General features: G+C 39.6%; 2 protein-coding genes across 2 annotated transcripts; both read right to left on the bottom strand.

The window, feature by feature from the left end:
- Nucleotides 1-22,503: 22,503 nt before the first annotated feature.
- Nucleotides 22,504-26,403, bottom strand: LOC138909822 (uncharacterized). Its single transcript, XM_070201039.1, has 6 exons — nt 26,089-26,403; nt 25,896-25,995; nt 25,071-25,357; nt 23,810-24,067; nt 23,119-23,514; nt 22,504-22,587 (listed from the first exon to the last, which is right to left on the bottom strand). The coding sequence occupies exons 1-6, from the start codon at nt 26,401-26,403 to the stop codon at nt 22,504-22,506; spliced, it is 1,440 nt and encodes a 479-aa protein (XP_070057140.1).
- Nucleotides 26,404-50,307: 23,904 nt separating this feature from the next.
- On the bottom strand, nt 50,308-50,989 carry LOC138909821 (uncharacterized). Its single transcript, XM_070201038.1, has 2 exons — nt 50,708-50,989; nt 50,308-50,583 (listed from the first exon to the last, which is right to left on the bottom strand). Exons 1-2 carry the CDS (start codon nt 50,987-50,989, stop codon nt 50,308-50,310), a joined length of 558 nt encoding a protein of 185 aa, XP_070057139.1.
- Between the last annotated feature and the right edge of the window lie 21,100 nt (nt 50,990-72,089).

Here is a 72,089-nt window from a genome sequence, read left to right as displayed (position 1 = left end):
CATTATTGTGGCATGCAACCCGATCCAAACAACATACTCGTGGCGGCATGCACCCGATCCACACATATCAATAAATAGGGAAATACCCATCAAGCCCTAATGCTCATACCTATGAAATACCTGAATATCGACCACAACCACTCCAAGTGCATAAATACAACCCTAGGGCAACAGATAGTGCCATGCACTACAAAAACTTAATCACGATTAAGGTGCAATAAACGACTTGCACCTAGAGAGCCATCTTGCTCATATAACACCACAAGCTACACGGGATCACAACACATGTGCGAAGAATCAAGCCGTCTTACAACCCACATGGCATAATAGAGTATTACATAGAATAGATGACGACAAGAATAACATCTAACACCCGAAGACTCCTCCATAAGCAATGCTATGCTGAATGAACACATCTGACCTGATGTAGAGCATACATTCACATTAAATATACTAACGGACCTCAAGCTGATTCCGATCATCCCATACTAGGCCAATAACCTTTTAAGGATCCACAATGACCCTATTCATGATACATACAAGTAGTCGTCAAATCCGGAACAAACTCCCACAGTCCACAACCCAAGAAATAGAGCGCCTCTCAGTCATAACCTCTCCTATTGGCGACAGTACCAAAATCTCCATACCTGATTTCAATCTCTAACAATCAAATGACTAACATGTCACACTTATACAATCTTCCCGCGGGATATACTCCCGCAACCTTCCGCACCAGGTAGTAAAATCTGAACATTAATGGCCACCGATCATGCTATTTCTATAATACTAGCCAAGCATCCGCATTTCAATACCCAACACTCCTACAATAAAACAGACCATCCTCAGGCTGCCCAAAAATAGTGCCAGCATACTCTGAACATCTGAAATCCTCCCCCACTCATCCAAGCTCGTGACTTTTTTTATCAACACCGAACCGCAACCTTGATCCTCAACTTCCAATTTCTATATCGCTCACTGCACCTATCATGCCGCTACGCGAGAGTACACGAATTTTATCATAACTACTGAACCACCAATAGAATAAACACTTCATCATATAGAAGCCATTCACTCAACGAATTTTAGAGAAAAAATTGTAACACGTAACCGAATTCCCATAATCACAGAAAATGCAAACCTCCAGTTGTCGTCTAAGCCGCCATAACTCTTCTGGGATTCATTTACACATAACAAGGCCATCAGAATCAAATACCTCCAAATCAATCAAATTACGGTGGTTGTCAAGCATGCACAAACAATCACGAATCACCTATATAGCCTTACCACCCCAAAGGAACCGATCATTTCCACAACCATGTTGATTCAAACCACTACTAACTGACTCAGATTCTTCTAATTTACTCTTGACTTGCCTTTGAAATAATAGTTCTACTCAAATGCATAACGGACCTCAAACAACACTCATCCCAAGTGACCCGAATCATGAGACCACATCATCTCAATACCCATCAGCCATCTCATACCCTCCTTATGCACTCAATAGTATCTCCAACTGATACACCCGTTCTGAAAGACCTCCTGCGAATCCGAAGTTGTTTCTTCCATCTCTCTAATGTCGCATCGCAGACCCGGTGACATTCATAGAAATACTCCAAGCCTCTTTCACACTTTGCTGCAAAACTAATTCCTTAGTCACACGACGAACTCGAAAATCCTTAGGCACCGCACTTTACTTCTTGAACCCACTAGAACCATTGTTGAGAGTCACCCACTCTGACCTAGTCCCGAATATATAGATAGACCCCAGTGCTCCGGTAGCACACGAATACCCCAGAAGAAGCAATTGAATGACTCTCTTTTCTTAATCATAACTAATCTGCCAATGTACCAATAACCCGATACTGCCAAGGCACACAATCATGTGACCTAATCGTAGAAGGTGGACTCCCTCACTTAGATTTAAGCCACAATTACATAAATCCATAATTCACAATGACTCCTCCTCTTTGGTTACCGTGATTTCGCACCGTCGATCCGCCAAATTCCTCACAATCTCTTGTTAAACTTGCATGACATAACTCGAATTACCATCTCCAAACACACACTCGACCTCCTCATTGTTACACCATCTTATTCAAGTGATCCCAGCTCACATCGTAGTACATACTTCATGTTGGATAGAAAATAAAGTTCTTTAGAGGACCTTTACTAGGAATCATGCAACTTGTAACACCTCACAGGAGATATCCCACTTGTGTGACCCTATATCGACATCTTCGAACGACATTTCCCTGATTACAGCCATCGCGAAATCAGTTAATCCTCCTGAGCCAATGCTCGCCCACCAGTTGAAAGCGCCCACTCTTTCCTATCAACATCAAATAAAGGTCCAGCGATGCATCCAAAACTCGAAGTCATATTATATCCCAAGCAAACTCTTTCCATCATATTCAAACTTTCAAAGTACAAAGCCGTCATCTCGAACAAAATACACAGATTTAGTCCATTTTTAACATGGCCATAATCACTCCAATCTTTTTGGAAGCATGTGTCCATCCTACCACAAAAATCCATACGATACGCTAACATTCTCACTCTGAGTTAACCATCTTTCGAAGCGAACTACTCGACCTCTAGAAATTCAACCTCCGCGAGACACCTCCCACCATGTCCTTCCTCATTTTTCTTTGCCCAAATACTGCCTCAAATCTTAATCCATCTCTGTAGCACCCGAACTGATAAATGCCACCAACTATGAGCCTCCATAAAGATCATCCCTCTTGAACCATTCAACACCGGAAGCACCGATCCAACCCCGAATCCGCCACACATCACCATCTCTGATAACTGCCTCTTAGGTACCATTCCACAATACCCTGCCCCGAAAGTAAACCGATGAAGACCATCACATCGATGAGCCTCAGTACATTCAACCAAGGATGACGACACCACAATATTAAGAAGAGTTCCACTAAATTAGGAAATATCCAATCTCGCGACTCCATCAACCAACGCCTGAAAATCTATAGTCTAATTGCCTCTCCTCCGCTGGAATCAAATGTCGAATCTCCCAATCTTGAACTGATTAATCCTCCTCCTGAATTATTCATTGTCGCGACACATAAGTAAGCATATTACAATTCACACCGGCACTACGTGATAATAATGCATGAACAACACAATACACTGTGCATAGCCTCAAAACTGTAGGCAACATCAATACTGGGCTGAAATGACAGAACACTTTTCCATAAGGTGACGATAATAGTCTACCTGCATACTCAGGAAAAAACATCATGCACCACATCTGTAGCATTTTCACAACTCGTCAGTGCCCAACCGATAAAAACTGCATGACATCACGTACGAATAAGTAGGAAGGAACCTAAGGTCATAAGCTTCAACTAAATCATATCGCACGATGAGGAATCAAGGAAGGGAAGTTCTCCTAACAGCCATATAGCCTCTCCAAGATAAGTACAGACATCTACGTACCGATCCGCAAGACTCTACAAGACTTGCTCATAACTCGTGAGACCTAAGTGAACCTGGTGCTTTGATACCAAGGTGTCCCGACCCAAAACGCACTATAGGCCGTGATAGCGCTCAACATTGCTATTAGGCAAGCCAACGGTGAAGTACAAACTTAATTATGCATTTTATTATTTTCGAAATCATGAATTTTATTAGATAAAGAAATCAACGTATTAAAATCATGCAAACTTACAATTTATATAGAATAGATAATAAAAGTGTGTAAAACCTAAGCAAAATCACAAACAACTTCTAGAACATCTCAAAAGCCGTTGTCATAAGTGCATGAGCTTCTACTAAAGAGTGCAATAATAATACAACACCTGCTGGAATATAAAATAGACAGGATAAAGTAAATATATAAGGTGGAGACTCTATGAGCTGCGATGCGTAGCATAGAAAGCAGCTCACCATAAAGTCCCCTAAGCAGTTGCGCCTATGCGCCAAGATGGCCACCAAATGAACCTGTCAGATCCTGCACATTTAGTGCAGAAGTGTAGCATGAGTACGTAAATCAATGCGTACCTAGTAAGTATCTAGCCTAACCCTAGAGAAGTAGTGATAAGGGGTCAATATTGATACTTACTAGTGGTCCAATAAATCAATATGATAACTCATGACAGATATGAAGCACAACAGTAGTAGTGAGATAAAAACTGTAACTAACATAATCCTCCAAAAATTTCTTTTAATGATATAAATCTCTCAAATCTCATGTGCCATCTCAACAAATCTAAAATATCAAGTGCAATCTGAAACGGATGAGGAATACCATATAAAATGCTAGGCCTCAATAGAAGGAGGATCTCGTGAATATCCAGACTGATAGCGGTATAACGCACGATTATGACGAGGTCGTACGACGCGATCCATAGTGGTGTGTACACTGCCGAATGTTGACCGGCGCGAACCAGAGATGCATCTCAATATAGTGGCGAGGCGTTCGGCCAGATCCACAGGAAAGGAAGAAACTCATCAAATTACGAGTCACATGCTTACAACACAGGTGCAGGAGCATAAAGTATAAATGACTTTTACCGTTTATCAATATTCGCTAAACAACTCAAGATGATAAAGCTCGGCCTAATATATTCCCATATCAAGTTCAATTATAAATTCACTTAATTAATATAGCAAAATGAGTTCAAATAATTCAAATATTACATGATAAAGTCCTATGTCTACCCAGACATTAACATGCTTTTAGCTACATACGGAATCTCGTCACCTCGTGCGTACGTAGCACCCACAACTAGTAGCACATAACAATTTTAATACCTACGGGGCAGATTCCCCCCTCACAAAGTTAGATAGGAGACTTACCTCATAATGAAGTTCCATAACCGGCTCTAACGCCTCTCTAACACCTCAAACCAATGCACATCGATCCAAAACTAGTCAAACAACGTGCAAACCAATAAAAATGTACTCCCATACTCATAATTAATCAATTTATAATAATTTTTAACTCCGCTCAAAAAGTCAACCAAGTCAACCCTCAGACCCGCGTGCCCAGATTCTGAAATTTTTTGAAGATAAACATTACCCATAATACAATGAAGTCAAATATATAATTTATTCCTAATTCCATGTCCAATTTAGTGGTCAAAATCTAAAAATACCATTTCTAGGTTTTCTTCCAAACATTCCATAATTTATATCAAATTTCCATGCTAAAATCCATATATAACCCATGTATTTAACTCGAAACAAGTAAGAATAACTTACCTTATGATATATGGTGAAAACGATCTTCAAGAATCACTCCAAATCGCCTCACATGAGCTCCAAGAACTTAAAACTGATGAAATGAGCTCAAAATCCCGAAATTGGATGTTTAATACACTTGGCAGGCCTCCTTCTTTGCGATCACGATCATTATCCATGCGATCGCGATTAACAAATGTTCCAGCATCATTTCCTTCATCGCAATCGCAACCAAAACCTCACGATCGCGATGTACAAATTTTGTTTCTTCTTCACAGACACTCTTTGGTTTAATGGCCATAATATTTTGTACATAATTCCAAATGATAAACGGTTTGATTTTCTGAAAACTAAATTCAAAGAGCTACAACTTCAATTTTTGGATCATCTCTAAATTCCTTATAGATTGCAAGATATAAGCTCCAAACATCACACCACCGACAACAAAAATTCCTTCTACGCAATCACGAATTTTCTTCCGCGATCTCGATCCACAAGGCCTGGAACAACACTTTTCTCTTCGCGATCACGACCCTTTCTTCGCGATCATGAAGAAGGATGCACCAGATCTTAGAAACAACAACTCAAACAATGACCCGTAGCCCATCCGAAACACAATCGAGGCCCCAGTGACCCCATACAATCACTCCAAATAACATCCAAACTATGAATCGACGATTAAAACCCTCCTTTCAACTTTCAAATTTCGCCGAACGCATCCGAAATACACTTAAACATTCTGGAATGACGCCAAACTTTACGTGCAAGTGACAAATCATGATACGAACCTATTCCAAGGCTCGAAATCACAAACAGACATCAATAAAATCAAAGTTCACTTCAAATCAATCTTAAGAAATTCTAAAACCTTCAAAATGCCAACTTTCTACAATAATCGTCGAAATGCTTCCGGACCACTCGATACTCAACCCGAACATATGCACAAGTCCAAATCATCATACAAACCTATTGAAACCTTCAAATCCCTATTCCTAAGTCTTTTACTCAAAAGTCAAACCTTGGTCAACTCTTCCAACTTAAATCTTCAGAATTGAAAATTTTCCATCCGAATCAACTCCGAACTTCCTGAAATTTGATTCCGTCTGTTCGTACAAGTCATTAAACATGAAGTGAAGCTACTCAAGGCCTCAAACCACCGAACGAAGTGCTAGAGCTCAAAATGACCGGTCGGATCGTTACAATACAGTTAGATATAAATACTAGTAGGGATAAATATTTACCTTAGTTTGGCTCTCGTCCCTAGTAAAGAGAGAATGTTAGGAGACCCGAAGAGCCAGTAAGATGGTGCAAGGGGAGCTAAAAGCAAAAGAATATTTTGTTAATATTTTCAGAATAAGGTGATAGACAAAAATACTAGCAGGAGAATAAGAATACAGTAAATGAAGTATTATGAGTAAGATGTGATAAATGGGTGATAACAGTAAATCAAAATATGACAGGATGACAGAGTCTATAGTCAAGTGAAGGAAAAGACAAGAGGAGACATGCCCTGAGACAATAAAAGTATAAGCCCTAAAGTCATATTCTCATTTCGACAAATGAGTTGGTGAGTCCAACGTGATTACCATAAGGAAAAGTTAGACCCCTGGAGTAATAGAAATTAGTATCGGATAGTAAACAAGATAAAAAAATCGAACATGAATTAGGGATCGAAGGAATTGATAATAGTCGGCATCGTGAGAATTTCAGAGATCGTGTTCCGATAATAATAGAATAGAAAATAGAAGAATAACCTTTAAAGGTCATTTAGGAAGACACTTCCTTAAAGAAAGCACTATGAGCAGAGTTAAGCTTAAGGGACTAAGTGTGCCAGTTATACTAGGTTTCACCGTCGTGCGTAAGATATTCAATTATCCTTGGTACACAAGGGTTACCGAAGGTTGAGTAAGATGTTAGTAAATATGTGAAAAGACGCCAAAGATGATGAGGTAACTATGGAATAGAAAATGAAGAATTCGGTAAAAAGGCGAAAGGAATGAGATTGCACTTATTCAGACCCTACAGATATGTTACGATCCAGAACATTATGTAAGCACGACGTCGGGGAGAGGCAGTAAGGTTTCCCGCACCATATGTTATTGATAAATAAGTGCAAATGAATACTTGATACATAAGGAGCCAGTACGAGAGGTAGGTTAAGACGAAGGAAATAACCCAAGAGAGATTACGTGAAATATCGATACGAGAATGGACCAATGAGTAGTTAGTAGTTGATTTCGGAAGAGTCTAGTTATGGCTAGAAATGAAGATACAGATAAATCAATAGATCATGCAAGATAAATATAGTGCACTGCAACATAGGGAATTCAATCTCGCAGATACGAGAGCGCAATCCTTGAAAATTTTTCAGATAGAAGTTGGGGTAGTTAAAGTTACCATTTACGTTTTACGAAAATAAGAGAGAGTGCCACTAAGGAGACAATCAAAATTTGAGTTCAGAAGTAACCCTACGAGCATAAGGGCACGTAGGTATGTAACTAAGGATATTTATAGGCGAGTAAGAACATCAAATATTCCATCGAGTATATGATGTAATAATCTCACAGCTTTACAAGAGTCAGAGGGTCTCCCCTAATTACTACAATGAAAGACTAGTTGAGAAAATAAGGAAGAAGGCTTCAACCTAAGCATAGTGACCTAAAGAAATAATAGTCTTGTAATATTAGACTCACTACAACATCGTATGCACTCTATAAGAAAGTGGCACCTACTGTGACTAATGAACGAGAAGTAAAATCAAAAGAAATATTCGAGATCATATGAGTTGCACGAAATTCCAATATATGTGCGCACTAAGATAAGCCAAGTATTCATGCAACAAGTGGCAGAACGACCAGGAAAAGTAATTGCTTACTTCAAAAGAAAATTAAGAAGGCACGGAAGGAATTATTCGATCAATGACCCAGAGTTAATTACCTTATGAACGCACTTAAGAATTCGGAGTGTTATCCATGCAACATATATGTTGACATTCATACAGCTATAGGAGACTCTGATATAAGTTAAAAGAAAGAATTGAGTCCACATCATAGACAAAGGCTTGAACTGTTAGAAGGTTATATCATGTATGTTCCATAGCATCAATGAAAGGCTAAAGTAATAACTAATACTATGAGCCACATATCCGAAGATAGCTTAAGCATACTTAAAGGCTGAGAGAGAAGAGGAAACTAAAGAGTTACATCAGCTAAGGGAATCAGGAGTCTGATTATTAGACCTAGATAATTATAAAAATCCTGATTCACAACATTGTAGAATCACTCTAAATATCAGAGGTACAAAAGAGATACTACAACGACCATATTCTATAGTGGCTCTACGATAAATCTATTTAGAAGAGTACCAACCTCATAAGAAGTCAGTATGAAGCTTCTGCCGGATTGTGTATGCACCTGAGGAGCAAGTATTATAGTAGAGCTTTAAGGTGTGGATGTGAATTCCGCCTATGTGGAAGGGAGGTTATGAAAGAGAAAGAAGACATGATCCAAGATTTAAAGGTAAGTAAGGTAAATGTGAAGAAGGTACGAGATGCCCAAGTGTAGAAGGTTGTGAATAGTGTATACTTCAGATAGAGGGCTAGAAGCATTGTGATTCAGTATCCAGAAATGATAGTAGTGTCATCAGTAGCATATCTTCCACCGTATCGAGAGGTCTAGTTATGAGAGTAAAGAAGAATTAAAGACGACGTGATGTCTCGCTTGAGGTTTCAAAATAACATAAGGAAATCTATGGTGACAACAAGTTAAAGGAAGGTTGCGAGTAGTATAAATAAATATGTGTAGGTCACAAGCTAAAGAATGGTAGAGCGACAAGGTTTTAGGTAGATAGGAGTAAGGATAAGAAAATGTGAGTTAGAAGGTGACGAGAATAGGTAAGTCCACGAGATTAAACCAATCACAATAAGAGACCTGATGGTTTCCGTAAGTTATAAGAAGCTCATTATAGCCTGAATGAACTCAGAGGAGTTTAAGACTAGGAGCATTTAGAAGAGATGGAATGTTGCCCTAATGGTAGAATAAGGGACTAATTGCGATAGATAAGAGAATGACATTTAGGCCTTTGATTGGGTAATGATTCAAAGAAAAGGGATTTCATGAATTGTACAGGATTAAAATACCCCCATAAGGTGAATCACGTTGGGATGCTATGAAATACGATTATTGAAGTATAGTATTGTCCCTAAGTGGATCAGGCGAATACCTCCAGATGTTCCCCGATGAGACGTGAGCCATAGTGACAATATGTTACATAAGAGGTTTCAAGTTATCAGTGGTAGACTATAAATGAATATTAAGGTGGATCAACAATAGATGGATGAAAGTTCCAAAGTATGAGATAAGATCAGGCTGTCAGTCTTAAGATGAACAGTAATGAGGAAGCATTAAGGGACTTAGATTTATACATATAGGATAAGCAACGAGAGAGTAACCTAGAGTTGGGTAGCAGACCTTGGTAATTATAAATAGAAGTAAGTGTTATGGTATAGTATAAGATACCTAGATGTAGTAAAGCCATAAACATATATAACCGAGGCTATGAAACAAGATATAGCAATAGTTGTAAGTTCGACAAGTACCAAGCGAAGAACTTCAGTACACCTATAGATGCCCAGAGGGACAACTTGTGAAAGTTTTGTATATGTTCCCAAAGTGAGGCCTAGAGATTGGCTAAAAGCTGGAGGAAAAAGGAGAGAAGAGTCGCTTAGGTGCACATACAAGGACAAAGTCATACATACTGCATGACAGAAGGTAGCAACAGTTACAAGATTGTAAGAATTTCGATAACAAGTCGTGGTATGAGAAATAGGCCTAAAGAGGGGAATGCCCTGGCCTTTGGATTTATTCATAGAATAGTTTCCTAGATGGCAAGGACAATATTAAAATATTCATAAGAGCTATGGGTTATGAGATTGATAAGCGCATTAGTCAACATTCGAGGACGAATGTTCCAAAGGGGGAAATGATGTTACACCCCATGTTTTCGTACGTAAGAGTACGTCGTAAGTCAATTGATGTAAGCTCAAAAATCAAAATCATCTTTGAAAAGTTTATAAAGTAAGTTAATCATGTTACCGTGGAGGTTACAAATATTTTAGATCATGAATACCAAGTGCCAAGAGGGTTGGAAGGCATAGAAGCTAAACGAATTGAAGAAAATAAGTTTCGTTGAAAGTCGACAAGTTGGAATGTTATAACATGTACTTTTTGGGTGATAATATGGTTATTAACATTATAAGGAGGTTATATTATGAGTTATTATAGTCGTATGATAGCCGTGTGTTATTGTTTGAAGTCAAGAGAGTTATGAAATAAAAGTTGGCAAAGGTCATCACAAGTTACAATCATTAATGTGCTAAACATTAGGTCAAATATAGCTAAGCTTTTATACAAATATACTTGGAATTACGGGGTGATCTACCTCAAAATTAAAGATCTATGAGTCTAGTTTCTAAGGACCTTAGCCGTTTATCGATACGATATCGTAGTAGAGAGATATTCGCATTTTTGCGAGACTGTGCAAGCAGCTCTCATGGGACCCACAAAGTCGGTGTAAAACTCCAGCTTATATTTAAGTCAATACTAAATCATTTTAACTCATTTTTCTAGTCCAAAACAGTTCCTAAACCCTCCTAAATGCTCTCGCGGGTTCATCCATCATTATAGGGTGAAAACCTAAGATAAAAACATGAATCCAATACTAGAAACCCCGTGGTGCTTGCTAGATCGTAGTTCTTCATCTTGTGGCTGTTATGGAGGGTTCTTCAAAGTGAAGTAACCTCAGCTTTCATGTTGTTCTTGTTATTTAAGGCAATAATCAGTCCCTACTATATATATATATATATATATATATATATATATATATATATATATATTTTTCAAGCCGAATTACAAGCGTTTACATACCAACTTGAACACCAAAAGTTGATTCAAAAAGAGAATACAACACCTATAGTGTTGTAGTGTCATTGGGGATAGTTGTGGGTTGTGCTTGGAAATTTCGTGTTGTTTCTACTGGTTAAGGTGAGTATAATATCCTACTACATGTTCTTGAAGTTGTTTTTGTGTTGCATTATTTGAGCAAAATACTACAAAAAGAGACTTGAAATAGTTTGAGATGTTATTCTTTTTAATGGACTATTTTGGAAAGGTTGTTTCCATGAACTTTAAATGGTTAGAAGCCTTTGAAAATGACTTTCTTATGATGTTGTTATCATAAAATATTGTCTACATGTCAAACTTGTTGTTGGTATTGTGAATATGAAGGGAAAGGACAACATAACAATGGAAAGTTATACTTGTTGTTGTTGTTAGATTGTTGGGCTGTTTGAGGGTGAATTAAGAGATGAATAGAAGGTTAGATGTCCTACTATTGTACTTAATATCATGCTGGATATGTTGTTAAGTTAATTAATGAATGACTTTGAGGTTAAAGGGTTCAAAAAGGAATCAATCCGAGCTTGCCGTTTGTCGTGTTAAATAGTAGTTTCATTGGTGATGTTTATGCACTTGTTGTTGTGTAGCTTGATTTCTGTTGTAGTGCTGAAAGTATATAGGTGAAGTTTGTTTTGGTTCGTGTTGGTTGATGGACTTGGGAAATCAAGGAATACAGGGGATATTCTGCCCATTTTAATATAAAATAAGCTTGTCGTTCGTTGTATGATAGTTGCATCTTTCGTAGCTTAATGATAGCATTATTATCGTTACTGTAGATTGCAGTGCGATGAGACGAGTTCAACGTGGTTATCGGACATATTGTGATAAGGTATGTTAAGGCACTATCTTCTTTATTTTGGCATGATCTAAAGTGAAATGAATGTAAATGATACGCTATTTTATAACGGATCTACTTCTAGCAACTAAGGTTGTTCATGTTGTTCTTTTCTTATAAAGTTATTCTAAGAAAGTAGGTATGATCCGTGAATCCTATTGAAATTCATATTGATGGTATGATGTCCATAATGTTAATCGAAGGTGCAACGACCTTACGTCACTCCGTAAGGTTAAGAATGTGATTCCACGAGTCCAGCATACATTATATATATGTATCTATTTTACTCTAACGATCCGCGCTATAGTCAGCCGGGTACGACACCTATTATGAAACTACTGATTAGTTGGGTTTATCGAGCTCCACGTGGCCGGGTACGATTCTACCGATCCTTATGATGGACGGGTACATTTTTACCGAGTCCTCTTCGAGGCCGGGTACAATATGATGATGACGATGCCCATAGAGGTGTATATTTTTAAAAGTATATGTATATATATATATCATGCATTTCATGTCAGTCACCCTCAGAGGTACTCAGATGTTACATGTTGTATCTTCTCTATCTCTCTTTAATTACTGTTCTTAGCTATGCTCTCCTTCCTTACATACTCGGTACTTTATTCGTACTAACATCCCTTTTACCTGGGAACGCTGAGTTTCATGCCCGTAGGTCCCGATAGACAGGTTGGCAGTCCTCCTAGTAGGCTATCTGCTCAGCGGAAGGTGTTGGTGCACTCCACTTACTCCGTAGTTGCCTATTTGGTCAGTATGCTTTGGACATGTCTTGACTGGTATGGCGGGGCCCTGTCATGGCCTTTATGATGTTTATGTACTCTTAGAGGCTTGTAGACATATGTCATGTATATGGATGATTGTATGGCCTTGTCGGCCTATGTTTTGAGTGTACAAATGACCATTTCGGTCTTAAAGACTCGTGTGTCACATGTATAAGTTTGTATACCATGTTGGGTCGTCCTATGTCGAGTATTCTCTTATGTTTAATTATGGTTATATCATGACGGCCTTTCCAGCTCATTTACCCATGATAGTATGATAAGAAGGATACGTTACATTGGTACTCGGTTGAGTTAGACACCGGGTGCCCGTCGCGGCCCTTCGGTTTGTGTCGTGACAATAATTTTTGGAGTAATTCTTTTATTAAATGTTTGTTGTTGGTATAAATGGAAATGTTATGCATTCGAATAGTATTTTATCCTTTACAATTAGCATATTGGGGTAAATGAATAGACTATTTATAGATAATAAAATATTAATAGTAATTCTACATCAAACTGTTGGGCACGTGCTTTATGCACGGGCATTCCAATTCGAGTCAATCTAACTACACAATCTAATTATGAAGTATGTGTCCAACGGTCTAAGTATTGTGTGAGCTACTCTGTTATTAAGTAAATTACTCATGTAATTGAATTAATTTAGTTACTGAGCATGGTTATCTATGTGTGACTAATCAAGTAAATGCAGATGATTTTAGATAGAGCATGCAAATAATCTAAATAATAAATACTTCATCTAACTAATATTTACTATACTTGCATGTTTTAGTACATCCGAGAATGGGAAGTACGATTTGATGAGGGAATTTCTATTTCATCGCTGAATATTGTACTTCAAAGTGCTTCCGGACAGGGTACCTTGCAAAACAAGAGAAAAAAATATGTTAGTAAAATAATATGACGCGGAATGAGTTTAATACAAATATTTTAAAGAAAGTAATAATGTAAAATATAATTTTTAAATTATTTTTTTGAGAAAATAATTTTTGAAGGTTCGAATAATGTATGCCGTAGCAAATAGAAATTGAAATGCAAACATCGCCCCGGTTCCAACTCTAGTGGCCAATCGTGTTTCCGTCTATCACGACCCAAAATTCTACCAAGTCGTGGTGGTACCTAACCCAATCCGCTATGTAAGCAAAATAATATAAGAAAGAACTCTAATAAGAAATCATAAATAAATAATAAATAAGACTGTGAAAATCAATTAAACTATACCAAGGACTAGTAGTATAAATCATGAGCTACTAAGAATAAGAATACAACTTTAGTTTGAAGAAAGATACTGTAACGACCAGATCGGTCATTTTGAGCATTTGCATTCCGTTCAGTTGTTTGAAGTCTTGAGTAGCTTCATATGATGTATTATGAACTATGTGAATCGTCGGTTTTGGTTTTCAGGTATTTCGGAATTAATTTGGAAGAACGATTTTCAACTAGGAAGCTTTAAGTTGGAATAATTGATAAAGTTTAACTTTTGAGTATTTCACCTTGGATTGGAGTTTTGACTATTCCGTTAGGTTCGGATAATGACTTTGTACTTGGGCGTAGGCCCGGATTTGCATTTGGAGGTTTCTAGCAAGTTTCAGCACAGTTGGCAATTTGAAAGTTTGGAATGTTCATAAGTTTGACCGGCAGTTGACTTGATGATATCAACTTTAGATTGTGGTTCCACGAATTGGAATAGCTTCCTTATGTCATTCGGTACTTTTGTGCAAAATTTGAGTTCATTCCGAGTTGATTTGATATGGTTCGGTACGATTTTTAGAAGTTGGAAGTTCAAAAATTAAGTAAGTTCGATTTGAGGTGCAATTCGTGGTTTTGATGTTGTTATGCGTGATTTGAGTAAAACTAGTATGGATGGAATCATAATTGAATGGGTTGTCGGATTTTTGCGAGTTTTGTCGAGTTTCAAGGTACAGGCCCGGGTTTGACTTTTTGGTTTACTTTGGGCTTTTGATTAAAGATTCAACCTTTATCGATTGAGTTTGTTTCCTTTGGCATTATTTGATATTTTTGAATTGCTTTTGGCTAGTTTCGAGCCGTTCAGAGGTCGGTACGTGCGAGATGGTATTTATATAGTATTGTTTGGCTTTTTCGGTATTAGATTGAGCTTGTTTGAGGTAAGTAACTTATCTAAACTTGGATTTGAGGGTATTTAATGGGATTGCAGAAGCGGATGGCAGCATGTATGGGAATTTGCGCAGACGCGGGCTCTAGCATCACACCTGCAATAGCACAGAAGCGGAATAGTGTCCGCAGGTGCGAGTGGTGAGCTGGTCAGTGGAGTCCGCAGAAGGAGAGCTTGTGTCGCAAAAGCGACACTGCAGATGCAGCTAATATGTTCGCAGATGCGAAGGTGCCTGAGCAGAGGCTATATTATCGAGGTCTTGGTTATTTTATTCACATTTTGAGTTGGGGAGCTCGGATTTGGGCGCTTTTGGAGGCGATTTTCACCACATAGATTGGGTTAGTGTTTCCTATTCGGTTTTGGTTATACTTCATGAATCTATCTTCATTTTACGCATTCGATTGGTGATTTTGAAAGATAAATTGGGTGTTTTTTGTCTAAATATCTCCTAAAGTGAATTTTTGAGTTTTGAACATCGATTCAGAATTGAATTTGAGTGAAACTAGTATGGTTGGACTTGTAACTGAACGGGTTGTCAGATTTTTTGAGTTTTGTCTGGTTCTGAAGTGTAAGCCCGGGTTTGACTTTTTGGTTGACTTTGGGCTTTTGATTAAAGATTCAACCTTTATCGATTAGGTTTGTTTCCTTTGGCATTATTTGATGTTTTTGAGTTGCTTTTGGCTAGTTTCGAGCTGTTCATAGGTTGATACGCGCGGGATGGCATTTCTAGCATATGGTTTGGCTTACACGGTAACACTTCTAAACTTGGTGCTGAGGGTATGAATCCCTGAATATACGTATTATGTGTTGGTGTTTAGGTGACACATATGCTAGGTGATAGGCGTGCGAGCATGCACCATGTGAATTATGACTCGGTTGATTCTGTGGTACTGTGTAGTTATCTATCTTGTTTCTATCCATGCAATTACTACATGTTAGAGTAATTGAGCTGTGAACCATGTTTGAAATCATGTTTAGGCCATATACTTATTCTATTGGGACCCACTGAGGTCATTTCTACGATTGAGTTATTTACTTAAATTGCAATTACACACTCAGTCATATTCATTTATTTGAATATCATATCTCAGTCTCTGTTATCATTTGTTGTCACATCATGTTATCATTGTTTGGGCTGATTGGCAAGAGATTTGTGAGCCCTAGAGACCGGAGAGATTGATAACTGAGTGAAGTCGAGGGCCTGATTGTGAGTGATATTGATGGGATCGGGCTACACAACGCAATAGGCTTTATTGATTCATGATGGAATCGGGCTACACGCCGCAACATGCCATGATTGGCTTATATTAGCGCTTGTGCAGGATCTGCCCCTCCGCAGTCTAACATACCAACAGTGAGTGCATGTACCGATGAGTGCGAGTTCCGAGTGATTGGGAGGTGCTGAGTGATTGAGAGTGTTGAGTGATTGGGAGGTGCTGAGTTATTGAGCGTGCTGGGTGAGGTTGAATACTCCGAGAGCATGAGCACATAAGTTTATTACTGTGGTGCATTACATTGGACATTCATACTTGGCATGTAGGCATAAAGATGAATTTCCTCATGCTAAACGATATTGTGACACTTATGACTTCTCATAAGCTTTGACATGTAGGCATAAAAATGTACTTTCCTCATGCTATCGGATAATGAAGCATCTTATCTGTTGTTGAAAGTTGAAAAAATCACAGTTTTTCTGACATACTCACATTTTGGTGACTTCGGTGAAAGATTTGGGTTTTACTGTTATACCTGAAAAGCATGCCTATTTTCCGTAACTATGAACGAGCTGAGCATCATATCTTTGAGTATTACTTGTACTATTTTCGTTATATTGTTACCAGTTGTTCTTGGCTGTTTGTAAGGCCCCGTAAAACTTCGTAAAGGAATTAAGGTTTCGTGGTGCCGATTTAGGCTTACGTGTTTGACATACTCGCCAGCTCAGACTTTTTGAGTTGAATAGTGTGTTGAGGAGTTAAAGGAATTTGTTTGGCATAAGAATGCGTTTCTGCGGTCCATTATGCGGCCGCAAAATGGTCGCAGAGTGAGGCAGGACTGGGCAGGTTTGGGAGCCATTCTGCGGTCGACTATGCGATCGTAGAACTGTTTTGCAGTTCAATATGCGACCGCAGAACAGGTCTGCGGGCCACATAGTGACCGCAAACCTATGCAATATTTTCCCAGTTCCGGAGGTTCATTTTACGGACCGCAGATGCATTATGCGGTCGCATATGCGATCATAGATCCTGTTCCAGAGCTTCATTTTTGGGTTTTTATAACCCGACCCTACTTCATTAAATAGACGCAATGGACCATTTCTTAAGCTAAAACATGATGTTTTTAGAGTGAGAGAGTGCCCTAGAGTGGAAAAGTGTTCCTCAACAATTTTTGCTCAAATTTTGGAAGATTAACAAGAAAAACTCATAAGGTCTTCATCCTAAAGGTAAGATTCTATACCCTAACCCTCAATCTCGAATTTTATCTATAATTGGGTAATTACTAAGATACATTTTGGGCATGAGAGTTGTTCATCTTGCATGCATGTGTTATCAAAGGGTGTAAAAAGATTGTTGAGCTAAGAATGGTAGATAATGGGTTTGGGATGATGGAATCCACCATAGGAGGACCTTAAAACTTTAATGCACACCTAGTGTTTGATAAAATGCTCAAATAAGCTAGAACCATGATCATCCTCCAAATTTTTGTTCAATTTGTTATATTTCTAAAATGGATTGAAGTTGCTAAGAATTCCAGAACATTTTAGAGTTTATGGAAGCTCCATTGAGGTATGTTGGCTAACTCTTCTCTTAGAATTGAACCTCACATTATTCTTGTAAGTTTCAAGTTGTTCACCACGGACCGATTATTCCGAATAAGCCTTATGACAAGAGATATATGTTCCGTACGTGTTCCAAATGATATTGTTGTGTTGTGTTACTATTATGAGAATGTATTCAAAGTATGGATTGTTTATCTAAATATTACAACTTTAAGTCGTGTTTCAAATGAAAACTGTGATGCTAAATTGTGTAGATATTGTGATTGGGATTATACCACCACCCGCATACATTAGGGTGAGGTGGAAAGGCCACTTTGTGTAGAGTTTTGGTATTGTGAATACACCTTCACCCGCATACATTGGGGTGAGACGGCAAGGCCTCTTTGTGTAGAGTTTTGGGATTGTGGAATACACCTCCACCCGCATACATTGGGGTGAGGCGGCAAGGCTGCTTTGTGTAAATTTCGGGTATAGTGGAATACACCTCCACCCACATATATTGGGGTGAGGCGGCAAAGCCGCTATGTGTAAATTTATAAATGTTATTGGAATGTCTTAACAAATCTGTTTCACTTTTATGGCTATCTAAGCCCTATGATTGTTACCATGATTCATCATATTCATGTTGTATTTCCAAATTCTTGAATAGATGTTTTGGTTTTCATACTAGTACTATTCGACATGTACAAATGTCCCTTTTGCTGGGGGTGCTGCATCTTTAATGGATGCAGGTGGTTCCACAGCAGGAGACATTGATTAGTGATAGCGGTACATCCTCTTCCCAGCTGGGTTGGTGAGCCCCACTTCATTTTGGGGTCATGCATCTTTTGTTCCTTGTGTATTGTGTTGGAGGTATAGCCGGGGCCTTGTTGCCAGCATTATCATAGTACTCTTCTGTATTAATAGAGGTTCCGTAGACATAGTATGGGTTATATATTGGTGCTGGGGAAGTCAAACTAGTTATGTTGTGTTTGAATTACGTATTCCACTTCAGACTATGAAAAGTGTGTGTGAAATTTGAGACTTCAAAATGAAGTAACTAATGTAAGAAATTGGTATTGCAGACATGATAACCTTATTGTTTGATTAACGAAAATATGTATTCTCTCTATTCATGGTTGAGTTTGGATAGAAGGAAATTTAATAGGCTTACTCGACCGGGTTCACTCGGTTGAGTACCGATCGCACTCTCCGAGGTCGGGGCGTGACACTGTTGGTGTTGGACTTTGACCGTTGTCTAAGCTCGTCACTGCTTTCCATCTAAGGTTAGGTTTGTTACTTATTGAGTGCATGGGGTCGGTTGTACTCATACTATACTTCTACACCTTGCGTGCATATTTTGGAGCTAATGTTGTTGTGTATGGCGGGAGATGGCATTGAAGATGTACCTGCGTTCCGGTGGTAGTTGCCTCTTGTTCATGGAAGCTTTAGATTTATAAAAATCTATTTATGTACATTTCAAACAGATGATGTATTTATTTCACACCATTTTTGTACACTCTAAATCTTAGAAGTTGATGATTTGTACTACCAATCCTTGGGATTTTTGTATAAAAGTATAATTATTTCATCATTTATTTTCTCAGTATAACTCCTTGAGTTAGATTATTGTTAAATTGGCTTACCTAGAGGGCTGGGTTAGGTGCCATCCAGACTAGTTGGATTTTGGGTTGTAACAAGTTGTTATTAGAGCTCTAAGCTCATAGGTTCTATGAGTCACAAGCAAGTGTCTAGTAGTGTCTTGGGGATCGGTATGATGGCGTCTATACCTATCTTCGAGAGGCTACATAGACTGTAGGATAAAATTCCCAACTTTATTTCCTTATCGTACGCCATTGATTCAGCTTGAAGCGTATCTCTTTGAATTCATTTCACTCACTCGTATGCGCATGTGAGCACTCAGTATCAGTTGTACATCGACAGCTAGTGGAATTCCATGGATGAGGTGCAAGATGTGTTTTCTGTGTTTTGGTGATGGGCTAGTCTATAGGACTTGAGGCTAGATTTGGACCGCAGCTTAGGCTCGGTGATATCCGTTGTGTGAGTATATGTTTTTGGACTTCTATGTTCGGTGGTGTTCTTACGAGTGGGACTGGTGGCTCGGTGAGTTATTGGATTGCTATATAATGAGTAGGATGTGATTGTTGTGTCACGACCCAACCCGATGGGCCGCGACCGGTGCCCGAGTCCTACATGTCGAACACCCTTAAGAATGCGTCTAAGATATAAACATGAATAACATACGTGAGGGAAACCTATCCAAAAGACATATATACATATACATATACATGCAAAATATAGTGATGTGAGCCAGCAAGGCTGCCATAGACAATTATATACCAAAACTGGAAGCCGGCAAGGCCACATACTATCCAACTATACATAGTTGTCTACAGACCTCTAACAGAATATACAACTGTACAAAGACGGGACTGGGCCCCGTCATACCCATATATGTATGCAAACATATCGTACCAAGGTCAAAAACAGCTACGGATCAAGTGGAGCACACCAACTCTCGCTGATCAAGGATCCTAAGGAGGGGGACCATCAGTTTGTCTACCTGCACCTGCGGGCATGAAACGCAGGCCTCGGGAAATAGGGCGTCAGTACAAATAATGTACTGAGTATGTAAGGCATAAAAATAAGTACATAAAAGACATAGATCAAACATGGAATAAAGAATTCCACCCGTAAGTCTAAATAGCTTTGTAAATCCTGAAACATTTATAATGTCATGCACGTGTGTATAAATGTCGTGTCCTGCATAGGTATAGGTGTACATAATATCATCAAGCCTCTGAGGGCATCCCATCATACCATCTCGGCCACTGTGGGCAAAATCATCAACATATACCAACTGATCAGGTGGTGGTGCGTATATACCGCCGTAACCTTTTCCCATATTCCATATACATATATTATACATATATATGCGTATATAACGTCATCTGGTCATGGGTCAATGTAAATGAATGCAATGCATGATAAGTACGTTAATAAAATCTTTCGGAGTGTCATAATACCATTATGCCTCTAATTAATATCATGAAATAGACTTTATCAACTTACCTATTTTCTGAGACCCATGAACAGACGATGGAATAATAAGACTTATGGGAAAACGAGAAAATACGCATCTCTAGCATTTCTACGAATAAAGTAATTTATGAAAGTTGTGCATTTGCTCGTTTCGTTTGTGTCATATAGATCATGCCAAAAAGAAATTAGGGATAGCCTTAACATACCTGAGTCGATTCTCTTGACAATCCTCTATCACACGTTAATTGCGGCAAAACACGGAACAAGTCGTATGAAAAGCTCGAAGAAATCACGTTGTTATGCAAAGAAAATCTTGGCCGAAACTTTTCCTTAGAAACTTAGCAATAACGTTGCTTTTTTTTGGGAAAATGATCTTTGTTGAAACTCTTTCCTTAAGAGATAAGAAATAACATTAGAAAGAACGTTACTTTTGCTGAAATAACATTAGAAAGAATGTAAGGAATCTTGGCTGAAACTCTTAGAAAGAACGTTGCTATGTTCCTTTCTTAAGAGATTAGAAGATAATTTTGAATTAGGAATGTTATCCTTAACTATTAGGTGGCCCCACATTTCTAGCTTATTGTCACCTAATTTCTTCAAGTGTGACACCTTTACACCTATTTCAAGAGTCATAAAATGGAGGGGGGGGGGGGTGCTGCCACGTTGGGAGAGGTAAGTCTTATCCCAAGATTATTAATTAATTATCCACTAATTTTAATTAACTTGTTAATTCCTCCATTAACCAATAATCCACGTAGTTAAGAATTATCTCAAATTACCCAAAATACTACTCACTTTTAATACACTTTATGTACCCTACTATCGTGGTCATGGTGTACCTTGTATGGCACTAGTGCATAAATATCGGGTATTATAGCTCGAACCGTATTCTATCCCATATTAACAAACTTCGACGAAACTCACTTTCTTTGATTCGTATATCCTTTAACCTTCACGGCACTTACTTATCACTTGTTATAAGTAGCATAAATGCTTATAACCTCAAGATAATCTCATCCCTGAGTCTACATCGATTAACTTACGACGAAACGTTTACGTACGAAAACACGAGATGTAACATCCTTCCCCCCTTAGAAACATTCGTCCTCAAATGTTTAACTCCCTGATATCTATATAAACTTTGGCAGAGTCGCCTTTGTAACAGTACTACAATCAATTCTTTCTGTAGAAAACTCAATAATTCAATGCCATATAGGACCGCAATTGTCACTCATGACAATGGCCTCACACGTCCAATGATAATAACTAATACAAGAATCCATACACGTACCTTAAGGCTGTGATGTCTCAGTCAGATCCTTCTCTGGAAGAGGAAATAAGTGAGGATATCTAGACTTCATATTTTCTTTGGCTTCCCAAGTCATTTCTTCCACATTATTGTTTCTCCAAAGAAATTTCACCGAAGCTACGTCTTTAGTTCTCAATATCCGAACCAGTCTATCTAGTATAGCAATGGGAGTTTCCTCATATGGTAGTTGTTCCGTGACCTGAACATCGTCAACTGACACAACTCTAGAAGTATCCTCGATACATTTACGGAGCATAGACACATGAAAGACTAGGTGAACGGATTCCAAGTCAGAAGGCAAGTCTAACTCATATGCTACCTGGCCTATCTTGCGTATGATCTTATATGGTCCAATGTACCGAGGGCTAAGTTTTCCTTTCTTTCCGAACCTCATAACGCTTTTCATTGGTGATATCTTTAGGAATACCCAATCGTCAACCGAAACTTCCAAGTCTCATCGTCGATTATTCGCATAAGACTTCTGACGGCTTTGAGCTGCTAATAGCCTTTCTTGTATAAGCTTAATCTTCTCAATTGCCTGTTGTACCAATTCTGGTCTTACTAACTTAGTTTCTTCAACATCGAACCATCCTATAGGCAACCTACTCTTCCGTCCGTAAAGAGCTTCGTATGGAGCCATTTGAATACTGGAATGATAGCTATTATTATACGCGAACTCAATAAGCAGCAGATGATCATCCCAGCTACCCTTGAAGTCTATCACACAAGCCCGTAATATATCCTAAAGTTTCTAAATAGTACGCTCAGCCTGACCGTCTGTCTGGGGATGAAATGATGTACTAAGACTTACCTGAGTCCCCAATCCGTTTTGGAAGGACCTCCAGAAGTTAGCTATAAATTGAGCTCCTCTATCCGAGATAATAGATACAGGGACACCATGCAGTCATACTATCTCCTTAATATAAAGCCTTGCATAATCCTCTGCGGAATATGTAGTCCTAATGGGCAGAACATGGGCTGATTTTGTAAGCTTATTAACAATCACCCATATAGAATCGAACTTAAGCTAGGTACGAGGTAGGCCTATAATGAAATCTATATTGATTACTTCCCACTTCCAAGTCGGAATCTCTATAGCCTGCAATAATCCACCGGGTTTTTGATGCTCAATCTTGACATGCCGACAGTTAGGGCACTGAGCAACAAACTCCGCTATATTCCTTTTCATTCCATCCCACCAATATACTTTCCTGATATCATGATACATTTTGGTTGCTCCTGGATGGATAGAATAATGAGAATAGTGAGTTTCTCCGATAACCTGCCAACGCAGCCTTGCAACATTAGGGACACATAATCGTCCTCGATATCTGAGGACCCCTTCTTCTGTAATCTCAAACGGTGTCTTCTCCTTCTGAGGGGTGGTATCCCTATAATGAACTATCACAGGATTCTCGTACTGGTGTTTCTTCACTTCAGTTACTAACGAGGATGTTGCCGTATCCTAAATAGTAATTCCAATATCACCTCAGTCCAGTAACCGAACTCCAAGACTAGCTAGCTGATAAAGCTCATGGGCTATTCCCCTCTTCTCTGGCTTTTAATATGACAGGCTACCCATAGATCTACGGCTGAGGGCGTCGGCTACCACGTTTGCCTTCCCTGGATGGTATAAAATATCAACGTCATAATCTTTAAGTAGCTCCAACCATCTTCTTTGACATAAATTCCATTCCTTTTGCTTGAAGATATACTGGAGGCTCTTATGATCCATATAGATATCAACATGAATGCCATACAAGTAGTGCCTCCACATCTTTAGTGCATGAATCATGGGTCGGGTAATTCTTCTCGTGCTTTCTTAGTTGTTTAGAAGCAAAAGCTACAACCTTACCATGCTTCATCAGTACACAACCCAATCCAACGCTCGAGGCATCACAGTAGATAACATAACCATCGGTCTCTTCTGGCAGTGTTAGAACCGGTGCTGAAGTTAATCTGTCCTTCAATGCTTGAAAACTCCGTTCGTAAGCATTAGTCCATTGAAACTTTGCTCCCTTATGAGTCAACTTTGTCAAAGGTGTCAAAAAGGAATAAAATCCCTTTAAAAATCTCCTGTAATAACCTGCCAAACCGAGAAAGCTACGAACCTCCGTCGGTGTCGAGGGTTTAGGCCAAGTTTTTACTGCCTAAATCTTTTGTGTATCAACCCGGATACCTTCACCCGAAATGATTTGCCCAAGGAAAGGTACAGAGTTCAACCAGAATTCACATTTAGAAAATTTTGCATACAACTTCCCTTTTTGTAGAACTCTGAGCACAGTACACAAATGATCTGCGTGCTTAGCCTTTGAACGAGAATACACCAATATATTGTCAATAAACACAATTACGAACAGATCTAAAAAGGGTCTAAACATATGGTTCATCAAATCCATGAATAATGCTGGGGCATTGGTCAAACCGAACGACATAACACGAAACTCAAAGTGCCCGTAATTAGTCCTGAATGCTTTCTTCGGAATATCTTTCTCCTTAACCCTTAACTGATGTTACCCGGACCTCAAGTCTATCTTTGAGAAACTCTTGGCACCTTGCAACTTATCAAATAAATCATCAATCCTCTAGAGCGGGTACTTATTTTTGATCGTCACCTTATTCAATTGTCTATAATCAATACACATCTGTAAGGAACCATTTTTCTTCCTCACAAATAACACAAGTGCTCCCCACAGTGATGTACTAGGTCTGATAAAGCCTTTTTCAAGAAAGTCCTTTAGTTGTTCCTTCAACTCTTTCAGCTCTGCGGGGGCCATCTATAGGATGAGTATCTAGTAGTAGGTCAATAGCAAACTCAATTTCTCGCTCTGGCGGAAGACCCGAAAGCTCATCGGGAAACTCCTTAACCATAAGGATAGATTGAATGGTTGGTGACTCTACTTTCACATCATGAACCCGAACTAAGTGATAAATATAGTCTTTTCTGATCATCTTCCTTGCCTTGATATAGGAAATAAATTTACCTCTCGGGGTTGCCGTATTACCTTTTCATTCCAAAACAGGCTCCCCTGGAAATTGGAATCGGACAATCTTTGATCCATAATCAATGTTGGTATGACAAGAATCCAACCAATCCATACCCATAATAGCATCAAATTCTACCATATCTAACTCGATTAGGTCCGCTACTGTAGATCGACCATGAACTACTATTATACAATCTCTATATACTCGCATAGCTATCACTGAGTCCCCAACATGTGTAGACACCTCAAAAGGTTTAACCAATTCAGGTTTTATTCCAAACTTAATAGCAACCAATAGAGTAACATATGATAAGGTGGAACCTGGGTCAATCGGTGCATATACATCATATGAGGAGACTGATAATATACCTGTAATAACATTAGGCGATGACTCCTGATCCTGTCATCTTGCCAACGCATAAATGCGGTTTTGAGGGCCGCTCAAGCTAGATACTCCGCCTATGCCTTTACCACGACTCATTGGTGCTTGTGAACCTTGCCCGGGGGGCGTACTGATGATGATGAACCAGCTACAGATCCCGCTGGCTGAGCTATGCTTGCATCACCTCTCGCCGGACAATCCCTTATAACGTGGCCCGGATAACCATATGTATAACAAACACCCAACCCCATATGACACTGCCTGGCATGCTACTTACCACACTAAGCACATCGTGGCAAGGGCGGCCTCATCGGACTTGACTCACCCCTATACTGAGAATCTGAGGCCCTGGAATACTGCCCAGGCCCTGAATATGTGGAATGATCAAATCTCTTCCGCCAAACTGAGGGGGCGTGCTAGCTGATGGCTGGGTTGGATACCTTGGGTATTGCTATCTTTGACCACCTCAAAACTCACCAAAAGAACCCGAAGACCTCACTCTCTTAATCTGCACCCTATCATGCTCATGATCGGCCCTCTGCTTCTGCTTACGCTCCTCTACACCCTGAGCGTATGCCTAAATACGAGAAATATCCATGTCTGCCTAAAGTGAGACTGTCATACAATCGTTAATCAAGTGCGGCTCTAACCCCATCACGAACCGGTGAACCCGATCCTCCATCTTAGATGAAATAGTGGGAGCATACCTAGCCAATAAATCAAACTGATGATTGTACTCCCGAACACTCATGTCACCCTGCCGAAGGGTCAAGAACCTATCAATTCTAGCCCGTCTAAGCTCTGGTGGCAGATAATGATGAAGAAAAGCTTCTGTAAACTCCTGCCATACCGCTGGAGGGGCATTCTCACCTTTGTACAATTCCCAAGACTCGTACCAATTAACTGCAACGTCTTGGACTCTATAGGAAGCTAGCTTAACTGAGTCAGTCGCAATGGCCTTCATTACCCTTAAAGTCCTCTGCATTCTATCGATAAATACCTGAGGGTCCTCATTTGGATCTGCTCCCGTAAATACCAGAGGGTCCAAATTAATGAAATCACAAACCCTCGCACTGACAAACCTATCTGCATGAACAATACCTACTTCCTGACGCCGAGCCTATGCGGCTACTAATCGAGTTAACACCTGAATAACATCTCTCATCTCCTGACCTGGTGCATTAGGCTGAGGGGCTGAACGTACAGGGGCAGGTGCTGGAGCTGGTGCCCCTCGGAGCTCTTCCGGAGAGGGCGGGGTATGTGAAGTCTGAGATAGAATCTTACTATGAGACTCTCCCCAAACCCTGGTAACTCGTGGCGCTCAACTAGTAGTCTCACCAGCCACGAACTTTCCCTTTTGGCCGGGTGTAGTCTTTGGAGGCATCGATGGAAACGTAACATATCATTAGGAACATGAATTCTTATATCGCATGATCAAAGATAAGAAGATAGAATAACATCCTATATGTCATGTAGCCTCCCATCTATAAGTGTGGTGCACATCACACCCATAAACAAGACTCTACTAGACATGGTCTGTAGACAACCCTAGGACAGAACTACTCTGATACCACTTTTGTCACGACCCATCCCATGGGCCGCGACAGGTGCCCAAGTCCAACATGTCGAACACCCTTAAGCATGCGTCTAAGATATAAACATGAATAACATACATGAGGGAAACCTGTCCAAAAGACATATATATATACATGGGAAATACAGTGGGGTGAGCCGACAAGGCTACCATAGACAACTATATACCAAAACTGGAAGCCGATAAGGCCACATACTATCCAACTATACATAAACTGTCTACAGACCTCTAACATAATATACAACTGTACAAGGATGGGACTGGGACCCGTCATACCTATATATGTATGCAAACATATCGTACCAAGGTCAAAACCAGCTCCGTATCAAGTGGAGCACACCAACTCTCGCTGATCAAGGATCCTAAGGAGAGGGACCGTCAGCTTGTCTACCTGCACCTGCGGGCATGAAACGCAGTCCCCGGGAAATAGGGCATCAGTTCGAATAATGTACTAAGTATGTAAGGCATAAAAATCAGTACATAAATGACATAGATGAAACATGGAATAAAGAATTCCACCTGTAAGTCTAAATAACTTTGTAAATCCTAAAATATTTATAATATCATGCACGTGCGTATAAATGTCATGTCATGCATAGGTATAGGTGTACATAATATCATCAATCCTCTGAGGGCATCTTATTATATCATCTCGGCCACTGTGGGCAAAATCATCAACATATACCAACTGATCAAGTGGTGGTACGTATATAATGCCGTAACCTTTTCACATATTCCATATACATATATTTTACATATATACGCATATATAACGCCATCTGGTCATGAGTCAATGTAAATGAATGCAATGCATGATAAGTACGTCAATAAAATCTTTCGGAGTATCATAAGACCATTATTCCTATGATTAATATCATGAAATAGACTTTATCAACCTACGTATTTTCTGAGACCCATGAACAGACGATGGAATAATAAGACTTATGGGAAAACAAGAATATACGCATCTCTAGCATTTCTATGAATAGAGTAATTTATGGAAGTTGCGCATTTGCTCGTTTCGTTTGTGTCGTATAGATCATGCTAAAAAGAAAGAACGGATAGCCTGAATATATACCAAAGTCGATTATCTTGACAATCCTCTATCATACGTTAATTGCGGAAAAACATGGAACAATTCGTATGAAAAGCTCGAAGCAATCACGTTGCCATGCAAAGAAAATCTTGGCTGAAACTTTTAGAAAGAACGTTACTTTTGCTGAAATAACATTAGAAAGAATGTAAGGAATCTTGGCTGAAACTCTTAGAAAGAACGTTACTATGTTCCTTTCTTAAGAGATTAGAAGATAAATTTGAATTAGGAATGTTATCCTTAACTATTAGGTGGGCCCCACATTTCTAGCTTAGTGTCACCTAATTTCTTCAAGTGTGACACCTTTACACCTCTTTCAAGAGTCATAAAATAAAAAGGGGGTGCTGCCACGTTGGGGAGGGGTAGGTCTTATTCCAAGATTGTTAATTAATTATCCATTAATTTTAATAAACTTGTTAATTCCCCCATTAACCAATAATCCACGTAGTTAAAAATTATCTCAAATTACCCAAAATACTACTCACTTTTAATACACTTTATGTACCCTACTATCGTGGTCAATGGGTACCTTGTATGGCACTAGTCCATAAATACCGGGTATTATAGCTCGGACCGTATTTTATCTCATATTAACAAACTTTGACGAAACTCACTTTCTTTGATTCGTTCACCCTTTAACCTTCACGGCACTTACTTATCGCTTGTTATAAGTAGCATAAATGCTTATAACCTCAAGATAATCTCATCCCCGAGTATACGTCGATTAACTTACGACGAAACTTTTACGTACGAAAACACAAGATGTAACATGTGGGATGTATTCAGATGGTTTGAATGTGACGAGAATAGTTTGCTTGAGATGTGAAAGGGACTATTGGATGCTCGATTTCTGTGAAAGAGTTATACAGTCTTGAGTTATGAAGGTTTTTGAGATATTCTTTCGTGTTATTTCATTTGTAGAACGAAGTATATTTTCATGTATTGTTGATGAGTTCAGACTCAGGAAGATTAAGTGATTGTATAGTAGTTGTGGCTGTGGAAAGTTATAGAGAGATGCCAATTTGAGGCTAAGCAGGTGGGTTATCTTCTGTGGGGTTATCTACGGATGTGTGATCCTTATGATGTTGTGTGGAGGATTATTTTTCTACCACTAGGTTATATATGTTGCGATGTGAGTTTGGATTGGTTGAGAAAGTTGACCTGACTGTCACGAGGATGCATGCGGGCTTAGCGGATGGTTTGAAGTATTTTATGGGTTTTGTTGCAGGAGCTTGTAAGGAATTTAGTTGAATCTCACTACGGGATCAGGGCAGTAATAGAGTATGGCCAGTGTGAGTTATTAGATGTTTTATTCTATGGCTTTGAGCCAAGTAGGGGAGTATACCATCGGCGATTAGATTGCATAGTTACGTATTGTATTGGTTTCAGTCTGAAGCATACTTGTGGATCGGTTATGACTTACAGAGGTTGGTTTTAAGGATGATGTGAGTAAGGAGTTACTGGATACATGATGTATTACACCTTATGGATATATGAGAGTCTTGGAAATGGTCTAGGGTTGTTGTTCTTGCTGGATGTAATGTACCAAGGAAAGGATTCACTCGGTTGCTTAGAGGAGTGGATTACTTCTTTGGGTGTTTTCGTGCTAATGGGGCACATGTCATTTGGCCCTTTTGGTCGGTGCGACTAAGATTTGAGCAGAGTGGATGACTCTCGAGAAGGTTCTAATGGAATCAAGATTTATATGTGGCAATTGAGAATTTTTCGGACTTGTATATGGATAGAATCTAAGATTTGCATCGGATGGTGTCGGGACTTGCGGTATTTCTATGTCATTATGGATTCTACATTTCAGTATCAGGAAGGTGAAGGAAACAACTTTAGATTCACAGAAGGTCTCTTCAGAGTGGGTGTCTCGGTTGTGGTACTTTTGGGGTGCTTAAGATGGAATACAATGACTTATGAGCCTTAGGGCAGTGTGGTTTTATGATAGGATCTCTTGTGGTGAACTTTGGGTAAGGATCGTGGTGTTTTGGCTAGGAGAAGTGTCAACTTGAGGGTAATTCAGAAGGAACTCAGTGAAATAGGACAACTTGGTAGTAGGTTGGATCAACATGGTAATGGATAGATTCTTTGGGTACTTATGATTTGGTGAGTCTCTACAGGTGTTTTGTGGCAATAATCTTGGGTTTGGCGACCTGCGTGGCTTGGTTGAGTTAGAGAGATTCAATTCTGATGGCTTGGTTATGTGAAAATGGGTTTCTAAGAGTTCTCGATGGTCTCTACCACGGTTTGAGATGGATATTTCCTACCGGTGTGAGCTGCTTGTGACCCAGGGTCGATAATGTGGTTCCCGTGTTTTTATATGATGGTATGGTAAGAGGCGGTGCATGGTTTGAGATTAGGATTTGCATGTGCAAGGTGACGGTTCAGTTTTGAAGGGAAGGTCATGAATTGTTTGATAACATGGACGATATCAGATGACAAAATGAATGCTATTACTACTTGGTATTGCCTAAGAAGGTTGCGCATTTCAGAAGGCGCACTGTGTTTTGACTTATGGTGTCACGCCCTGACCTTGGGGAGCCTGACTGGCGCTCAACCGAGATAACCCGGTCGGGCAAGCCTATACAATGCCTTTTACCCAAACTCACCTGTGAATAAAGAGAGGATATATTTCATTAATTAGACAATGAGAAGGTTACATGAACAAACCAAATTGCATTACCATTAGAACCTCATTCATGATTTCCCAAAATATTTACACTATAGATTCATAGTTTAGAAGTGGAAATATTTGATATAAATAAAACATTTATAATTTGACTTCCCAAAACAAAGATACCACCCGTGCTATGTCAACGGAGCCTCTAATATATACAAACGGGTAGCATGATGGTGCTGGCAACAAGGCTACAGTTATACCTCAAAATAATATACGTAGAGAACAGGAGATACAAGACACCAAAATGAAGTGGGGCTCACCAAGTCAGCTGAGGAGAGGGTGTACTGCTATCACTGGTCAATACTGCCTGCTGTGGAACCACCTACATCCATTAAAGATGCAGCGCCCTTGGCAAAGGGGACGTTAGTACATATGGAATAGTACTAGTATATAAAACTAAATACCCTCACAATAGAACGAGTAAGATTAAAACAATGAGAAGGAAACTTGAAACCAATGAGAGCCTCAACCAACATCAAGGTGTCAAGTTAGGGGAAAGATAAATTTCATGTAAGTTTCAATATTTTTAAGTTGGGAGATCTTTAGTACCGATATACCACCGTGCTTTTAGCACGGAGTCCAATCTCAGCCCGATCAGCTAAGCCATCTCACCCCGAGACATCCAATCACAACACCACCATGTGCGCGACATGTTGTTCGATCTCGGCCCGACCGAGAAAGCCATCTCACCACAATGCCGTGTGGGTCAACATCATATCACATCTAGATATCAATAATCTCATCCCATTTAAGGGGAAATATCTCAACACATCAATCTCATCCCATATAAGGGGAACCAATCTCATCACATCAATACGGGGATTTACCCCTCAATCACTCCTACACTCAATGATACTCCAAAAGCATTTATTATTTAAAGGATTTACAACCCATTTCATAATCTTTCACACATTTATCCATTTCATTGGCACTAGTGGCCACTATTGTAATATCATTCTTGGCACGTCGGCCGTATTTCATATTTCATACTCACCTCTATAACATTCAAGCATCACCATATATTATCATCAATAAGAGAATTTCAAATCTAGACTTTAAGTACACCTATGAGCAAACAAGAGTCTTAAGCACATTGAGTTTCTCTTCCACAATTAGGCATGCTAACTTGCAATTGAAACATGATTTTAAAGTCACAACACCCTTGGTACATTGATCAAACTACATTACATTCTCGGAGGGAATCGTGATGTGGTAGGAACATTTGGAACACATTTGGACTACATTTATCTTTTAACACAACACTTATTTTAGAATAATCAAATCCATTAGGAAGGGTTCAGAACATGAGAAATAAGAAATTGATCAAATCATAATTGCAACTTATGATGACATCATGGAAATCGATTCTACAAGAGTTTAGCCAACATACCTTTCTTGAGATTCCTTAAATCACTACAATGTTTCGAAAATCCCGGCGACTTCAATCTATTAGAAATATGACAAATTTGAACTATAATTAGGAAGATATTTGAGGTTTCAGCTTATTTGAGTATTTTATCAAGTACTAGGTGTGCATTAAGGTTTCAAGGTCCTCCTATGGTGGATTCCTTTACCCCATAATCAATCCCCACTTCGATAGGCCACCCACAAATACTCCACAACCTCCCTACCACTTTTACTAGTACATGCATGCATGAATAACAACTCTTATTCTCAAAACCTTCTTCCTCATTACCCAAATTTCGAAATTGAAGGCTAGGGCTAGAATCTTACCTCTTGGATGAAGACCTTGTGAGTTATCCTTGGGAATATTTCCAGACTTGAGGAAATATTTATGAACAAATAGCTTAGGAATTCTTCTCACTCTAGTCCACTTTCCTCTCTCTAAAATATCAGTTTGAACCTTCTAAAATGACCCATAAGGTTGTTTTATAAAAATGGGGTCGAATTTTAAAACCATAAAGTGGTCCGTCTGAATTGAACTTTCTGGTCGCAGAGTGCACCGCAGAACAGGTCTCCGGCCCGTAAAATGGACTGCAGATACGGTCCCAAAAATAGGGCTGGTCTGGTCCAGTCTACGGCCTGCATATCAATTGTGCGGCAGCAGAATGGATCACTAAATCTCCCTCCAAAAATCTTCACGCTGGTTCTGCGTAGGATGTGGGGCCCATAAAACAATTATGAGGTCGCATAGTTGACCGCATAATAACCTCCAAAATTGGCCATTTTCTTTGCTTCACTCTGCGGCGGATCTGTGGTTCGCAGATCAGTTCTGCGGTCGCATAATGGACCATAGAAACGTCCTGTTCTGCAATAATTTTTCTTCAACTCTGCAACGCTTTGTTCAATCCAAATAGTTCGTACCCGATGCGGTTCTATTTGGACCTTGTAGAGGAATTTGAGCGAGATGGTTATTGGATTGTTGAATTGTTGATTGCGCCTTGATTATGGTCTTTTCGGACTGTGGTATATAGCCTACCTCGGCACCATAAAACTCCGGGTTTTAGGTGAAATTTTATGGGGCCTTACATCCTCCCCCGCTTAGGATCATTCGTCCTCGAATGAGAGTCGAAATCCTCTATTAGCATCCAATGTGGCCCAACTGACAATTCACATACCAGCAACTCCAAATTTGACTAACTCCCTAAATTTCCAAAATTTTTACTAGAGTCTCCCCTGTAATTGGGCTTATCCACCTAATAGAGAATACCAAAACCAGTCCTAACAACATAACCATAACACAACGATGTTAAACAATATGGAAACGACACCGGTGATAATGCCATAAACATTACATTACCAAAAAGGAGTATCCTTAACATAAGTTGTACAAGGGAAACATAATTTGTAGAAATTTAGCGTTTAACATTTTCATGGACACAACTACATAGCTATTCATACAAATGAGGATACTTCTTCTTCATCTCTTCCTCGTCTTCCCAGATGGCCTCTTTGACCAGTTGGTTTCGCCATAGCACTTTCACGGAGGTAATCTCTTTGTTTCTCAGCTTTCAGACTTGCTTATCAAGAATGGAAACTGGAATCTCTTCATAAGTCAATTCCTTATTAATCTCTATAGTCTCAACCGGAACAATAAGCGACGGATCTCCCACCACCTTCTTCAACATGGATACATAAAGCACTGGTGCACTAAGGACATCTCTGGAGGTAGTTCTAGCCTGTAAGCCACCTGACCAATCCTCTGAATGATTTTGTATGGTCTGACATACCTTGGAGTCAATTTTCCTTTCTTACCAAACCGCATTACACCCTTCATGGGGGAAACCTTCAAGAATACCCAATCATCCCCTTGGAACTCCAAATCCCTACGACATACATCCGAATAGGACTTCTAACGACTCTGTGCAATTTTCAATCGTTCTATAATCATCTTAACCTTCTCCATAGCCTGATGCAAGAGGTCTGTCCCTATCAACTCCGCTTCCCCAATCTCGAACCACCCAATAAGAGATCTACATCTCCTACCATATAGAGCCTCGAACGGTGCCATTTGAATACTTACATGATAACTATTGTTGTAGGCAAATTCGATGAGTGGCAGATGATCATCCCAGCTACCCTTGATGTCAAGAACACAAGCGCGCAACATATCCTCAAGAGTAAAAATGGTCCGCTTTACTTGCCCGTCGGTATGTGGATGGAAAGATGTACTAAGATTCACCTGGGTGCCCAACCCTTGCTGAAATTTCTTCCAAAAATTAGCTGTGAACTGCGCTCCTCGATCGGAGATAATAGAAACTGGAGTACCATGCAACCTAACTATTTCCTTGACATAAAACTAAGCATAATGTTCTGCTGTTCGGTAGCCTTAACAGGTAAGAAGTGTGTTGATTTTGTGAGTCGATCCACAATCACCCAAATCAAGTCGAACTTGCGAGGAGTACGAGGTAGTCCTACCACAAAGTCCATATTGATCCTCTCCCATTTCCACATCAGAATTTCTATGTTCTATGCCAACCCACCGGGCCTTTGATGTTCGACCTTTACTTGTTGACAGTTTGGGCATCTTGCCACAAAGTCCGATATATTCCTCTTCATATCATTCCACCAGTAGACTTCCTTAAGATCATGATATACCTTTGTAGAGCCTGGGTGCACAAAATACATAGAAGTGTGAGCCTCGGTCATGATTCTTTCCCGGAGACCATCTACATTAGGAAAACATAATCGCCCTTGGTACCTTAGTGTACCATCATCCATGCCAAGTGAAAAATTCATGGTCTTATGTTTGTGAATGCCCTCCTTTAACTATACCAATAATGGATCATAGTATTGCTTCTTCTTGACTTCCACAACAAGCGATGAATCATCCCTATTTTGCACAACCACTTCTCCAACACTAGAGTCCGCAAGACGGACTCCCAAACTAGCCAACTGATGAACCTCCTTGGCCAACGACCTTTGATATGCCTCCAAGTGAGCCAAAATACCCATAGATTTTCGGCTAAGAGCATCTGCCACAACAATAGCCTTTCCCGGATGATAGAGAATATCGATTCATAGTCTTTGATTAACTCAAACCATCTCCTCTGCCTCAGATTCAATTCATTCTATTTGAAAATATATTGAAGGCTCGTATGGTCCGTGAATATATCTACATGGACCCCATACAAATAATGACACCAAATCATCAATGCAAAAACCATCGCTACGAACTCTAAGTCATGTGTTGGATAGTTCTTCTCATGATTCTTGAGTTGCCTAGAAGCATAAGCGATCACCTTGCCACGTTGCATCAATGCATACCCTAGTCCGATTCTCGAAGCATCACAAAATAATACAAACCCATTTATACCCTCTGGTAAGGTCAACACCGGTGCCATAGTCAATCTTGATTTCAACTCTTGGAAGCTCTTTTCACAAGCATATGACCATTGGAACTTAACTGCCTTCTACGTCAATTTAGTCAACAAAGAGGCAAGAGTAGAGAACCCGTCCACAAACTTTTTGTAATTTTTCACAGCTGCGATCTTCTACAGATCAACCTTAATTCCTTCTCTGGAGACGACATGACCCAAGAATGTGACAGATTTAATCCAAAAATCACACTTCGAAAACTTTGCATACAACTTGTGCTGATATAGAGTCTACAGAGCTACCCTGAGATGATCGACATGGTCCTCTCGACTACGTGAATATACAAGAATATCGTCAATGAACACTATCACAATGGAGTAAAGAAATGGCTTGACGACTCAATTCATAAGATCCATGAAAGCTGCCGTGGCATTCGTTAGCCCAAAGGACATTACTACAAATTCGAAGTGCCCATATCAGGTCTTGAAAGCTGTTTTAGGAATATTCTGCTTCCTGATCTTCAATTGGTGTTACCCGGATCTTAAATCAATTTTGGAGAAGTACTTAACACCCTACTATTGGTCAAACAAGTCATATATCCTTGGCAGTGGGTACTTATTCTTGATCTTAACCTAGTTGAGCTGCCAATATGACATACACATTCTCGGTGACCCATCTTTCTTCCTTACAAAGAGAACCGGTGTGCCCCAATGCGACACACTCGGCTGGATGAAACCCTTCTCTAACAAATCCTTCAACTGCTCCTTCAATTCAATCAATTCTACCGGTGCCATTCTATAGAGGGGAATAGATATAGGCTGCGTGCTTGGCATCACATCAATCCCAAACTCAATCTCCCTGTCTAGTGGGATCCTAGGGGCATCATCAGGAAAGACCTCCAGAAATTCATTCACCACTTGGACGGACTCAAGTGTAGGTGCCTCAACATGGTGTCCGTAACCCAGACCAAATGGTATATACACCCCTTGTTGATCATCTTCGTGGCCTTAAGGTAGGAAATAAACCTACCCTTCGGAACTACATCATCCCCCTTCCATTCAATAACTAGATCATTTGGGAATTCAAACCTAACGGTCCTAGTTCGGCAATCAAGCTTGGCAAAACATGAATAAAGCCAATCCATCCCAATTATTACATCAAAATCGACCATTCCTAATTCAATGAGATTGGACATGGTATCTCGACCACGCACCATGACACCATAATTTCTATAAACAGCGCGGCTATAATAGACTCACCAACCAGAGTAGATACATAGAACGACTCATAAAGCTGTTCCGGTTCTATCCTAAATTCCATAGCAACATAGGGAGTGACATTTGACAAAGTGGAACCGGGATCAATAAGGACATATAAATCATGAGATTGGACAGTCAATATACCCGTGACAATATTTGGAGAAACCTCTAAACTCTGGCGACCCCTCATAGCATAGAAATGGCTGGGCCCTCCTAAACTCTTTGCACCATCCCTAGATGCACCACGCCCTGCGGGTGCTGGAGTGCCTCAAGCTGGAGGAGGTGTTGCAGATGTAGTGGCTGCAGGACTGGATGGCTGTGTCGTACCCCTATCCATACTCTGGCGGGACGAACGACAATCTCTATGAATGTGACCCCTGATAGTGCACCCATAGCATATGGGCTGGTCCATGAAGCAAGCCCCAAAATGCATCTTCCCACACCTAGGGGATAAGGGCCTCCACTACTGCTGGAATCTCCCTCAAGGCCGACCTTGCTGGTAGGATCCCATGTTGCCCTGACTAGGCCTGAAATGGCTCCGCTGCTGCTGACTGGGCCCTGCTGGCTGTGCACTGACCGAAGACAGAGAAAAGGACTGGGATGGCCATGACGACCCTCCCATGAATGCTGTCCTATCACCACCACCATCGGAAGAACCATCAAAGTTGCCCGCGAACCGGGCCTTATTGCCACTCTTGCACTCCATTCTATTCTTCAATTTGTGGGTCTCCGTGGCTTGATAAAACACCACCATCTTCCCATAGTTCATATGAGAATTCAAGGCAGTTGTAGCAGCCTCATTTATAACCAAGGGGCTGAGGCCCTGCATAAACCGACACACACTTGCCTCCATAGTGGGCAACATGTATATGGAATACTTGGACAGGCGTGCAAACATCATTTGGTACTCCCACACACTCATGCTACCCTGCTTCAGGCTCTCAAACTCAGCGGCATGTGCCACCTTATTCTCGGCAGGCAAGAAGTGGTCCATGAAGGCATCGGCAAACTTACTCTACCTTGCTGGAGGGCTCCCCTGCTCGCAGGATTCCTCCCACATCTCAAACCAAGAATAGGCCACTCCTTTTAGGCGGTAGGAGGCCAACTCCACTCCTTCTATCTCAGTATCACGCATAACTCGGAGGGTCTTATGTATCTCATCAATAAAGTTCGGGGGGTCCTCTTCAAGATCAGTACCTGTGAACACTGGAGGATCCAACTAAAGAAACTTGTTCACCCTGGAACTAGCGGAATCCAATGGCTGACTGGAAGAAGTAGGTGCAACATTCTCTAGGCCTGGGAAGCCACTATCTGAGCCAACATCTGTATGGCTCCCCTAAGATCTCCATCCGAAACACCGAGACTGGAAACTGGGGCTGGAGGTGGAATAGCTGCACCCTCAGTAGGAGTAGGGATTGGTGCAGTCAGAGCAGGAGTAATAGAATCAGGCGGTGTAGTAGCTGGGGGAATATCCTCACCCCTCGGGTGTTCACCCACATCACCAGGTGTAGAATCAACTACCACTCTTAGGGTGGCATTGGCTCTTTGGCCAGTTCTTGCTTTTTTCCTCTACGCCATATATTGAAAATTAGAGCAATGTACGAGTTACAGGAGGAACAGTCTTACAATCAGCTCTATCGCACGATGTAGAACATCAAAAAAGGGTATTATTCCTAAATGAGCAAGTAGCCTTCTAATTATAGATATGGTAGACAACACACCGATAAGAAAGACTCTACTAGACAGGGCTCTCAGACATTCTAGGACACTTTAAAACCTTAGGCTCTGATACCAAGCTTGTCACGCCCCGACCTCGGGGAGCGCGACCGACGCTCAACCGAGATAACCTGGTCGGGCTAGCCTATACAATGCCCTCAACCCAAACTCACTTGTGAATAAAGAGAGGATATATTTCATTAATTTTAGACAATGAGAAAGTTAGATGAACAATCCAAATTTCGTTACCGTTAGAACTTTATTCAAGATTTCTCAATATATTACATTACACATTCATAGTTTAGAAGTTGAAACATACGATACAAATACAACATTTTTAATTTGACTTCCCAAAATAAAGGTACCACCCACTCTATGTCTACGGAGCTTCTAATAGATACGCACGAGTAGCATAATGGTGCCGGCAACGAGGCTCTAGCTATACCTCAAAACAATATACATAGAGAACATGAGATTCAAGACCCCGAAATAAAGTGGGGCTCACCAAGTCAGCCGAGGATAGGGTGTACTGCTATCACTGGTCAATACTGCCTGCTATGGAACCACTTGCATCCATTAAAGATGCAGCGCCCCCGGCAAAGGGAATGTTAGTACATATGTAATAGTACTAGTATGTAAAACTAAACACCCTCACAATCGAATGAGTAGCAGTAAAAAAATGATAAGGAAACATGAAACCAATGAGAGCCTCAACTAGTATCAAGGTGTCATGTTAGGGGAAAGATAAATTTCAAGTAAGTTTCAATATTTTTAAGTTGGGAGATCTTAATACCGATATACCACCGTGCTTTTAGCATGGAGTTCAATCTCAGCCCGATCGGCTAAGCCAACTCACCCCGAGACATCCAATCACACCATCACCATGTGTGTGGCATGGTGTCCGATCTCGGATCGACCGGCTAAGCCGTCTCATCTCAATGCCATGTGGGTCGACATCACATCACATCTAGCTAGCAATAATCTCATCCCATTTAAGGGTAAAAATTTCAATACATCAATCTCATCCCATATAAGGGGAACTAATCTCGTCATATCAACACACGGATTTACCCCTCAATCACTTCTACACCGGCACGTGTAGTTTTTGGGTTAGGTTATTTTGACCTACCCTTCCTCGGTGACTAAACGATACTCCCAAAGCATTTATTATTTAAAGAATTTACAAATTATTTCATAATATTTCACACATCTATTCATTTCATTGGCACTAGTGGCAACAATTGTAATATCATTCTTGACACATCGGTCGTATTTCATATTTTGATACTCACCTCTGTAACATTCAATGTCACCATGGATTTCATCAATAAGAGAATTTCAAATCTAGACTTTAAGTACACCTATGAGCAAACAAGAGTCTTAAGCACATTGAGTTTCTCTTCCATAATTAGGCATGCTTACTTGCAATTGAAACATGATTTTTAAATCACAACACCCTTGGTACATTGATCATACTACAATACATTCTCGGAGGGAATCATGATGTGATAGGAACATTTGGAACACATTTGTAATATATTCATCTTTTAACACATCATTTATTTTAGAATAGTCAAATCCATTAGGAAGGGTTCGGAACACGAGAAATAAGAAATTGAGCGAATCATAATTACAACTTATGAGGACATCATGGAAATCTATTCTACAAGAGGAGTTTAGCCAACATACCTTGCTTGAGCTTCCGTAAATCACTACAATGTTCCGAAAATCCTAGCGACTTTAATCTATTAGAAATATGACAAATTTGACCCATAATTAAGAAGATATTCGGGGTTTCAGCTCATTTGAGAATTTTATCAAACACTAGGTTGTGCATTAAGGATTCAAGGTCCTCCTAAGGTGAATTCCTTTACCACACAATCAATCCCCGCTTCAATAGGCCACCCACAAATACTCCACAACCTCCCTACCACCTTTACTAGTACGTGCATGCATGAATAACAACTCTTATTCTCAAAACCTTCTTCCCCATTATCTATTCCTAACCCAGATTTCGAAATTGATGGCTAGGGCTAGAATCTTACCTCTTGGATGAAGATCTTGTGAGTTATCCTTGTGAATTCTTCTAGACTTGAGCAAAGATTGATGAACAAATAGCTTAGGAATTCTTCTTCTCACTCTAAACCACTTTCCTCTCTCTAAAATAACAGTCTGAACCTTTTAAAATAACCCTTAAGGTTGTTTTATAAAAATGGGGTCGGGTTTTAAAACTAGAAAATGGTCCCTCCGAACTCAACTCTGTGGTCGCATATCAATTCTGCGGCCGTAGAATGGACCACAAAATCCCCTTCCAAATATCTTTATGCTGGTTCTGCGATGGATATGCGGCCCGCAAAACGATTATGCAGTCGCATAGTTGACCACAAAACAACCTCCAAAATTGTCCCATTTCTCAGCTTTACTCTGCGGCAGATCTGTGGTCTACAGATCAGTTCTTCGGTCGCATAATAGACCGTAGAAACATCCTGTTCTGCAATAATTTTTCTTCAACACTGCAATTCTCTGTTCAATCCGAAATGTCTGTACCCGGTGCGGTTCTATTTGGGCCTTGTAGCTGAATTCGAGCGAGATGGTTATTGGGGTGTTGAATTATTGATTGCACCTTGGTTATGGTCTTTTCGGGTGTGGTATATAGCCTACCTCGGCACCACAAAACTTCAGGTTTTAGGTGAAATTTTACGGGGCCTTACATCCTCCCCCGCTTAGGATCATTCATTCTCGAATGAGGGTCAAATTATGCCATTAGCATCCAATGTGACCTAACTATTACTTCACACACCAGCAGTTCTAAATTTGACTAACTCCCTAAATTTCCAAAAAGTTTGCCAGAGTCTCCATTGTAATTGGGCCTATCCACATGGCAGAGAATCCCAAAACCAGTCCTAATTGCATAACCTTAACATAACGATGTAAAACAACATGGAAACAACACCGGCCATAATGCCATAAACATTACATTACCAAAAAGGAGTATCCTTAACATAAGCTGTAAAAGGGAAGCATAATTTGTGGAAAAACAATTTGAGCTAATTGGGCCATTTGCACAAATTGCCACTTTCAACTCTAGCGATTGCCTTCTACAGTTGACTTTCCATGCCTTTATGGCATCCGTTCCAATTTCCGGTGGCCAAAAACTACCGGACCTGTCACAAAATAACCCTATAGATACTGCGCATACTATCCAATTAATTTCATTACAAAGTAACTCCCCAGCTGCTGCAATTATCAAAAATATTGACACGGTTACTATAGCACCTAATCACCTGGGTTCAAGCGATAATATCTAGGTCGATTCTGGATCAACTCTGGCAATTCCAATCAATGGAAAGGATACTCAAGCTCAAGATTCACCATTTACCTAACAATCAACTGAATCCAACACCACCATTAATAATATTGATTCTCTACAACACTCGACCGAGCTCGGGATGGTCAGAAATGATGATTTGACGGTTCAAAGTGATGGAAACGATGGATAATAGATTCCTGTCAATGAGATGAGAATAGAAAACAATTCATCAAACAATTCTACAAAGCCTACAACCACAACATTAAAGAAAACAACCCCTACAGATTTGGATGCCCCACCGGTTCGACGAAATGCATCAACCAATTCCACTGGGCGAATTGTTGGACAATACAATGTTCAACAAAACAAACTTTCTAAGTCGCACAATCGTCAAGTCACATGGCAATAATCAAGTCAGAAAAAGAACAATCATGCAAAGCACTCTCCACAAAACACCTAGTTAGACCACCTCAATGCTGCTGATTGTCATATAGTACAACCTTTCTTCAATCACATTTTGACAACCTTGGAGCTCAACTAACTGCTGCCACTGCCACTACCATGCTGAATGACCGTGGTGTTCCTACTCCTTCAGATATTCAAGCATCACTTGAGCACTCTCCTGTTGATAAGGAGATGACTTTCAAACCAGCTAGTGCTAATCAGAAAAATCCAATCCCTTCATCAACAACATTACTTTATTCAGGTGATGTTTCTGCAGCTCATATTCCTAACTATGACCTGGAATTAACTGCGTGTATATCTGATCAAACACAGCATCCACCCACTAAGATAACACCACCACTAAATTTTCCTAAGATATCTACCAACTTTGACAAACCTACATCTATTCATAACCCAAAGGCATCTACAAACCAACACCAGACCACCACTAACACAAGCCAACCACCAAAAGGAACCAACTCCCAAGTCAAAAAACCTGCAAACATTCCTGCACCACCACCACCTACTGTCACACATTCTTTAGCAGCCAAATTGAGAGCTAGGCAGGCTATCAAAACAAACCCAATTAGCTTCACCCCTCCCAAGATTACCACCAGACAAGGTCAATCAGCTATCATATTCACTAGAAAGGATTACAGGGTCACATTGGCTAGAAGATGTCAATACACAACCATAGGAAAATTTTATAATACCATGCCAAGAATGGAATTCATAAGAAGAAGTTTCATAGCACAATCAGGGCTCATAGGAGGAGTCAAAATTGCACATTTCAATGCCAGAACTGTCTACATTGATATTGACAATGAGTATGATCACACTACTATATGGAAAAAATAATTCATGTTTATTCAGGGCCAAAGAACGGAGTTAGAAGCATGGACCCCAAACTTCAAGCCTAACGAGGACTCATTAATTGTACCTGCATAGATGACAATTCCATAACTCCCCTGGTATTTCTATTATATGGAGGTGCTAACAGTCTTACTGTCCCCTATGGGTAGAGTTTTACACCTTGATCTTGCTTCTATGCCAAAAACTAGGGGAAGTGTTACCAAAGTGAAAGTGCAGATTGATTTAACCAAACAAAGACCTCATCATGTCTGGCTTGGTTTTGATGAAGACTAAGATGTCAATGGAGGTGGCCAATGCCTAGAAGTTGTATATGAAGACCTACCCAATTATTGTATGCACTGCAAACATCTGGCCACCTTATTCATCATTGCACTGTTAAAATAAGAGAAGAGGAGAGTAAGAAACAGGAAGATGAAATATCAGGTAAGGCTAAGAATCTTCACAACAATAAGAACATTGGAAGCACAGGTTCATAGAAGTTACCGAATCAAACCACACAAATGCAAGACAAAGGACAAAGCTCTAAGCAAAATTAGGTTACTTTGGACCAAAATAAGGATCAAACTGGAGGTATCATTCATATAGCAACAGAAAAACCAACAACAAGGGATAACTATCCAAAAGATCATTGGCAAACTCAAAGGAAGAAGAGCCTTAGAGGTGTGAATATAAGAAGCAAACAACAGAGAAACAAACAAAGGAGGAACTAGGCAGAAGAGGACCAAGTACCACAAGTCCACCAGACCTCAGGTACGATGCCTAATCCACAAAGAATCCCTCCAGTTGTTCTGGAGAGGGTGGAGAAACCTGGTGATCAGAATCAAAATGTAATTATCAATCCCACACCCCTTCATATTGAAGAAGTTATTGGAGGAAAGGTGATTGGTCAGGAGGAAACCATAGTTCAGGTTGGGGATCCAAAGGGGTTGGGTGTTCCTCATGTTTTGCATGAGTGTGCCTTGGCACCTTCTAACCTTGGGATGGACCATATACCTCATGCTACCACTGTTGATACTCAGGATAAACCAGGGAATGTGGTGTGTCAGAATTCTAGTTTTAATGATGAAGCTCATGGGAGTACAATTGACAAAGGCAAGGAACCTATGGTTGTGCAATCTGTTAATTCCACAGCCAAATCAAATCCCAGTCAAAATAAAAGGAGACAATTGTCAAGGATGTAGGAACAATACCATATGTAGCACCCTCACCTCAATCTGAGCAAGCAGGTCTGAGGATGATGTAGCTTTTGAGGATGAAACTGATGATGAGCATAGTGAAGACTTAGAAGGAGATGATACATGCAATCAGCTCCTTACTGCAATTAAAGGTACCTAAAAAACTAACAGCATTGTTGATAACAAAGGTCTATCTCCCAGAGTCAAACCACCTCACTACCTCACGAGAAGCAAAGGCACCAGTTTTAAAGCTCCACCAAAATTTAAAAAAAAACAAAATATCTTTAATGATTAGTACAATCATTTGGAATGCTAGAGGCGTCAGAACTGTTGGTGCACTTGAAATACTCAAAACCTTGAAACAACTTCATAAATTATCCTTCATTTATGTTCTGGAACCCTTTCTAGACAACAGCCATATCAACCTATATAGAATCCAATTATCCATGGACCACTCAGCCTCAAACATAAACAACAAAATCTGGGTTTTCAGGGATAATGACTTCAATAGTACTGTCTTGGACCATGATGAACAACATCTTACCATGGAGTTGAAGCATGTAGAAGTGGGAGATGTGTTCCATATCGCTATTATTTATGCCAAATGCAAAATTGTCCTTAGAAGACCTCTCTGGGATCTCTTGAGGTAGAAATCCATGGTATGCACTGTACCATGGTGTGTTATAGGTGACTTCAATGTGATTGCTTCTGCTGCTGAGAAGATTGGTTGCATTCCCTATCATATTAACAAAAGCATGGACTTTATTAGTGTGATTGAAGAGTGTGGGCTTCATGATCTAGGCTATTCTGGATCAAGATGCACCTGGTCCAATGGCAAAGGGCAGTGTTCTATTGTGTGGAAGAGACTTGACAGGCATCTTGTTAATGATCACTTGCTTTCCTCCCTCCGTGCTACCATAATTACACACCTAGCCTCTACAGGTTCAGACCATAATCCACTACTTATGGAACTAAATATAAGGTAGGACAATAGCAAGAGGTGTTTGAAATTCCTCGATTGTTGGATCGATCATGAAGGCTTCACGCCTTTAGTTACTGAGGTATGGAACCAGGAAGTGCAGGTGAATGGTATGTGGATTTTCCATCAGAAGCTCAATGCTTTATCAAATGCATTTAGTACTTGGTCTAGGCAAGAGTATGGAGATATTTTCCAAAAATCCAAGGAATATGTGGAACAAGTGAAGCAAGCAGAAATGATTTGGGCTCAATCTAATCAAGTAGCTGACAGAACAAAACTTCAAGAGTTAACTACAAAATATATTAGATAAATAAAATTGGAGGAGAGTAGTCTAAAACAAAAGACTCAACTGCACTGGTTCAAGGATAGGGATGCTAATATAAGTTATTTCCACATCTTAATGAGAGGAAGAAGAAGGAAAATGTTCATTCACAAGATCAAAGATGCAGATGGAGAATGGGTTCAAGGTGATGAAAATATTGGAGATGCTGCTTGTGAATACTATCATCAGCTATTTTCAGATCCTGGGTGAGTTATCAGGGAAGACCTGCTATCATGTATTTCTCATATGATCTCTACAGAAGACAATGCTACTCTAACACAGGACCCTACCATCTCTGAACTGAAGCAAGTAATTTTTTCCACGAGACCTAAAAGTGCAGCAGGCCCTGATGGCATGGATGGCATGTTTTTCCAAGTCTACTTGGAGGTGATCAAGACTGACCTACTAAATGTGGTCCTAACTTTCCTTGGAGGATACACCATGCCCAAATATACGATCAATGCCTGTCTAGTATTGCTGGCTAAAGTTGAATTCTATAATTCCTTAACTGAGTTCAGGCCCACCAGCTTAAGCAACTTTGTCAACAAAGTCATTTCTGAGGTCTTGTATTCCATATTGGGCCACATTCTTCCCAGAATCATTTCATCCAACCAATCTGGGTTTGTTAAAGGAAGAAGCATATTTGAGAACATAATGCTAGCTCAAAAAATTATGAAGGGAATCAAAAATGCCAAATAAAGGATCTAATATAGTTATCAAGTTAGATATGGCAAAGGCCTGTGACAGAGTATCCTGGAGTTATACTTGTATCATGATGAGGAGAATGAGATTTAATGAGCTCTTTATTTATATGATCTGGAGAACCATGTCCAATAACTGATACTTAGTTATTGTTAATTGAACTAGGTTTGGCTTCTTCAAATCTACTAGAGGATTGAATCAAGGGGATCCATTGTCCCCAACACTCTTCATCATAGGAGCAAAACTCCTATCCAAAATGCTCAATATGCTTAGTCATGATCAGTTTTTAATGGCTTTTACATGGATAAGAGGGGGCCACAAATCAACCATCTGAGCTTTGCAAATGACATAATAATATTCACATTTAGAGGTAGAACATCGCTTCAAAAGATCATGAGAATTTTGGATAATTATGAAGACATCTCAGGCCAACAGATCAATAGGCACAAAAGTCATTTTATGACTTCTCCTTGTGCATTCCCATCTACTGTTAGAAGGGTGCAAGATGTGACAAGTTTAATTAATAAGGAATCCCTTCTTACCTTCTTGGGCTGCCCCCTCTACATTGGAAGAAAGAGAATTGTCCACTTCAACGACCTTGTGGACAAATTAGTGAGCAGAATCAAAGGTTGGCAAAGCAAGATGATGTATTATGGAGGAAGAGCAACTTTGATTAGATATATTCTGCAATCTCTTCTTGTCCATCTCCTTTCAGCTGTCTCACCTCCAAAGAGTGTAATGAAGCATATAGAAAAGCTAGCAGTAAATTTCTTTTGGAGCATAGAAAAAGATTAAAACAAGTAGCATTGGGCTTCATGGAAGAAACTGTCATAGCCACATGAAGAAGGAGGAAGTTCATTTAGGTCTATAGAAGATATTTGCAAATCAATGGAGTTCAAACAATGGTGGTTGTTCAGAACTAAACCATCATTGTGGAGCAACTTCTTGAGGGCAAAATACTATCAGAGATCTAACCCTATTTAAAAAAATAGAACTCTGAGCAATCACAAATATGGAAAAGAATGACGATGAACAGGAAGAAAGTTGAAGACAACAGCAGATGGAGGCTCCACTCTAGCAATTTCAGCTTCTGGTGGGACAAATTGCTAGGCACTGGTCCTCATGCTTATTTTAGAAATGGAGGACCTATGCTAGGCAACATCACAGTCTCACATTTTTGGGAAAATGGCCAATGGTGTTTGCAAAAATTGAGTGGAGTTGCTCCTACTCACAAAATTACAGACATCATGCACACTCCTATTCACTATAGACATGCTGCCTTGGATAAGGCTATTTGGATCCCCAATGTCACAGGAAAGTTCACCTGCGCATCTGCCTAGGAGGTTATCAGAATAAAGAAGCAACCTAATCTCACCAATAAACTAACTTGGCACAAAAAGATACCCTTCGAATGATCCTTTTCTGTATGGAGGGCCATCATAAATAATCTACCAATAGAGGACAAGGTCCTTCTATTCAGCAACCCTACTGTAACTAGATGTGTGTGCTGCAACACACCAGCAACAAATACTGTTGACCACATCTTCGGTAATGGTCACTTTGCCAAATAGGTTTAGAGAAAACATTGAGGACCTGCTGGTGCCCAAACTGAAGACCTAACTCTAAGGCTACTCATGAAATAGTGGCTCCTGAAGAGATTAAATGAAGTACAAATATTGATCCTTGACACTCTGCCTATCATCATTTCATGGAATATGTGGAAAAATAGGTGTAGGGTAAAATATTGTGCTAAAACATCTTCCTTCACTAGAGTACTCTACTCTATAGATGATGACATTCATTTGCTACTAATAACCAACTACCCCACTATAAAATGGCCACTCAACTAGACCGAACTCTATGGCTACATTGAAAATATTCAACATCATACCTTTATCAAAAAGGTAGTTTGGTCAAGACCTGACATTGGATTTGTCAAAATTAACAGTGATGGTAGTGCTCTACCAAATCCTGGGCACACTGTAGCTGGAGCTATTATCAGAGGAAGTTATGGTGAGTTCATTCATGCCTTAGCATGTCCCTTAGGTGAAGGCACCAACAATTCAGCAGAAACAGTAGCAGCTATTTTAGGTGTTAAATGGTGTATTGCCAATGGTTTTACCAAAATACACTTGGAAGCAGATTCAATACTATTGGTTCATTGGCTCAGCAGTGATGGTGAGCCACCTTGGACACTACAGATATAAGTGCAGAAGCTGCATAACCTACTACAACAGTGTCAGAAAACCTGTTTCTCACATGTGTACAGGGAAGCCAATTGCCCAACTGATTCTTTGTCAAAGCTTAGCCACAATCTGTCAACCATAACCATTTATCAGTCCACTCGATCTCTTCCTAATCTCATCAGAGGTCAGGTTCAGCAGGCTCTTCTTGGCACACCTACTTTCAGACACAAGAAAACCACAAGGATCATCATATCACCACAGCTTGACTATACTTCCAATTCATCACACGGTTATGGTTGAAAAATATGAACTCCGGGGAGCAGACCTAATTGTCCAATTTACCATGAATAGAATAATTGGCAACCTGTGCACCATATAGCAGTTAAATTCCATCCAACATTTAATGTGGTGGAGAAATGACAGCAGTAGAAGAAAGGGCGTACACCATAACCAAGCACATCAGGGAGAGGAAAGGAGGCCAGTTTTAACACTAACCTTATTTCTTCTTTTTGCAGGAACATTAGGCATACTCATAGTATGGGAAGGCATTCGATGTGTGGTATTAGCACCGTGTGTGCTCATTATGTTGAATACTAGAAAATGCAATTCGATATGCTAACTCATTCTTGACCAAGCCCCAAATTCACATCAACCTGCGGCAAGAATCCACAATTTTCAAGGTCATAACAACTACACAAATACTAAGGAATTGATCAACAAGGAACATCACAGGATCTCAACCCTCAAAAATCCAAGCCATTAACAGTTAGCACAAAGCTCCTCAACTCAGCTGCAGCAGGTGTATTTCCTGCAATCTGCCACTGTAGAGTCCCAGCTGAACAATCCCAGGAGACCAAACTTAGCAAGCCTGAATAGTTCACTCACCAGTTCCAAGCAGCAAAAATCAACACAATACACCAGATTTCTCAGAAGCCAGAAGCCATCAGTTCAACATGGATGTTTCAAGAATTTTTTGGAAGATATCAGGGATTGTTTAGAACTGGTGTGTGAATTCATCGGCTTCAGCAACAATTGGATGTTTCAAATTATTATCTTAGTATTTGTATTTATCGTTATGCTACTGCTACATTGTATTTAGTAGCAATAGCAATTGTCCTACTCTATTTCATTATTTTTCTTTTACCTGAACAGTGTGTAACTTTGTCCCAGTTTGGGACTTATTATATATATCAGCTACTAGTGAATAACCTAGTAATATATTTTAAAAAAAAATAAAAATTTGTAGAAATTTAGCTTTTAACATTTTCAGGACACAACTACATAGCTATTTAAACAAATAAGGATACTTCTTCTTCATTTCTTCCTCGTCTTCCCAGATGGCCTCTTCGACCTGTTGGTTTCACCATAGCACTTTCACGGAGGCAATCTCTTTGTTTCTCAGCTTTCGGACTTACCTATCAAGAATGGAAACTAGAATCTCTTCATAGGTCAATTCCTCATTAACCTCTATAGTCTCAACCGGAACAATAACCGACATATCTCCAACCACCTTTTTTAGTATGAATACATGAAACACTGGGTGTACTAAGGACATCTCCGGAGGTAGTTCTAGCATGTAAGCCACCTGACCAATCCTCTGAATAATTTTGTATGGTCTGACATACCTCAGACTCAATTTCCCTTTCTTACCAAACCGCATTACACCTTTCATGGGGGAAACTTTCAAGAATACCCAATCATCCTCTTGGAACTCTAAATCACTACGACGTACATTCGAATAGGACTTCTGACGATTCTGGGTAGCTTTAAATTATTCCTTAATGATCTTAACCTTCTCTATAGCCTGATGCACAAGGTCTAGCCCTATCAACTCTGCTTCTCCAATCTCGAACCACCCAATGGGAGATCTACATCTCCAACAATATAGAGCCTCAAATGACGCCATATGAATACTAGCATGATAACTATTGTTGTAGGTAAATTCGATGAGTGGCAAATGATTATCCCAGCTACCCTTGAAGTCAATAACACAAGCGCGCAATATATCCTCATGCATCAAAATGGTATGCTCTACTTGCTCATCGGTCTATGGATGGAAAGTTGTACTAAGATTCACCTGGGTGCCCAACCCTTGCTGAAATGTCTTCCAAAAATTAGCTATGAACTGCGCTCCTCGATCGGAGATAATAGAAACTGGAGTGCCATGGAACCTGACTATTTTCTTGATATACAGCTGAGCATATTGTTCTGTTGTGTCGGTCCTCAATCACCGAAATCGAGTTGAACTTGCAACAAGTGTGAAGTATTACTACCACAAAGCCCATATTGATCATTTCCCATTTCCACATTAGAATTTCTATGTTCTGTGCCAACCCACCAGGCCTTTGAAGTTCGGCCTTTACTTGTTGATAGTTTGGGCATCTTGCCACGAAGTCCGCTACATTCCTCTTCATATCATTACACCAATAGACTTCCTTAATATCTTGATACATCTTTGTAGTGCTTGGGTACACGGAATACCTAGAAGTGTGAGCCTCACGGTTGATCGACTACTGATGTTTTGATTTTGCTATGTGGCATGGAAGAATTATAGAGGTATTTCTCGTTGGGAGTATTATGTATTAGAAATGTGTTAGACATTCGGGTGGTGGAGTTGGGATCGGCAATGGTGATTCATGTGTTCTATGGATTCGGAGACTGGGAGTTCTCAGAAGCAGATTATTTTGGGTTACAGATTGTGAAGATGAGGCCAAAGTTATCTAGATAGTCGTACGTGCTATGGTTAGGTCATTATGGACTTTTGGAAGGCCATTTATCCATTTGGGGATGACCGAGGTTGAGTTGGCGGCCCATTGGTATACCCAAGGAGGATGTGTATTCCATACTGAGTCGAATTTATTGACTCAGATATGTCAGTGTAGAGGGGTGTGCCATTCGGTTGGAGTTGAGCTTGTTCATGTTCTAATATGTTCTATGTGTTACTCTTCTATGCTACGAGGGGTTGTGATTTGTTGGTTATACGCACACCCGATGCGGTTCTATTTGGGCCTTGTAGCGGAATTCGAGTGAGATAGTTATTAGGGTGTTGAATTGGTTATTGCGCCTTGGTTATGGTCTTTTCAGGCTGTGGTATATAGTGTTATTCTCTTATCCATGGTTATGGTCATGCACTTTGTGTATTTGATGTTGAATTGCGCATGGTTGTTGATTTTGAACATTGTGGCTTGAGGTATTTCATATGGACAGTTTTTGGATTGGGTCACGCATTGCAGTTGAGTTATGTTGGGATTTGACCCTTTATGTTAGGTTTGTGTGTTTCGGTTCTACTATGTGTGATGGGACCGTAGCATTGCGTTTGTGATGGAACTTGTTGAGCTTGCAGACGGTTCTCTCATGTTAGTTATTTTCCATGTTTGAGTACATTTGAATTGTTGATTATTGGTGCATAGATTGCACGGTTGTGACTTTAGGTTGTATTGGTGTGGCACACTGATATAATAATTTTGTTTGATGAGATAAGGTCATTGGACCTAGAATAGATACTATCATATTTGATTACGGTATGTTTGGAAGAATAATATCGGAAGTCGGCTAAGAATTTGTGTTTGGTTCTTGCCGGACGAGTAAGAGAGCTTCATGTCTTGTTGATCTAATGAGTGGTTATGAGTTTTTGTGTGTTTCTTTCATCATCGGCAGTGTACGAAAGGTTTTGAATTTGGTTTTATTTGATATGAGGTTTATTATCGGTATTGGGTTGGTTTTGAGCAGCTACTATGATCGAGAATTATTGCTACGAGTATGCAAGTTATGTGGTATATCATGTGATTACATCTTGGGTTATGGGTATGACTTGATACAACTTGTTCATCTATTTGAAGTCTTGAGTAGCTTCGTATGATGTATTATGACTTGTGTAAATCATCGGTTTTGGTTTTCAGGTTAATCGAAATTGATTTAAGAGAAATATTCTCAATCAGAAAGCTTTAAGTTGGAAGAGTTGACCAGTTTGACTTTTGAGTATTTGACCTCGGATCACAATTTTGATGGTTCCGTTAGGTCTGGATGGTGATTTTGCACTTGGGCGTGTGCCCGAATTTGCAATTGGATGTTCCTAGAAGGTTTGGCGGAAGTTGGCAATTTGAAGGTTTGGAATGTTCATAAGTTTGACCGAGAGGTGACTTTGGTAATATAGGGTTTAGATTATGGTTCCGGGAATTTGAAGAGCTTCGTTATATCATTTGGGACTTGTGCGCAAAATTTAAGTCCATTCCAGATTGATTTGATATGGTTCGGCACGAGTTTTGGAAGTTAAAAGTTCAAAAGTTCATTAAGCTTGATTTGAGGTGCGATTCATTGTTTTGATGTTGTTATATGTGATTTGAGGCCACGAGTAGGTACATATTATGTTTTGGGACTTATCGGTATATGCAGAAGGGCCGAGGGGTTCGGATGAGTTTCAGACATGGTTCGGATCATTATGTCTAATGTTGCATTGCTGAATAAGTGTTGGTGCTTGTGTTTTCACATCTGCGAAAGTTTGGACACAGATGCGAGTCCGCAGATGCGGACAGGTCATCGAAAAAGTAAAAGTGGCATGCTGGGCGTGAAGGCCGCAGGTGCAGGTGCACGAGCGCATCTGCGTGTACGCATGAGCGAGAATAGGATCACAGAAGCGGATGGCAACATGGATGGGAGTTTGCGCAGACACGGGCTCTAGCATCTCACATGCGATAGCTCAGAAGCGGAACAATGTCTGTAGGTGTGAGTGGTCGGCTGGTCAGTGGAGTCCCCAAAAGCGGAGCTTATGACGTAGAAGCGACGCCACAGATGCAGCTAATCTTTTTGTAGATGCGAAGGTGCCTAGGCAGAGGCTATATTATCGAAGGCTTGGTTATTTTATTCATATTTGAGTTGGGGAGCTTGGATTTGGGCGCTTTTAGAGGCGAGTTTCACCACATGGATTGGGATAAGTGTTTCCTACTCGATTTTGGTTATATTTCATGAATCTATCTTCATTTTTAGCATTCGATTGGTGATTTTCAAAGAGAAATTGGGGGTTTTTGCCTAAATTTCTCCTAAAGTGAATTTTTGAGTTCTGAACATTGATTCAGAGTCTGATTTGAGTGAAACTAGTATGGTTAGACTCGTAATTGAATGAGTTTTAGGATTTTGTAAGTATTGTCAAGTTCCAAGATGCGTGCCTGGGTTTTAATTTTTGGTTGACTTGGGCTTTTGATTAAAGATTCAACCTTTATCGATTGGGTTTGTTTCCTTTGGCATTATTTGATATTTTTAAGTTGTTTTTGGCTAGTTTTGAGCCGTTCAAAGGTTGATACGCGCGAGATGGCATTTCTAGAGTATAGTTTGGCTTGATCGGTATTCGATTCGACTAGTTCGAGGTAAGTAACAATTCTAAACTTTGTGCTGAGGGTATGAATCCCTGAATATATGTGTTATGTGTTGGTGTTGAGGTGACGCACATGCTAGGTGTTGGGCGTGTAACGTGTGAGTTATGACTTGGTTGATTCTGTGGTACTGTGTAGTTACATACATGTTAGAGTAATTGAGCTGTGAATCATGTTAGAAATCACGTTTAGGCCATATACGTATTCTGTTGGGACCCATTGAGGTCATTTCTACGGTTGAGTTATTTTCTTAAATTGCAATTACATACTTAGTCATATCCATTCACTTGCATATCATATCTCAATCTCTGTTATCATTTGTTGTCATATCATGTTATCATTGTTTGGGCTGATTGGCATGAGATTTGTGACCCCGAGATTCTGGAGATATTGACGATTGAGTGAGGCTGAGGGCCTGATTGTGAGTGATATTTATGGGATCGGGCTGCACGTCGCATCAAGGTCTGACATACCAGTAGTGAGCGCAGGTACCGATAAGTGCGAGTTTTGAGTGCGAGTGCCGAGTGATTGGGATGTGCTGAGTGATTGAGAGTGTTGAGTGATTGGGAGGTGTTGAGTTATTAAACGTGCTGAGTGAGGTTGAATACTTTGAGAGCTTGAGCATATGAGTTTATTACTGCGGTGCATTACATTGGACATTCATACTTGGCATGTAGGCATAGAGATGTATTTCCTCATGATATACGGTATTGTGACATTTATGACTTCTCATACTTATTGACATGTAGGCATAGAGATGTACTTTCCTCATGCTAGCTGATAATGGAGCATCTTATCTGTTGTTGAATGTTTTTTGGGAAAAATCACAGTTTTTCTGACGTACTCAAATTTTTGTGACTTCGGTGAAAGAATTGGGTTTTACTGTTATACCTGAAAAGCATGCCTATTTTCCGTAACTATGAACGAGTTGAGCATCATATCTTTGAGTATTACTTGTACTATTTTCATTATATTGTTACAAGTTTTTCTTGGTTGTTGGTGTTGGACTCTGACCATTGTCCAAGCTCGTCACTACTTTCAACCTAAGGTTAGGTTTGTTACTTATTGAGTACGTGGAGTCGGTTGTACTCATACTACACTTCTACAAATTGCGTGTGGATATTGGAGCTAATGTTGTTGTGTATGGCGGGAGATGGCATTGAAGATGTACCTGTACTCCGGTTGTATCTGCCTCTTGTTCATGGTAGCTTTAGATTTATAAAAATCTGTTTATGTACATTTCAAATCGATGATGTATTTATTTTATATCAGTTTTGTACACTCTAAATCTTAGAAGCTCATGATTTGTACTACCAATCCTTGGTAGTTTTGTATAAAAGTTTAGTTATTTCATGATTTATTTGCTTAGTAGATCTCCTTGAGGTGGATTATTGTTAAATTGGCTTACCTAGCGGTTTGGATTAGGTTCCATCGCGACTAGTTGGATTTTGGGTCATTACAATGTATTTATTTCATACTAGCTTTGTAAACTCTAAATCTTAGAAGCTTATTATTTATACTACCAATCCTTGGGATTTTGTATAAAGTTCTATTATTTCGTCATTTATTTTCTCAGTAAATCTCCTTGAAATTGGATTATTGTTAATTGGCTTACCAAGCGGGTTGGGTTAGGTGCCATCACGACTGGTTGGATTTTGGGTCATGACGCGTTGGTATTAGAGCTCTAAGTTCATAGATTGTACGCGTCATGGTCAAGTGTCTAGTAGAGTCTTGCAGATCGGTATGATGACGTCCATGCCTATCTTCGAGAGGCTATAGGGAATTTAGGATAAACCCCCCATCTTTACTTCCTTATCCTGCGGCATTGATTCAGCTTGAAGCATATCTCGTTGAATTCTTTCCACTCACTCTTATATATATGTGAGTGCTCAGTATCAGTTGTGCATTGATGGCTTGTGGATTCCATGAATAAGATGCGAGATGAGTTGCTATATTTTGGGAGTTGGTCCAGTCTGGAGGAATCGAGACTGAGTTTCGGCCGCAGCTTGGGTACAGTGATTTCAGTTGTGTGAGTATGTGCTTTTGGACTTCTATGTCTAGTGGTGTTCCCATGAGTGGTACTGGTGGCTCGGTGAGTGGTTGGATGGCTATATGATGAGTAGGGTGTGACTGCGGGATGTGTTCAGATGGATTGATGTGACGAGGAGGGTTGCTTGGGATCTGGAAAGATCTATTAGATGCTAGATTTCTGTCTTGCTGTGTTGCACGCTGCTAAGGGACCTTTCATGTTGTCCAGTCGTGGGATGAAGTAGATTCTTATGTCTTATTGACGAGTTTAGACTTGGGAAGGTTAAGTGATTGTATGATGGTTGTGGCCATAGTAGGGCGTAGTGAAAGGCAAATTTGAGGCTAAGCAAGTGGGTTATCACCTGCGGGGTAATCTACGGATGTGTGATACTTATGATGTTGTATGGGGAGTTTCTTTCTACCAGTGAGTTATATGTGCTGACCTGACTGTCACAAGGATGAATGTGAGCTTAGAGGATGATTTGAGATATTTTATGGTTTGTCTTGCATGAGTTTGTGAAAAATTTAGTTGAATCTCACCGCGGTATTATATCAGTAATAGAGTATGGGTATTATGAGTTATCTGGTGTTTTGTTCTAAGGCTTTGAGCCAAGCTGGGGACTTTGCCATCGGTGATTTGATTGCATGGTTATGTGTTGTATTGGTTTCGGTCTGAGGCATACCGGTGGATCGGTTTTGACTCGCAGAGGTTGGTTTTGAGGATGACTTAATTAAGGAATTTATGGATGCATGACGTAGTACACCTTATGGATATATGGGAGTCTTCGAAATGGTCTAGGGTTATTGTCGTGATGGATGTAATGTACTAAGAAAAAAGATTCACTTGGTTGCTTAGAGGTATGGATTTCTTCTTTGGGTGTTATTTTGCTAATGGGGCACATGTCGTCCGGCCCGTTTGGGCGGTGTAATTGAGATTTGAGTAGAGTAGATGACTCTCGAGAAGGTTCTAATGGATTCAAGATTCATATGTGACAATTGAGAATTTTTTTCGGATTTGTATATGGCTAGAATATTAGATTTGCATTGGATGGTGTCGAGCCTCGTGCTATTTCTATATCATTATGGATTCTACATTTTAGTATCAAGAAGGTAAATGAAACTCTTTTAGATTCATATAAGGTCTCGTTTCAGAGTGGGTGTCTCGATTGTGGTACTTTTGGGTGCTAAGAGGGAATATCGTGGCTTATGGGCCTTAAGGCAGTGCGGTTTTATGCTAGGATCTCTTGTGGTTAGCTTTGGGTAAGTATTGTGGTGTTTTGGCAAGGAGAAGTGTCAACTTGAAGGAAATTTAGAAGGAACTCGACGAAATAGGACAATTTGGTAGTAGGTTAGATCAGCACGGTAATGGATATGATCAGTTCTTTGGGTACTTATGAGGTGGTGAGTCTCTACAGGAGTTTTGTGGTAATACTCTTAAGCTTTGGCGACCAGCGTGACTTGGTTAAGTTAGAGGGTTTCAGTTCTAATGACTTGGTTATGTGCAAATGGGTTTCGAGTTGTTCTCGATGATTTCTGCCACAACGTGAGATGCGTATTATCTACATATGTGAGGCGTATGTGGCGTGTTGTGATTTTCTCCTGGATGTGATTAAGTGAAAGGTTTTTGACTGATCATGTATCTATTCTGCTTGTGACTCAGAGTTAATAATGAGATTCTTGTGCTTTTCACATGATGGCATGATAGATGTGTTGGGTCCCATGGGATTTAGATTTGCATGTGAAAGGTCACGGTTCAGTTTTGAAGGGAAGGTCATGAATTCTTAGACAACATGGATAGTTTCAGATGATTAGATTAATGCTATTACTACTTGGCATTGCATGAGAAGGGTGCACGTTCCAGAACACGCACAATGTTTTGACTTACAGATGCATCAATGGTATTGCGGTACTCGCCTGGTTGATCGACTGGTGATATTAAAATTTTTTTACGTGGCATGGAAGAATTATAGAAGTAATTCTCGTGGTAATGATTGTGTACGAGAGATGTGTTAGTCATTCGAGTGGTGGTGTCGTGATCGACAATCGTGATTCATGTGTTTTATGGATTTGGAGACTGGGAGTTCTCAGAAGCAGTTTGTTTCGGGGTTGCGGACTGTGAAGATGTGGCCAAAGTTAGCTATATGGTGGTACGTGCTATGACTAGGTCATTGTGGACTTTTGGAGGGCCATTTCTCCATTTAGGAATGACTGGAGTTGATTTGGGGGCCCTTTGGTAGGCCTAGTAAAGATGTGTATTCTACACCGGGTCGGGTTTATTGACTCAAAACTATTAGTGTTGTGGGATTTGGCATTCGATTAGACTTGAGCTTGTTCGTGTTCATATAAGTTCTATGTTCTACTCTTCTATGCTACGAGGGGTTGTGATTTGTTAGTTATACGCATATATGATGGCGGGATTCGATCGAGATGGTTATTGGAGTGTCGAATGGTTGATTGTGCCTTGGTTATGGTCTTTCTAGGCTCTGGTATATTGTGTTATTCGCTTCTCTAAGGTTATGTTCATGTACTTCGTGTACTTAATGTCGAGTTGTGTGTGGTTGTTGATTTTGAGCATTGTGGCTTAAGGTATTTCATATGGACCAGTGTTTAGATGGTGTCATGCATTGTAGCTGGGTTATGCTAGGATATGATCCTTTGTGATAGATTTGTGCGTCTTGGTTACCCTGTGTGTGATGGGTTCATAACATTGAATTGTGGTGGTGCCTGTTGAGCTTGCGGGATGATTCTCTAATTTGAGTCAATTTTTCATTTTTGAGTAGACTTGAATTGATGCTTATTGGTAGACAAATTGCACAATTTATGGCTTTTGGTTGTATTGGTGTGGCATGTCAATAGAATAGTTGTGTTTGATGAGATAGGGTCATTAGACCTAGAATGGATACTATCGGATTTGATTACGGTATGTTTGGGAGAATAATATCGGAAGTCGACTTAAAATTTAGCTTTGGTTTTTGTCGGACGAGAGAGAGAGAGAGCTCGGTGACTTGTTGATCTGATAAGTGGTTATGAGTTTCTGCATGTTTCTTTCATCAACGGTAGTGTACGAAGGTTTTGAACTAGGTTTCACTCAATATGAGGTTTATTACTGGTATCGGGTTTGTTTTGAGCAGTTACTGTGATCGAAAACTTTGCTACGAGTATGCGAGTTATGTGGTATATCATGTGATTTCATCTTGGGTTATGGTTATGGCTTGATACAACTTGTTCAGACTTATACATGGTGTAGATGCGAGATTCAAGTCTTGTAAGGAATTCCAGATGTTGGAAATTGGGTACCAAGGTTTAATGGCTAAGAATGAAGTGAGGATCTTCAGTTATGTTATGATGTTAGACTTATATGGAATAGGGTGACGTCGGATCACCCCTGGGTAGGCGCATGGTAAGGTTACACAGTGACTGGATGACTTTGGAGCGACTCTTGGCACGTTCGAGGATGAACATATGTTTATGTGGGGGTGAATGTAATGACCCAACCGGTTGTTTTGAGCATTTGCATTCCGTTCTGCTATTTGAAGTCTTGAGTAGCTTCATATGATATATTATGACCTGTGTGAATTGTCAGTTTTAATTTTCAGGTATTTCAGAATTGATTTGGAAAAACGGTTTTCAACTAGGAAGCTTTAAGTTGGAAGAATTGACCAAGTTTGACTTTTGATTATTTGACCTCGGATCAGAGTTTTGATGGTTTCGTTAGGTACAGATAGTGATTTTGGACTTGGGCGTATGCCCGGATTTGCATTTGGAGGTTTTTAGAAGGTTTCGACCCTAATTGGCGAAAGTTTGTAATTTGAAGGCTTGAAATGTTCATAAGTTTGACCTGGAGTTGACTTTGATCATATCAGATTTGGATCATGGTTTCGAGAATCGGAATAGCTTCGTTATGTCATTTGGGACTTGTGTACAAAATTTGAGTTCATTCCAAGTTGATTTGATATGGTTCGGCACGGGTTTTAGAAGTTGGAAGTTCAAAAATTCATTAAGTTTGATTTAAGGTGAGATTCGTGGTTTTGATGTTGTTATGCATGATTTGAGTCCTTGAGTAGGTCCGTGTTATGTTTTGGGACTTGTTGGTATATTCGGACGGGGTCCCGGGGGAGGGGGTTGCTCGAATGTGTTTCGGACAAGGTTCAGATCATTTTGGATAATTTTGGATATGCTAGTTTGGCAGGGGTTCTGGTGTGACCTCACCAGCGGAGCTATGGGCGCAGGTGCAGAGCTGCAAAAGCGGCAAAGGAGTCGCATAAGCGGAAAGTAGAGCTGGGAGCAGGATTCTGCAGATGCGAAGGACTCAACGCATTTGCGGTGGCACAGATGCGGCGGCTTAGAGCAGAAGCGAAGGGCGCGCAGAAGCGTGGGTTGATATCGCACATGCGATTGCGCAGAAGCGGGATCTTGTCCGCAGGTGCTAATGGACTAGTCTTTAGTGGTTTCCACAAAAGCAGGCGAGTTATCACAGAAGCAACGCTGCCGAAACGGCCTTTAGTTCGCAAATGCGAAAATAGCTGGGGCAGAAGTTATAAATCGAGGGTTTTGTTTATTTTAACATATTTTGAGTTGGGGAGATCGGGTTTAGGCGATTTTTGAGGCGATCTTCACCACATGGATTGGGGTAAGTTTTTTATACATGATATTGATTTTATTCCTTGATTCCATTTTCGTTTTTGGCATTTGATTGACGATTTCAAAGAGAAATTTGGGGGGTTTTGTCTAAACTTTCGAAAAGTGAATTTTTGCAATTTGAACATCGACTCGGAGTCGGATTTGAGTGAAATGAGTAGGTCTGAACTAGTAATTGAACACGTTGTCGGATTTTCTGAGTTTTGTCGAGTTCCGAGGTGTTTTAGTTGACTTTAGGCTTCTAATTTAAGATTCAACCTTTATCAATTGCGTTTGTTTCCTTTGGCATTATTTGATGTTCTTGAGTTGTTTTTGTCTAGTTTTGAGCCGTTGGGAGGTCGCTACGTGCGGGATGACGTTTCTAGAGTATTGTTTGGCTTGTTCGGTATTGGATTTGACTTGTTCGAAGCAAGTAACTTATCTAAACTTAGATTTGAGGGTATTTAACCCTTGGAATTTTGTTATAGGAGATGTATTGAGGTGACGCACATGCTAGGTGACGAGCGTGTGGGCGTGCACCGAGGAAATCATGATTTTAGTTCGCTATTAGACTGTGCCCAGACTTGTTTTGATGTTTCATATTGTAACCTCGAGTCCCTATTTGTTGATTTTATGAGCTGTGAATCGTGTTAGAAATCATGTTTATGCAATATGCTTATTCTGTTGGGACCCACTGGGATCATCTCTATTGTTGAGTTATTTGCTTAAATTGCAATTACATACTCAGTCATATCCATTCATTTGCATATCATATTTCGATCTCTGTTACACATCATGTTATCATTGTTTGGGCTGATTGGCATGAGATTTGTTAGCCCGAGAGACTAGAGAGATTGATGACTGAGCTGGGGCATGTGGGCCGGATTGTGAGTGAAATTTATTGGATCGAGCTACACGCCGTAGCAGGTTTTATTGATTCATTATGGGATAGGGTTGCACGCCGCAACGGGTTTTATTAATTCATTATGTGATCAGGCTGCATGCCGCAGTAGGTTTTATTGATCATTATGGGATTGGGCTGCACACCGCACCAGGCCATGTTGGCTTATATTAGCGCTTGGGCAAGATCCGCCCCTCCGATATCTGACATACCAACTGTGAGCGCAGGTACCGAGTACCGAGTGATTGAGTGTACCGAGTAATTGAGTGTACCGAGTGATCGAGCATACCGGGTGACTAAGTGTGAGACATTGAGATCGAGTACTCTAAGAGTGTGAGTACATGAGTTTATCACTGTGCTGCATTAGATTTGACATGCATACTTGGCATGTAGGCATAGAGATGAATTTCTTCATGTTATACGGTATGGTGACATTTATGACTTCTCATGAACATTGACATGTAGGCATAGAGATGTACTTTTCTCATGCTATCTGATAATGAAACATCTTATCTCTTGTTGAAAGTTTTTGCGAAAAATCACAGTTTTTCTAATATGCTCACATTTTGGTGATTTCGGTAAAACATTTGGGTTTTACTGTTATACCTAAAAAGCATGCCTATTTTCAGTAACTGTGAACGAGCTGAGCATCATATCTTTGAGTTATTACTTACACTACTTTTATTATATTATTGCGAGTTGTTCTTGGCTATTGGTGTTGGACTCTGACCATTGTCCAAGCTCGTCACTACTTTCAACCTAAGGTTAGGTTTGTTACTTATTGAGCACATGGGGTCGATTGTACTCATACTATACTTCTACACCGAAGATGAATCTGTGTTCCGGTTCTTGTTCATGGTAGCTTTAGATTTATAAAAATCTATTTATGTACATTTCGAACAGATGATGAATTTATTTCATACCAGATTTGTAAACTATAATCTTAGAAACTCACGATTTGTACTACCAATCCTTGGGATTTTGTATAAATTTATGTTATTTCATCATTTATTTTCTCAGTAAATCTCCTTGAAATTGGATTGTTGTTAATTGGCTTACCTAACGGGTTGGGTTACATCACCACTAGTTGGATTTGGGTCGTGACAGATAGATAATATATTTGAAACTTATGTAAACAAAAAGATAAGTCCTAAATTACCATGAACAAATGGTAGCTTGTATCAGGAATGCTAGTATGTCATCAATGTTACACTTCGTCCTTCACAACAACTCAGCTCTGATATCTGCACCAAGGTGCAGAAATGTAGTATAATTACAACTGACCCTATGTACTTAGTAAGTATCTTGACTAACCTTATTAAAATAGTGATGAGGTTTTTAAGTCAAAAGATACTCACTCGTATAACCTGTGCAGCGCAATAACATATATAGGGGAGAAAAATATCCAGAGACAGTCATAGAATAATGGATATCACAAATAAAGGTTCACAATTGAATTAGAGATAATAAATGTGCTTTTTCAATTTAACAGGTCAAAGTAAATACAACTTGCACCAACTCCGCACATAAAAGAGAAATGCACCAAGTAGAGTATACTCAAATACTCCGACATGATTATAGAGTGTCAACGTACAACAATGATACAATTTCATATCAATTTATAAATGGCGTGTTTATGAAACCTTTACATGAGTCCATCATATTAATGTACGATTATATTTCTCTTTTTACATCAATCTCACACTCCCAAAGTATCCAAAAACTCACTAACAAGTCTCATGCATATGTAAAATGCATCGACTAGCATATATAGGTTATCTACATGGATAAAACATGTAAATATATGAATATGCACAAATATTTCACTTGAATGGTCAAGCTTCCACCTCTATGATCGTTAACTCATCACTCGAATCCCTCAACAAGCATATATTGATGATATGCATGTATAAAGCATAAAACTGTATGAATATGCACAAAGGATTCACTTGAATGGCAAAGCTTCCACCCTTATGCTCAAGAACTCATCACAACGAATCCCACATCATAATCAACCAGAATCTAGTTGGTTTCTCACAACCTGTGTGTACGCTATCAAGAGAGAAACATTAGAGGGCGACCCTATGGGGATGGATCCATATCCAGAAGCTGCAGGTCGAAGCCTCGTGCACTTCACGGAAGAAAACTCATGCTATAATAATATCAATATCACCATAATCACACGGTAAAGACTTCGTGCATAAATAATATCATTTCACAGTCTACGAAAAACATCTTGTGCCTAATTAACCACAATATTACAATATTTGCATGGCAGAAACCTCATGCCATAACCTCAGTCAATATCCGAGAAACATATGCATTGATGTATGCATATGAATAAGAAGTAAGTATATATAATACACATGGACAGAGAAATAACCATGCATGGATGTATGCATATATATATATATATATATATATATATATATATATGAGGGATGATACTGTCACACCCTGAACCTGGGGGAGAGACCGGCACTCGGTGCCTCACCTATCCACGCGTACCAACTTGCGACTAAGGGACTCTAAACATATAATGTCATACTTTGGCCATGGGCTACATTGCAAGACAATTGCGAATACTGACTAAATATCAATAAAAAGCTGGGCCGACAAGGCCGTCATACCTACTACAGCTGACAATCCAACAAAATATACATAAAAAGCCTACAAGCCCAACATACTGCATTAACTGACAGGATATGTCTACAAGCCTCTATTGATGGATATATTGTGATCGGAACAAGGCTCCGACCTACTCATAACACACACACACACACACACACACACACATATATATATATATATATATATATATATATACAAAGATGTACGTAAAGCTCTAGACCCGGCAACTCCCACGGGTATGGAGCTTACCGATCAAGCTGAACTTGGGCAACACCTAATAAGGTGGTCTACCCGTATGTCTGTCTGAACTAGCACTCATGAAATGCAGCGCCCCCGGAAAAGGAACGTCAATACGAAATAATGTACCGAGTATGTAAGGCACTATACTAAAAGCTGAAAATGAACTGATAATATAATAACTAAAAAGCAACTGGAAGTCAATGATAATCTGAAGATATGCTTACCTGCTGATACTGACTCAACTCTCTCAATATAGTAAGTAAAATAGATGTCCGGCCTTATAAGGCTTGGTATATATATAACTGCTCTATCGTTTTAGGCTCGCTCATAGGTGCTCGGTCATACTAGGCTCTGTATCTAGGCCAACTGGGCTTGCTCATAGGTGCTCGGCCACAGTACGCTCGGTATACAACTTACCATCTGATAAGAGGTTTCCTAATAGGGGCCTGCCCATCGATTATAGCTCGATGGTAATGAAAATAATGTAATACTGTATATATAGATTCTAGCTCTAATGACTGGAAAAAAGGAAATGCTCAATTGGATATGAAGTCCCGATAAGGAGAATACTGTAACTTACAAGACTAGGAAAATATACGTAAATTTCGGGATATGAATTTTTCTTTATGCCTCGTTATCAAACTCGTGTAATTATGCGATCATGCTAAAATGAAGAAAGGGCATAGCCTTAACATACCTGGAGTAGGTAAAAATCCGTATGATATTCTTGAGAAAGATTGCACCATGCTCCTTAAGAATCGCAAAATCTTATGCTTCGAAGTTTTGATCACTTTGCAAATCTTAACATCTCGCTTTAAAATTTATGAACCATGTTACTAATAAAGAATGAGATGTTTCTCTATGAGAATGGAAAATGACCGTACTCTTTTGTGGCTTTCTTGATAACACTTCTCCATCCAAATGATATAATGTAGTTATCGCTTCAAATATTGCTACCTTTACAAAGTGAATTAAGAGTCATCAAATATAAGATGTATTGCTACCACATTAAACTTCAAGACTTATCCAAAATGTCTTAGAGATTTTCTTGGAATTTTAGAGCTTCCTCCGTAAGCTCGCTTAGCAAACTTATGTAATTCCTTCTTTGTTTACGTATAGTAATCCTTGTGGCCACTAGTTCTCCTAAAAATATGCCACATAGCATATATAAAGGAAGATTCATCCCTTGGGCTTTACATGACTGCCACATAATGTTCAAGGTCCAAGAGTTATCCAAAATCTTAAATAAATTACCACTTTCTTAATTAACTTGGTAATTTCCCGCTAAACCAATAATTAACCAATAATCCATATAATTAAGAATTATCCCAAATTACTTAAAATATTGCTCATTTTTAGCATACCTTATACACCTCACTATCATGACCATGTGGTACCTTGTATGTTACTAGTCCATAAATATCGGGTATTTTAGCTCGGGCCATATTTTATCCCAAAATGTCAAACTTCGACGAAATTCATTTTCTTCTATTTGCTTACCCTCTCACCTACACCAATTTACTCATCACTTGTTTAAAAAAGCATAATGCTTATAATCAATAAATTATTTCATTCCTGAACTTGCGTCGATTAACTTACGGCGAAACTTTATCGTACAAAAATGCGGGATGTAACATCATCCCCCCCTTTGGAATATTCATCCTCGAATGTTGAGTGATATACTTATCATTTTCATAACTTATGTCCTCTAAATACTTTAGTACCTTCCTTGCCATCTAAGCAATTGTTCTGTGAATACTTTTAAGGGCCAGGGCATTCCCCCCTTTAAGCTTCTTTCTCACACCACGACTTGTGATCGGAATCCTTATAATCTCGTAACTGTTGCTACCTTCTGTCATAGATCTGTTTATCCATCCGTATGACTTTACTGCCATAACTCTTACTTTGATTTATCATTATTGGTGGCTGCTACAGAACTCTAGGTTACTTTCGTTGCTTATCCTATATGCAATAAGCTAAGTCCTTTAATGCCCCCTCATTACTGTTCATCTTAATAATGACGGCCTAATCTCATCTCATACTTTGTGACCTTTATCCATCCATTGTTGATTCATCTTAATATCGATAACTTGGCCTCCTATGTAACACTACCTCTAGGGCTCACGTCTCATCGGGGAACATTTAAAGTGACTTTCCCAATCCACTTAGGGGTGATACTGTACATCAATGACCGTATTTTATAGCATCCCAATGCGATTCACTTACGTGGGTATTTTAATCTCATACAATCAATGAAATCCTCTTCAAATCATTACTCACTCGAAGGCCTAAACGTCATCCTTTATCTATCGCAATCACACCCTTATTTCACTACCAGGGTAGCATTCCATCTCTTTTAAATGCTACTAGTCATAGACTCCTTTGAGTTTATTCAGGCACCCATCAGCTCTCTGTCATTTTTGTGGGCTTAATCCCGAGGGCTTATCCATTCTCGTCACCTTCTCACCCCCCTTTCTTATCCTTACTCATGTCTTCCTACAATCTTGTCGCTCTACCATACTTTAGCTTGCAACCCATATATATCCATTTATACTACTCGCAGCCTTCCTTCAACTTCCTTGCACCATAGATTTCCTTGTGTTATTCTGGAACATTAAGTGAGACATCACATCATCTCTAACTCTTCTTTTGCTTTCTTAACTAGACCTCACAATACCTAGAAACCATAGGCTATAAGATATGCCACTGATAATGCTGCTATCATTTCTCGATATTGAATCACCGCGGTTTTAGCCTTCTATCCAAAGTATGGACTATTCCCAACCTTCTGCATCTGAGTATCTCGTATGTTTTTCACTTTTACCTTACTTACCTTAAAATCTTGCATCACATCTTCTATCTCTTTCATGACCTCCTTTCCATATAGGTATAATTCATATTCATAACTTAAAGCTCTATTATAATACTTGCACCTCTGGTGTATACACTATCCGGTGAGACCTTCATACCGACTTCTTATAAGGTTGGTACTTCTTCTTACTGTCTTCCTTATAGAGCCATTATAGAATATGGTTGTTGCATTATCTCTCTTGCACCTCTGATATTAAGAGTGATTCTGCCATGTTCTCAAGCGCAATTTCTATAATTTTCTAGGTCCAATAATCAGACTCCTGATTTACTTCATTGTTGTAACTCTTTAGTTTCCTCTTCCTTCTGATCAATCTTTATGTAGGGTTAAGCTATCTTCCGATTGTGGCTCATGGCATTAGTTATTACTTTAGCCCTTCATGGACGCTATGGAATATCCATGATATAATCTTATAACCGTTCAATCTTTTGTCTATAACCTGGGCTCAATTTTTTCTTTTAACCTATACCGGAATCTCCTACGGCCGTATGGTTGTCAACATATATGCCGCATGGATAATACTCCAAAATCTTAGGTATATTCATTATGTAATTATCTCTAGATCATTGATCGAATAATTCCTTTCATTCCTTCTCAACTTTCTTTAAATGCAAGCAATTGCTTTTCCTGGTCGTTCTACCTCCTTGTTGCGTGCATACTTAGCTTATTTTAGTGTCCACACATATTGGAATTCCAGACAACCCATATGATCTTGAATATCACCTTTTGATTTTGATATATATATATATATATATATATATATATATATATATATATATATATATATATATATATATATATTTTCTTCTTCCCGTTCATTAGCCACGATAGGTGCCACCTGCTGATGGAGTGCATACAATATTGTTGTGAGACTATTGTTACATAACCATTTCCTCTTTAGGTGACAGTGCTTGGTTAAAGCCTTCTTCCTTATTTCCTCCGCTAGTCTTTCATTGTAGTACTTAGGGAGGACCCTCTGATTCTTGCAAGCCTGCGAGCTTATTGCATCGTATACTCGACGGAATGTTTGATGTTCGTACTCACATATAAAATTACTTAGTTACTTACCTCCATGCTTATATGATTGTACGGTTGCTCCCGAACTTAAGTTTTGACTGTCTTCCCTTAACACTTATACGGTATCTTTAACTACCCCAATTCCTATATGAATATTTCTCAAGGCCACGATGTCATATCTGCGAGACTGAATTCCCTATGTTGGGGTTCACTCTGTTTATCTTGCATGATTTATTGATTTGTCTGTATCCTCTTGTCTAGCCACAACTAGGCTCTTCCTCAATCAACTACTAACTACTCGTTGGCTTATTCTCATATCAATATTCTGCGTAATCTTTCATGGGCCTTATCTATGAATAATATCTCAGGCAGGAACCCTTACCTCCTCTTCTTGACGTTGTGTTTGCATAATGTTCTGGAATCATAGCGTATCTGCAGGACTTGAATAAGTGCAATCTTATCCCTTTCTCATTCTTATCACATTCTTCCTTTACCATTTCCATAGTTACTAGAACCACTTAATTCTGACTTAATGCCACATCACACCATTTTTCCCCTTTTAGGGGAGCATTAAGATTTAGTGCTATGATGATCTACGTATAGATGTTTTAGCCTCTCATCTTTGGCATCTTTTCACATCATCGATGATCCTTACTTTCCTTGCGGTAATCCTTCAGTACCAAGAATAATAAAATTCCTCACTCGCGAGGGTGACACTTAGTACATAAAAGGCCTACAAGCTGACAATCCAACAAAATGTACATAAAAGACCTACAAGCCCAACATACTGCATTAACTGACATGATATGTCTACAAGCCTCTACTGATGGATATACTGTGATCAGAACAAAGCTCCGACCTACTCATAACATATATATATATATACACACACACAAAGATGTACGTAAGCTCTAGACCCGGCAACTCCGAAGGGTATGGAGCTTACCGATCAAGCAGAACTTGGGCAACACCTAATAAGGAGGTCTACCCGTCTGTCTGTCTGAACCTGCACGCATGAAATGCAGCGTCCCCAGAAAAAGATGTTAGTACGAAATAATGTACCGAGTATATAAGGCACTATATTGAAAGCTGAAACTGAACTGATAATATAATAACTAAAAGCAACTGGAAGTCAATGATAATCTGAAGATATGCTTACCTGCTGATACTGACTCCACTCTATCAATATAGTAAGTAAAATAGCTGTCCGGCCTTGTAAGGCTCGGTATATATATAACTGCTCTACCGTAGTAGGCTCGCTCATAGGCGCTCGGCCATAGTAGGCTTGGTATATAACTTACCATCTGATCAGAGGTTGCCCAATAGGGGCCTGCCCATCGATTATAGCTCGATGGTAAAGAAAATACTGTAATACTGTATATATAGATTCTCTGCTCTCATGACTATAAAAAAGGAAATACTCAATTGGATATGAAGTCCCGATAAGGAGAATATTGTAACTTACAAGACTAGAAAAATATACTTAAATTTCGGGATATGAATTTTTCTTTATGCCTCGTTATCAAACTCGTGTAATTACGAGACCATGCCAAAATGAAGAAAGGGCTTAGCCTTAACATACCTGGAGTAGGAAAAAGTCCGTATGATATTCTTGAGAAAGATTTCACCATGCTCCTTAAGAATCGCAAAATCTTACGCTTCAAAGTTTTGATCACTTTGCAAATCGTAGCATCTCACTTTAAAATTTATGAACCATGTTACTAATAAAGAATGAGATGTTTCTCTATAAGAATGGAAAATGACCATACCCTTTTGTGGCTTTCTTGATAACACTTCTCCATCCAAATGATATAATGTAGTTATCACTTCAAATATTGCCACCTTTACAAAGTGAATTAAGAATCATCAAGTATAAGATGTATTGCGGCCACGTTAAACTTCAAGAGTTATCCAAAATGTCTTAGAGATTTTCTTGGAATTTTAGACCTTCCTCCGTAAGCTCTCTTAGCAAAGTTATGTAATTCCTTCTTTGTTTACGTATAGTAATCCTTGTGGCCACTAGTTCTCCTAAATATATGCCACATAGCATATATAAATGAAGAGTCATCCCTTGGGCTTTACATGGCTGCCACATAATGTTCAAGGTTCAAGAGATATCCAAAATCCTAAATAAATTACCACTTGCTTAATTAACTTGGTAATTTCCCACTAATCTAATAATTAACTAATTATCAACATAATTAAGAATTATCCCAAATTACTTAAAATATTGCCCATTTTTAGCATACCTTATACACCTCACTATGGCCATGTGGTACCTTGTATGGTACTAGTCCATAAATACTGGGTATTTTAGCTTGGGCTATATTTTATCCCAAAATGTCAAACTTCAACGAAACTCATTTTCTTCGATTTGCTTACCCTCTCACCTACACCAATTTACTCATCACTTGTTTAAAATATCATAATGCTTATAATCACGAAATAATTTATTCATGAACTTGCATCGATTAACTTACGATGAAACTTTATTGTACGAAAATACGGGATGTAACAAATACCTATGTAGGGTGTATACCTATATGTATGTATGACCCCGAACCCAACATGTAATACGTCGTCCAAATAATCATCATGTCCAAATAAGCGTCTAAAGACATTTCATAGTCTTTAACATTCGTAAGAAAACTCAAGTAGCTATTCATCAATTTAAGGCATAACGCAAGAATAACAAGTGCGGATGTGTGTTCATAATATACATGTGACTACGTCTAAATCAAGGATAGCAACGATCTCAAGAATAGTTCATCATTCTCAAGGTAAGGTCTCATTAACCTCAACATCTAACTCTAGCATGGCTCATAATGTTCACGTAGTCAACCAAACAAGGCATAAAGTAGTCTCGAATCTAACCCGAGCATGAATACGCATGGCACATGTATGTGCACTCACCTGATATATACATCACCCTCGCATATAGCAAACAATATCAATTATTAGGAAAACTCTCTCAACCAAAGCTATGCAGCACACTAGAAGGATGGATTGTTAGTGTGGACGATTTAGAAGATATAATTGGAGGACATGTATGGTTAGGTTCCATTTAAATACTTGGTGGTATCTGGCATATCTTAAAAAACTTACCTCATCCCGGCTAGTCCAAAGCTCCAAAATCACTTATCCTTGAGAAACCATCTCTAACCGGCTTGAATCTAAGAAAATATATTCCAAGGAAGCCAACCAATGCCATAGGAAGTCTCGATCAATAAATCTTCGATCATTGAAGACTACCCCAAAAGTCAATAAAAGTCAAGACAAGCCTGGGTTCCCAAAATCCGAAACTAATACCAAATCTCAATGACCTATAACCTGTCTATTCCAAATATGTGTAATGATCCAGCCAGTCCTTTTGTGTATTTGAGTCCCATTTTCCCTACTTGATGCTCCCTGTATGTTATTTGTTTTTTTGTGGCTTGTAGGGTGGTTGGTTTGGCTTCGGGAAGGTCTGAGAGTGCATTGAGACACTTAGTCTCATTTTGTAAGCTTAAGTTGTATGAGTTGATCAAAGTTTGACTTTTGAGTACATGACCTCAGATTGGTGATTTAATGGTTCCAGTGGGTTCGTACTGTGATTTTGGATTTAGGCATGTTTTCGGATTTGGAATTAGAGGTCCCTAGAAGATTTTGTCTCTATTTATTAACAATTGACAATTTGAAGGTTTGGAGAGTTTAAAGGTTTGACCAAGAGTTGACTATGATGTTATCATGGTCAGGTTGTTGTTCTTGGACTTTGATTAGGATCATTTGGTTGATTGGAAGTCAAGAGATTGATTTTGATCATCAATTCTTGGTGTTGATGTCATTTGTACTATTTTAAGCATTTGGATAAGTTTGGGTTAGGTATATTGACTTGTTGGTGAGAT

This window comes from Nicotiana tomentosiformis, chromosome 4 (assembly GCF_000390325.3).
Source record: "Nicotiana tomentosiformis chromosome 4, ASM39032v3, whole genome shotgun sequence".
Lineage (NCBI taxonomy): Eukaryota > Viridiplantae > Streptophyta > Magnoliopsida > Solanales > Solanaceae > Nicotiana > Nicotiana tomentosiformis.
The sequence above is the reverse complement of the archived record's forward strand: the minus strand, read 5'-3'. Positions and strand labels throughout refer to the sequence as shown.

Bases quoted from the DNA above. Each gene is read 5' to 3' on its own strand.
- LOC138909822 (XM_070201039.1), bottom strand. From the start codon at position 26,403: ATGCAGAGGACTTTAAGGGTAATGAAGGCCATTGCGACTGACTCAGTT. The intron at 25,358-25,895 runs GTGAGTTTTGAG...CGATTGACCCAG, and splicing joins GAGGTCTTCGGGTTCTTTTG to GTTCCACCTTATCATATGTT. The intron at 23,515-23,809 runs GTATGGCATTCA...ATTACTATTTAG, and splicing joins AAGATGTGGAGGCACTACTT to GATACGGCAACATCCTCGTT.
- LOC138909821 (XM_070201038.1), bottom strand. From the start codon at position 50,989: ATGTATCAAGATATTAAGGAAGTCTATTGGTGTAATGATATGAAGAGG. The intron at 50,584-50,707 runs GTTCCATGGCAC...TTCCATCCATAG, and splicing joins TATATCAAGAAAATAGTCAG to ACCGATGAGCAAGTAGAGCA.